General features: G+C 40.3%; 1 protein-coding gene across 5 annotated transcripts; it reads right to left on the minus strand.

Moving 5' to 3' along the window:
• Positions 1-15288: 15288 nt before the first annotated feature.
• On the minus strand, positions 15289-46681 carry LOC105061349 (uncharacterized). Of its 5 annotated transcripts, none has more exons than XM_073248844.1 (4): positions 46551-46681; positions 46348-46455; positions 45905-46212; positions 15289-15607 (listed from the first exon to the last, which is right to left on the minus strand). In XM_073248844.1, the coding sequence occupies exons 3-4, from the start codon at positions 46176-46178 to the stop codon at positions 15528-15530; spliced, it is 354 nt and encodes a 117-aa protein (XP_073104945.1). In that variant the 5' UTR covers positions 46179-46212; positions 46348-46455; positions 46551-46681; the 3' UTR covers positions 15289-15527. The 5 variants fall into 5 exon arrangements, with proteins under 5 accessions (XP_073104945.1, XP_019701618.1, XP_010943669.2 ...); XM_019846059.3 differs by having other exon boundaries at positions 45905-46218; XM_010945367.4 differs by having other exon boundaries at positions 45905-46218; positions 46313-46455.
• Between the last annotated feature and the right edge of the window lie 25408 nt (positions 46682-72089).

The raw sequence follows: 72089 nt of genomic DNA on the forward strand, positions 1-72089 counted from the left end.
TAAGGCATTCCTACAAGAAAATCAAGTAACGTTATTAGGTGCCAAAATTTTTTTGGATCCTTTATGGTTAGTAGTCATGGTTCTTTTTGGAACCTAAATTTTTTTAACTATTTTTCCATTTAGTTTTCTTGTATTACATATAAAAGTCTTGCGTTCTACTCTACCATAACTAAAGCAAGTGATATGTGAGGTACTGCTCGTAGATAATAATGCAGTGAAGAAATTCTTAAAAAATTTTTGCTTATTACTTGGTTTATATCCTAAACCAGCACTATTATAAACTCCTCTTTGATTGTTTAGTATCATTTACAATTTATCTAAGCTACAAGTAAATTTGTCAACTAATGATTTTAGTTTGTCTACTTTCTTTTTTAGAGTCTCATTTTTCTCCTTCAATTTGTTATAGTTTATGAGAGTTTCTTTCTTTTTCTTAATTAGTGCCTCATTCTTTATTTTCAGATTTCTATTTTTCATGCTTATCTTCCTAAAATCTTTTATTAAATCATAGAATTCATCTAGAAGTTCATCAAATGTAAATTCTATGAAATACAAATTGGCTTCATTTTGGATCTCCTCATCCAAGCTCAACTCATCACCGTCACTTCATGTTGCGACCATTACCTTCTTCTTACTTCTTTTGAAGGTCTTCTTTAAGGTTGGACAGTCAGCCTTGAAGTGACCAGGTCTCTTGCACTCATAGCACAAGGGTAGCTCATTTTTTTTTTTTTGTTTGACTCACCTTTGGACAGATTTTCTTCCTAAAATCTTGTCTTCTCCTTCTCATGAACTTCTTGAATTTTCTGATCACCAGGGCCATATCTTTATCATCTTCAACTTCGGTGGACTGCCCTTTATCTTCCTCAGCTGTAGTGGATTTCAAAGTAATGATTTTCTTCTTTTGGCTCTTATCTTCCAAGTACTACCCCATCGCTAGCTCGTGTGTCATCAGTGATCCAATAAGCTCCTTAAGTGGCAGCTTATTCAAATCTTTCGCCTCTTGAATAGCTGTTACCTTTGCTTCTCACATCCTTGGCAGCAATCTAAGAATCTTTCTCACTAATTCACTATTAGTATAGACTTTTCTTAGGCTTTTAATTCCATTGATAATGTTAGTAAATCTAGTAAACATGCTAGTAATAGATTCAGCTAAATCTGTTTTAAACAGCTCATATTGATGGACAAGCATATTGATCTTAGATTCTTTCACTTGATTGGTTCCTTCATGCGTGACCTCAAGTCTATCCCAAATTATTTTTGCAAAATTGTAAGTGAAAATTCAATTAAACTTATTTGCATCAAGGGCATAATAAAGGACATTTATTGCCTTGGCATTAAGTTGGATAAGTTTCTTGTCCATTTCATCCCAATCTTTTTTGGATTTGGGTCAAAGAATGCCATCTATAATGATTGTCGGAGTGTACAGTCCATTTGTAATGACACCCTATACATCGTAATCTAAGGTCTGTATAAAAATATGCATGCGAGCTTTTCAATAGGTGCAATTCGACCCATTGAAAAGTGATAGCCTATTTGTGGATTGTCCCTCCGTAAGTGAACCTCCAAGTTGGGTTGTCATGATCTTTAGCTCTTGATGGTTAGGTCAACAAGTAATATTGGAGTACTTGCTTTGATACCAATTATTGTCCAGCCAAACAACCCACGAGGGAGGGGGGTGAATTAGGTTCTTAAAACTTAAAACAACTATGTGCTGAATTAACTAGTTTACTATTGACGGTGCAGCGAATGCTATGTATGAATGCAAATATGAAGAAGGCAAGCACACATACAAAGATAAAAAAAAATTTATAGTGGTTTGGTGTACACCCAGCACCTACATCTACTCTCCAAGCAAGACTCTTAGAAATTTCACTATAATCTCTTAAGATTATAGTTGGATAGTTTTAACCGGGCTCACTATCTACAAATTCAATTGATTTTTTTCTTAGGTTTACCAACCACAACCTTTACATGCCTTGGCTAAGACTTCATAATCTAATCACAGGGGTGGATTAAACCTTTCTCTTAGTTTCAGTCCCTACTGAAACTAATTACAGCAAATAAATAAGAACAAAAATATTACAACAAAAGAAGCTCCTTGGTTAAGCAAATTTATTATCGATGTAGCTCAGTAGATGTCCTCTTGAATGGTTGGAGTTAATGTTCTTCAAAAGCTCTCCAATGCTCTTAGAGAATCAAGAGATTTTTGGTTGGAACTAGGTGAACTCTTTTGAATACAGGAAGTTCAAAAAAAATTTTCTTCTTCTCTCTTAATGGAACAGTAATCTTTTTCTTCTCTTTTTAAATCTGAAACCTTTTCACCAAGTTTGAAGTTGTTGGAGTCCAAAACTAGCCATTTCTGACCGTTGGAGGTGAGATATAATCATTGAAAATAAATTAGTACAATTGCAGAACTAGCTGTTAAAGGCTGTCAGTCGCATCTCGAGTTGGCTTGATTATTTTCGAGTCGACTCGACTATCTTCTCGAGTTGCTTTGACTGCACCTCAAGTCTGCTTGCTCTCAAGTGTCCAAAATCAGCTCTCTAGAATTTTTGAACTTCTGAGATGAAGGTGGCTCGGATCCATCGGAGTTGATTCAACTACCATCTTTGAGTCAACTCAAAAATCTGAGAGTCGACTTAGTCTCAGTGGATAGAAATATACTTTCTATCGTTTGAGATGGAATCCACTCGGATGATTCTGAGTCTACTCGACTCCATGCAAAGGCTGCATGTCGGTGTCCAAACTGTGCCAGAGTCGACTCCAAACTCTCTCGAGTCGACTCGAACCCTTTCCAAAGCTTTTTTCACTTGACTTTAGCTCCAATTTGATGTCACTGTGGCTCTATAATGAATTCACTTGATTTCTATCTCATTTTATTCAAAGATCTCTCTTTCTTCCAATCTTTACAATATTTAAAAAATATATATATTAGTAATTATGTGCTCCAATATTGGTCATCATCAAAATCACTTAGGAGGTCAACAGAAATATTCTAAATATATGATCCAATTGTTACCTCAATGATTTTTAGGATGTGCTCAAACTCTTCACAGAAAAACATCACATCAAATTTCGTTAAATCTTTCCAACCTGAGACTCAATTTAATTGCTCAATGAGAAACTCTGAATCTAGATATGATGGATGCAATAGCATCTACTATCCAACAATGCAACAGGAGGTTAACCAGGATAGCATAAATCTTGTACTTTGGTTGTGTTTCACTACACTCTTATAGGAAATCCAATAGTTGATGATTAAGAAGAAGCCACTGTTGTGAATATAGCCTTTGGCCATAAGTGTTTGCACCATATGACGGTTGTAGTAGGAAACAAAAAACTCTCCTAGCGAGTGTTGTTTGGTCATTCACGAACCTACTCTCTTGGCCTTATAGGCAAGCATGGTGAACACATCATCTACATTAATGGTTAAGCCAAAGGATTGGACCTACGCTACTCTATCTAAGTAATCACAGATTCTTGCCAATTCACTGATGAAGGGTAGAAAGACTTTTTTAGTTGTCGGGCGGGTTGAGTTTGAGGGTGGAAGGCTCCTACTTCTTGCATTTTAGAATGGAGATAGTGACAAGATGTAGTTTTGGAGGCTTCATTTTGAGTGCTCTACGTATTTTGGTAGAGTACCTGAGATGGATACAACAGAAGCACCTAATGGGATTTTTACAATTTACCTTGAGATGGTCGAAGCTCCCACAGCGAAAGCAGACCCCCTTCTTAAAAGGTTTAGCCTAAAGGCAATGGTAGGGGTAGTTGTCAATAGGTGTGTGTGGAGTTTTTCTTCTTTGGTTCGAATGGTGTGGTGGGGATTGTTTCAATAGGATTTTCATGGTAGGAGGTTCAGATAAGGGAGTGGGTGGGATGTTTGCTTGGCTTCTAATTCAAGGTGGAGGTCTCCTAAATTTCCTTTTAGCTTCTCTTGGTTTGGTTTTGATCTTGCCATATGCATCTCCATCCCTTTTTAGAAGCTTCTATTTGCGATGTTGGGCATCACCACCAACTGGAGGGAATGCTGGGGAAGTTGCATTGTTTGTCATTCCTTAATAGGTACCATTTTCTACATCCAATAATTATAACCTAGTCTATCTTGTCCTAGATGTGAGGTAGACTAGAAGTATTGGCATGGTTAAGTAGGGGTTGGAAGGTGGTATGAGCAATAAAGGCGGCTATGGATGGTGGTTTTTTTAAGAAGGCATGTATTCTTTCTAGTGAGGTGGTATGGTGGAACATATTAGTGATGAGATATTTCATACAAATGAAAAGTAGGTTGCTACCACCTGCTATCAAGTTGGTGTTTGGGTAGGTTGCAGGTGGTGGGGCAGGGGGCATGGCATCGTGGAAGCAAAAGGGAATGGCGGAGAGCATAGTGAGGCATGGCCATGGTGGAGGGCAGTGAGGGTAAAAAACTCTTGCTTGTCTTTATTGTATTTTGGTGCAAAGTTGGAACATAAAAGTGAGGGTGTATACTGGATACTTGGCAAGAGGAGAGGGAAGGACAGATCAAGTAAGAAAGGAATGATGGTAATTTTGAGGTGTAAGGAGAGGTTGCCACTTGTCCTTCTTTCAGGCAAATGGCCCTAAAAGAGGATAGGGATAGGCTAAATGGGGGGGGGTTTAAAAGTAGTAAGGTGTACTCATTTGCGAGGGATAGATTTATCTTGGTGCACATGAAGGCTAGAATAGTAGGGTGGGAGGATATTGATTGGTGGAGGATGGTTAGGTTAGTCTAAGTATAAGAATTTTTTTAATTACGGGCTGCCATTAATTATTAATTTTATTTTATTAAAAATAGACTAATTATATGATTCAGATTAATAGATATACATGTAAGCCCAATGTTGTTAATGATCCTTGTGTTTGGGCTATGCGCACCTTATGTCGAGCTAGTGTGGTTGGGGCAACATAGTGTAGGCCTTAAGCCAACTTAAGTCCATGATGAAAGAGCCTGTAAGGATTAGTTTAAAATGGCTAGATCCTCTCTCCACTTTCTATATCATAAGATAAGTTCTCTGACTTGCCCCATCGAATAGCTGCTTGTTGAAAAAAAGTTGGAGAGGACTTAATTTTTTGTGTTTGTTTGAGCATGTATGATTAATCTATTATTGAAAATCTATAGCTAACATAGGTACGCATCCTAAATTTTAGAATAATTTGGTATTCTGAATCTATATGGCGCTTATGAATGTCTTACATGCGGTATCATAGTAACATTATAGATGAATTCAGGACCCACTTTGTATGATTTTATGCTTAAAACCTAAATTTCATACGTGGTCATGAACGCATCATTATTGCTTGAATATGTGTTTTACCCTTGTGATTACATGAAATTAGTTAGGGCTTTTGTTCTTCATGTTCCCATGAATCCCCAGACACCTAAATCTCTTCAAATAGTTAAGTATAGTGAGAGAAAAATACTATGAAAGTTTTGGGTTCCTTGGCTAGGGTTAGAATGCAAATCGCTTAGTTCTCTTATTTTAACCATGAGGGGATGCATGAGATAGAGATGCATTGTTCAAGGGATGTGTATGAGTATTCCCATGATGTTTAATTGAATTTTAATTACAAGTTTCTGTCAAATTTTTATAGAAAATTTTATCGTGGCCTCGCCACACTATTAAGAATAAAAATTTTTTGTTATTTTTATATTTATGTGACATAATATGTCATTTTTTGAAATATTTTCTAAGACATAATAGATTGAAAAATTATTTAGACATATGATAGACCCTCTGGTAGCATGTACTCTCCTTAGTTATATATATATTTTGTATACTCTCAGTTTTTCTTTAGGAGGTTAAATAGGTTAAAACTTAAATTATTTATTTGAGCTATACAAATCTATTACTATGGCTTTAGAGGATAATATTATGCTGTAATATGATTAGTGGGGTGCATGTTGTTAAGCATCCTATTCCAGACTTGATCATTTGTGAGCATACATGTGGTTAAAGTATATCCATTTGTATTTGTTTGGACATTTAATTCTTTGTATGGATAATTTTATTGATTAGCATGCATATTTATCACTAAAGTGGTTTATTTATGTCAGTCTCCGAGATTTTTCATCATGAAAGGAATATTTTCTAGTTATAGCATACAATCACCTATCCAAAGGGGGTTGATGTGTATTTTAGTTGAAAATTACATGGAGCATTGTGTTGCAAGGGTGTTCTAGCTTTCAGGATCTTATCTGCCTAAAGGGGACAGGCTTCTGAATGCTAGGATATTTTTTGTTGCTTGTAGCTTCATGTGAAGAGCACTTATGCATATTGCATATTCTGTTGAGAGAGGAATATGTGATATTATGTTTGGACTCTTATTTATAGCTTATGTTGTTAAAAGACTATGTTGTTTATGTATATACCCAATTGACTAATATTTTGCATTCCTACTGTTTGATTGTACAATCTCATTCGATGTTAATAATAACAATATTATCGTTGAAGTCTTGATGGGATCAAATTATAAGAGGTAGAAGCAAGACATAGAATTTACTCTTGAGATTACTGACATTGACCTAACATTGTGAGAGAATAAACCTGATGATCTCAATGATCAGAGTGCACCTAAACAAAAGGATCACTTTGCCAAATGGAAAAAGTCTAATAAGCTTAGCTTGATTGCTATTAAACGGTTTGTTTATGAGCATCTTCTGAGTGGCCTGCCAGAAATCAATAATACTAAAGTGCTGTTTGATACTATAGGATAGAGATATCTTACGTCTGATAATGCTGAATCTATATGCCTAATGAAAGAACTGACGACCATAAGATATGACAATATTGGAGATATCAGAAAATATATTCTGAAAATAGTTCATCTTCAAACCAAACTTAAGGGTTTCAAACTTGATCTATCTAATTCTTTTCTTGTGCCCCATGCTTTAAATTCCTTATTGAATTTTTCTAAATTAAAATTACCTATAATACTTTGAATAAAATCTGGAGTGTTAATGATTTGATCACCAAATGTGTTGCTGAAGAAGAAAAGCTTAAGAAAGAAAAGAGTAAGAGTGCCCTTCTTTCCTTCCAATCCAAACCCCATTCTAGCAAAGGTTCTGTGAGTCAAAAAAAGTGTAAACCTATTGCTCCTAAACAGTCTCAGAATGTAAAAGGCATGGTAACAACCCCGATCAGAATCATTTTATAAGAGGCCCCAAAACTGCCATTGGAAAAAATGTCAGGTGTTTTCACTATAAGAAGAAAGGCAATATGAGGAATAAGTACCCAAAGTTTAAGTTTTGGATAGAAAAGAAAGAAAAATAGAAAGGTAAGCCCCTAGCTCTTGTTTGTTATGAGTCAAGCATACTCAATGTCCCTATTGATTCTTGGTGGATTGATAGTGATGCTACAACTCATGTTACCATTTCTTTTTAGGAGTTTATAAGCAAGCGAAAATCAAGTCTAAGAGAGGTCAAGCTGAAAGTAAGAAATGATCTTGAAGTTGAAGTAAAATATGTAGGAGTTGTCAAGTTATCTTTAGAGTCTGATTTTGAAATTTTTTTGAAGAACATCTTTTATGTACCTTCTTTTAGAAGAAATTTGATTTCTATTTTCTTTTTAGATAGACTTGGATTTGATTTTGATTTTCTTGATAGAAAAGTTAATTTGATATTTAACTCTCAAATTGTTAGTTATGATATTTTGGATGATGGATTATATAGATTATATTTAGCTTATCCCTATGCTTCTTTAAATATTAAGAATGTAGTTGTAAAGCATTCTAGGATTAAAGATAAATCTTCTATGTTGTGCCACAAGTGCTTAAGGCACATATCTAAAAAAAGAATTGATAAATTGATTAAGGATGACATCCTACCTACCTTAGATTTTGGAAACATGAAAACTTGCATTGATTGTATATGAGATAAATTGACTAAGACTAAAAAGAAAGGGGCAACTCGTAGTTCAGACCTATAAAAAATTATTCACACGGACATTAATGGACCTTATTTCTCTACAATTTATGGTAATAAATACTTCATCATGTTTATTGATGATTTTTTTGATATAGTTATCTTTATTTAATTAAAGAAAAATCAGATGCTCTTGAAAAAATTAAAATCTTCAAAATAAAAATTAAAAAATAATTGGAAAGAGTCATCAAGATCATGAGATCTGATAGTGGGGGTGAGTATTATGATAAACATGATGTGCCAGGACAGTATATGGATTTATTTGTCAAGTATTCATAGGATTATAGGATTGTTGCATAATATACCATGCATGGTAGCCCTGAGCAGAATGGTATGTCTGAGAGGCATAATCGCACCCTTAAGGATATGATGAGGAGCATGATGAGTAGGTCTAACTTGCCAAAATATCTGTGAGATTAGTCTCTTAAAACTACTTTATATATCCTTAATAGAATTTTTAGTAAATATATGCCTAAAACACCTTTTGAACTTTGGACTGATAGAAAATCTAGCTTAAACCATTTTTGGGTTTGGGGTTATCCTGCAAAAGTAAGAATACATAATCCTACAGAGAAAAAGATTGACCCCAGAATCAGTCATTGTTATTTTATTAGATATCCAGAACATGCTAAAGGTTATAGATTCTATAGTTCTAGGAGAGGTAACATAATTGTAGAGTTCCTGATTATCAAATTTCTAAAACTTGATGTAACTGATGTTGAATCTTTCTAAATTGTTAATATTGATAGCAATCAGATTGAGATTGTCTATCACATGAGAATGTAGTTCCTACATCTATTGATAGAGTAGATGTTCAGACCCCTGATTCTCTTGCTCTTGTTGAGAATCTTCAACCAATTAAGCCTATTAAGGAGGTGCAATTGAGGAGATTTGCCAGACAAAAGAGGTCTGCCATTCCTAATGATTTCTTTGTCTACCATGGGGAAAGTGATTGTGATATTGGGCATGTAGTTGATCCAGTAACATATCATGATGCTATGAGCTGCCTCTAGTCCGATTTGTGGATAGGTACTATGAAGGAGGAGATACAGTCTATGGCTGACAATGAAGTGTGGGAGCTTGTTGAGCCTCCTCAAAATTATAAACCTATTAGGTGCAAGTGAGTGTATAACACTAAGAAAGATTCTAAGAAAAGAATTGAGCGTTTCAAGGCTAAGTCTATTGCTAAAGGTTTTATTTAGAGAGAAGGAATAGACTACATTAAAACTTTCTCTTCAGTATCCTTAAAGGATTTCTTCAAAATCATTATGGCTTTAGTTGCTCATTATGACTTGGAGCTTCATCAAATGGATATTAAAACTGCTTTCTTGAATGGTCATTTCAGTGAGAAAGTATATATAAAGTAGCTTGAGGGTTTTCAACAAAATGGGAGAGAGCCTTTAGTCTGCAGATTGAAGAAGCCCATCTATGGCTTGAAACAAGCTTCTCAATAATGGTACTTGAAATTTGATTAGGTGGTAACTTTTTTTGGCTTTGATAAAAATAAGATTGATCAGCGTATATATCTCAAAATCAGTAAGAGCAAGTTTATTTTTTTTATTTTATATGTTGATGATATCTTACTTGCCAGTAGTGATTTGGTTTGCTTAGTGAAATTAAACAAATACTATCTAGGACTTTTGATATGAAAGATCTTGAAGAGGCATCCTTTGTCCTAGGTATTAAAATTCAAAGGAATCTATTGAGTTGGTCACAAAGGGCATACATCAACAAGATTCTTGAAATATCTAATATGCAAAATTGTAAGTCTTGTGATATCCCTGTTGTCAAGGATGATAAGTTTAGTAACGATTAATACCCTAATAATGAGCCTGAGAAATATCAAATGAAGAATGTGCCTTATGGTAATGTTGTAGGGATCTGATATATACTTAGATTTATTCTAGACTTGATATTGCTTTTATAGTGAGAGTTCTTGGTAGGTATCTATCAAACCCAGACTTTCAGAATTGGATTGCTGTAAAGAAAATGATGAGGTACTAATAAAAAATCAAGGACTACATATTTGTATAAAGAAGAGCTAATAACCTAGAGTTGGTGGGGTATTTAGATTCAGATCTTGCTGGGTGCATTGATGATTTGAAATCAATTTCAAGATATGTTTTTATATTAGCTGGAGGTACGGTATCCTGGAGTGTAAAACAGACCCTGACTGCTTCTTCCATTATGTAAGTTGAGTTCATCGCCTGCTATGGGGCTGTTACTCAAGCTATTTGGCTGAGGAACCTTATTGCAGGGCTTCAGGTTATCTATTCTACCACCAGACCACTGACAATCTATTGTGATAAAAGAGTTGCTGTGTTCCTCATAAAGAACAATAAATCTTCCAGTCGATCTAAACATTTAGAGCTAAAGTACCTGATAGTAAGAGATCTTATGAAGAAAGGAGACATAACTACTGAGCATATAGATACAAAGCTATGTTAGTTGATCCTTTGACCAAGGGTATGAGGCCCATATGCTTTACAAGGCTTGTTAAAAAATATGGACATATTGAGTTCTTTTGATGTACTTGGTTAGTGGGAGTGACTTTGTACTTTTGTTTTATTGATATTTTATTGTTATGGACTTTTTCCATCTCATATACCTATGATGAATATTTATATACATTATTGACATGATAAATTGATGGTAGACTTGTATTAATTCTATTGGTTATGTGTACATATTTGTTTTAATATGCTTGAAGATATCTCTTGTTTATGTATCTGTTATATGAAACCTGAGATCAGGTGTCAATTCTTAGATTTGTTGTGCTATATCGTTATTAACATTATATTGAGTATATGAGACAGAATGGTTTATTATTGAAGCCATTAAAATTCTCTTACTTATTTTATATCTAAGCATATTGAAGAGAAATTGGAGGACCGATAATAAAAATAGCAAGTGTTTAGATCACTTTTGGATGCTATTTTTTTGCTACACTACCACACCAAAACTCATGTCGATAGTGTTAGTGATATTTGTAGCTATGAATAGGTCTTGTGTCAAATAAAGGATGCAATGACTCTCATTATTCAGCATGATTGATACTATTGGACCGAGTCAATTTCAAGGTGCTGTCCATGGATCATATATTTTTTTAAAAAAAATTATAGCCACATACTGTATTTTCTGTTGTTCAGCCTGAGGGTCATTTTTAAAATAAAATATTTTTAAAATTTTAAAATCACAATTAATGTTACCCAAGTGGGAGAATGTAAAAATTTTTTTAATTATGGGCTATCATTAATTATTTATTTTATTTTATTAAAAATAGACTAATTATATGATTTGGGTTAATAAATATATATATAAGTCCAATATTGTTAGTGATCCTTGTGTTTTGGGTTATACGGGCCTTATATCGAGCTGGTGTGGTTGGAGCGGCACAATGTAAGCCTTAATCAAACTTAAGCCCATGATGGATGGGTCTATTAAGATTAATTTTAAATGACTAGATCCTCTCTCTACTTCCCGTATCGTGAGATAAGTTCTTTGGCTTGCCCCATCAAATGGCCATCTTTTGAGAGGAAGTTGGAGAGAAATATTTAGTTTTTGATGTTCATCTGAGCATCTATGATTAATCTATTATCGAGAATTTATGGCTAACATAGGTACACATCTTAAATCTTAGAATAATTCGGTATTCTGAATTTATATGGTGCTTATAAATGTTTTACACTGAGTTCCTATCTTGGGCTCATGGTAGGTCAATAGGTGCAAGTGCAGACCACTAGAAACCCTTTCTAGACTTTTTGTGGTTTATATAGTTCTGGATCAATTACGTTCTACTCGGATTGGATTCTAGGCTTGAGTACAAGTTCTATTCAGAGTGCATTTGGTTCACAACTGGAATCAGAATTAGAATGAAGATCAAAATGGTCATATCTCCTAACATGTTTAGTTTATAGCTGGAATCAAATTCGGAATAGAATTTGAATACTAGAAGAGAATAGGGATTGAATTTTAAAGAATTGGGGCCATTCCCATTCTCTCTAGAGTTTAAATGGGAATAGGACTCTTCTCCAACCAAAGAGCTAGAATAGGAGTCACTTATTATCATTCCCATTCTAGAGTCCAACTTCTGCTAACCAAACATGTCCTCAATTGATTCAAGATTGAGGTTTGGATTGGTTTTGGGTTTTGTTGTGGGAAGTAATCACTAAGAATTCACAAGAGAAACTAGGCTTAAAATCAGATCAAATACCAGCACATCCATATCCATATTTGTTTTGTCCAACAAATACAAATACAGATATTATTTGGATGCAAAAATTCATATCTAATTTATTTTGAACAGATACAGATACAATTTGGATACTGAAAGTATGGATATAATTATCGATATAACTTAGATAATTAAACTTATGACCACAGAATTAAAGATATTATTAAATAGATGATAAATCAAGTTAATTATATATTTATATGATTGTATATTTTTTAAAAAAAATAATAAATGCTATATAAAATCATATAAGATTACATGTAGATTCGGATATTCCGATACGGATCAAATAATTATCTATCTATGTCCATATCTATTTTTTTTTTACGGCTATAAATATGAATATGAATATTAGTTGGTTTCTCAAAATTTTGTCCATATTCGGATTGATTCAGATATAAAAATAGATTCGAATGGATAATATTCGTACCACTTTCACCTCTAAGAGAAGCCTATCTTCAAATTTCTTTGGCAAAGCGGCAATATAGTGGAAGGTGATCGGTAGTTTCTTTAGCTTTCATAGAGAAAATGATTGCCTTGGATGGAACAGTGACTCCCCATAGGCACTTCTATTTGAGTAGGCAGCCTTAGAAACCCATTTCCAATAAAATGTCTCCAAAAATTTCGACTTGACATCGATTAAGAATATATTTGGTTTCCTTGCCTCCTCGAAAACCCGTCTTCCCTGATTCCGATTATCCACAGCAACTGTCATCTTCTAATCTGTAAATATTCGGTCACTGAATAATTCTGGTGGATCGCAATTTCAGCAATGTGAGGAAGCACTATTCTCAACAGACCATCCAAACACCCACTCCAAAACCTAATCATCTTGCAATTACCCAACTGAAACCTGATCTCAGCAACAAAGCTTTCCTATTTCAGCACTCCCCTCCGGAATTGTGATCCCATCAAGAGATTTTTTTTTGTGGTTTCTTTCGTCCTTCACAGTATTTCGATAATATCAATTTCCTATAGGTTCCCTGAAAATCTGAATGCCAGTGCCACCACCATTTTGTAAGCACAACTTGACTGGAGGCCTTAAAATCTCTCATGTCCAACCTCCCTACGATTTTGTCCAAACTGGCCTACAACCAACAAGACCAAGGCTTGGGTATTTGGTTTCTCATATATGCCGGAAAGCTAATCAGTTGGCTGATGATTTTATGGCTAGAAGGGCTTTGAACGGAGATTTTCTATGGGCCCATGCAACTGATATGGGTACTTATGGAATTCAAATATTTTATGCAGATGCATATAGTGTTGCTTTTCATAGAGACTGAAGCACTCCTATTTCACTGTTCATTATGTTTTCTGTTCTTTTCATCTGTAATCATGTGCTATTTCTGTTGAGATTTCTTGCCTATTCTTCCTTACCACTATGCATGTTGGCCGATTTTGCTGGTGATATATCATCGGTACACTGAACTTGTGCAGTCCAGTATATTGCTGTTTCTATGGCCGCAATATGTTGCACCATTATTTCCTCTCTTGTCTCAGCACCAATGTTTGCTCACGTTCATTGTGCTCTGGAACTCGAAAGATCAACATGGCCTTCTTGCTAGATGCTATAATTTGGATATAGTCTACTGTGGTTACATATTCAGGCATTCTCACTGTCATCATCACAGGTTTTATTGTTATTGTTTTCCCTTTTCTACACCTGTATCTGTTATATTGCTCCAGTTTGCAGCCCATATTATTCTACCAAGTCTTGGTTGTCTCACCCATGTGAGCACATGTCGCCTATGGGAGATTGCTTTATGTTTGGGAATGGATATAGTCACTATGATTCACTGGAGCATCATACTATTCTGTTTCAAGAGTACATATTATGTCTCCCTTTCAGTTCACTATCATCTCTACTTTGGAATGCATTTCTTATGGCTACTGTATCAATTTATTCTATTGCAATGTTTCAGTCTCTCAAAGGGTTGGAGCTTCATTTTCTTCTGTGTGTCATCCCTATGTTACATAATACTGTTTCTCCAGCAGCCGGATTACCATCACTCTGTTCTGCACCATCTACAATATTCTCTCTGCTTATCACAGGAATTCGGCAACCATTCAATGCAGCATGGGATTTCTCAGACCAATGGAGACGTGCCTGCTGTGTTACAGTCTTATACTTCTTTTTGGATAGTTACTTTTACTGATAATAGTCCTACACAGGGATTTTTGTTGACCATGATTCCACACTTTTTGTTCTGCAAAGTTTCCTGTACAAGCTGTTTCTTAACACCCTTATTATCTTCCATCATGTACTCTGTTGTCACTTGGTTCATCAGCCTACTTTTCGGTTCATGTATTGCAGGCCTTTTTTGTATTTGTACTTGCACAGTTCCTACTTTGAATAAGTTGACTTATTAAAAAAATAAAAATTCAAAAATATAAATTAAAAAGAAAAACCAACAAGACCAAGACCAAGACCAAGACCTTGATGACAATTACCCCAATGGAAACCAGTCTGCAGAATGGGCTGCAAATATTGATGCTGACGACCAGTGGAAACAGTTGGAGCCTTGCTATTTTGCAAACAGTGCTGCATATGTTCTTAATCCTCCATCAGCAACCCTTCAAATCCATTGTCGTTATTGCACCGCTTACATTATAGAATTCTCCAAGTTGTTTATTTAGGCCCTTTTTATACTTGCATATAAACAATCTGGTCTACCAAAAATTTAAAAGCAAATAAGTTTATTTCAAACAAAATAGTAAGATTGCTCCAACAAAATTTATCAGTCATGGTATTCTCATAAAAAATTAGTCAGGAATAAGGTTGTATATCTTTTAGTCAAAATGCACATTTTGTCATGAAATGAAGACAGACTTTGGTATTGCTCATATAAAGCTAGGTGGGAATAACATCACATCTTTTTTGCCAAAATTCTCATTGTCATCAAAGGAAAAGAGAGTTGTATTATTTCTTGTATAAAGGTAGGTGAGAATAAAGGTAGCCAAAAATACTAGACCCATCAATCCTTTGAATATATTCAGACCATATGTCAATAGGCCGGTTCTGGGTCAAGCAAATTCTCAATTTCGCTGAAGCCAAAATAATATAGAATGAAAAGGAAAATGGAGGTTTTAAGTGCTTATGCCATATGTCTTTCTATAATCAACATAACAAGAAGAAACCTCGTAACGTACATTCTTTTTATAAGTGTCATCAGTCCCATTACAGTGCCCGAGTCTATTGCAATTACAACAAAGCTTAATGGTGCAAAGTGTCAAATTTACAGAAGATAATCTACTGTACATATGACAGATTCATAACATAGTAAACGAGTTCTCATTCATAATCCGGGCTCCATGGCAAAAATAGCCACTGATAACGAGGGATACCACAAAAAACTGAGAAGTTCATTTATCAGGTATGGATGCAAACCTATATCCAGGGGCTCCCCTCCAAGAGTAGTATGCAATCCTGGTCTCATAAAAACCTGCAACAAGATTAAAATGCTGATAACGAGGGATACCATGGGGTCTCAAGAAACAGCAGATCCATATTGCTCATGGGCTACAGAAAACTAGGATTACAAACACCAATTTGATTCAAGACTATTTACAGATATTTAAAATTATGCCATCAATTTGCACTAAACTGATTCAAGATTATTTACAGAGATTTAATCTTATGCCATCAATTTGCATGGTTATCAAGTGCGGCACAATAGTAAGTTTCCTTGAGCAGAAATGAACGAGATGAAGAAATGGCAGGAAGTAACAAATTGACTAGGCAAAAGTTGGGCTGCAACTAATAGATTCTTCATGATAGATCTGCCAATCTGCCATACAAAAAGAAACCTCAAAATACCATTCAGAGGATTTCCTTGCATCTCAGACCTCTGCCGCTACATAATTTGATTGGATTATACAAACATTATCAGATACATGTCGATTATGCAATATTCCTCTTATAGAAATACATCCAAGCAACTCTATTCATCTATATATGACACTAGCTGCTACTTAGGCTTCATCTATACATAGTGCAATCTGAAACCGATACAAGTATTGCTGTTTACAGAACTTCAAAAATACATGCATAGCACATTTAGTGGCATCATACTTACGCAACTGAAAGATAACATGAAATCCCTCTTACCCATGGCAAGCTGTATGCTTGCTTAAAGCATTCCAATTGCTGACGTTTTCATAGAAAATGGATAAGAATATTCAAAATACTTATGCACTGAGGCAAGAAGAACCATATTTAATTGTCTTCACTGCATCTTCCCAAGTACATCATCACTACAGGAAGGCTATTAAACTTACTACCAACTAACAATGTTACACAGCAAGAAAGCTTTACGAATTTCCCAGGATTGTCCATGAGTCCATATTCTATTCATCTTTTTTGAACTCAGATGGGACAAAACGAGCAAACTTAATTTTTCATAATGAACCATATACATTCCCAAACCTGTACTAGTCCAGCTTACAGTAAGAGTTCTTACTTCACAAGTTTTCAATGTGGTGATACTTCCAGCAACTCTAGTTTATTTTGCTTGCCCAAAAATTTTAAAAGTTATTTTTCTATTACAAGCTGACAGTTGCACAAACTGACGGCCTATATTTCAGCATGCCGCTTAATTGCTGTAAATAACATGTAAAATTATTTAATCACCATGTCAAGTGAATGCTTTTCAATTCAGACAAGTCTCACACTCCGAGCTTAACATAAATCAATAATTAAAGCTCCTTGACAGAAATATAAAGGGACCACATTTTGTTAAGTTACCTGTCCGTCTGTTGAGAAAATTGGGTGAATAATCCTGATTTATAGGGAAAAGGCAAAGCAAGGAACAAAAAGAAGGGAATGAAAAAATGACCAAATGATTTCCACTTCAACCAACAGCACTGTATTCCCGATGATATTGTAAAATTCTTTTAGCTAGGTCTGCATCATGTATCTAGAGCAGATATTAATGCAGGCTGAAAAAGATTCATATGGTGACAGAGTTTCAATTCCCAAACTCTGGCCTGAATATTTGTTTGGTTCTTATACTTATTTCCAAATTAAAAATTAGCCATGGCTAATGGCTACTGCAGGTAACTCCAAATCAACAGATTAACCCCTAGCGCAGGCCAATCATCATCAGAAAAGCTGATCTCTCGATTAGTCCATAAATGCCATTCCAAAACCTTTATATTGATGAGTTTTAATTCCCAGGACTATGCATTGACAAATAACTCTTCAAATTTCTGAAGAAAAAGCACTTCTACAAACTTATCTTTTCACCCTTCAAATATATGGATGTTGACAATCTGCTTTTAGAATTTTGCTATGGTCCTTCTCAAAATCCACACTTATCTTTTTACCTTTTTGATGCTAGCTATTTGTTTCCATATGGGTTGACTGAACAAACAACTGGTAAGAGCTGGTCTTTGCTGTAAGTATGCATGGGAAGTACAGCCAAGGTTCGCTGAACCAGTACTAAAAGGGGCACCAACAGGCAACCGGTTCAGCAACGGTATAGGTCCGTATTGTATTGTTCCAGACTTTCAGTATGTACAACTAAAGAAGAGGGGGTGAGAGAAAGAGAGAGAGAGAGAGAGGAAGAGAGAAAAAGAGAGAGAGGGCGAGGGGAAGAGAGAGGGAGGAAGGGGGAGGGTGAGGGAAGTCCTAACCTTAAAAGACCAAGAGAGAGCAAGCGCGCGAGAGAGAGAGAGAGAGAGTGAGAAAAAGTGACTTACTGGAGGCAGCAGGGGGGCAGACCATCACGAGAGGCTAAGCAGGCAGATGATGGTAGTGTTTATGAGCAGGAGGGGGCCTCTCTCTAGTATTTTCAGTCAAGGGGAAAAAAATGAATCGCCCTTGTTTAATACCGCGAGAGGGGCGGTTTAAGCAAACCAGCCATGTTTTGTTTAAAGGCCTGAACTATGCCGGTTCCTAAATGGTCTGGTTTGGTACATCCTGAACTGGCTTGCTTCAGAACGGTTCAACAAACCTTGAGTACAACAATTTTCTATAATTATTTTGGACAAACATTATAGATTGTGCCAACCACTCAGGTCAAAAAATATTTTGCTTTTTAAATAACATTACATAGTGGTAAGCATAGTTGTCTATTTATTTCCTTACCCACTATAAGTGAACAGCTAGGATTCATCTAGTACTAAAGTGGTGCCACAGCAAAAACCTGCTTTTATCATTGCCAAAGATTGGTCTGAAATATACCGTTCAAGTAGGTATTTTAACTAAACAACCAGTAAAATAATTGGCAATTAGTAAAGAGTGATAATGAAAAAAACAGCTAGTATTGTGGGAAGCACATCAAGGGAAGCTTACTGTCGTCCCAATTCAAACATGATAACCAAAACCATAACCACAAAGCCTTATCCCAACTATTTGTAATTGGCTTTGTAGATCCTCATTTGACAGGAAATCTTATTTAGGACCACCTCTAATGTAATTTCAAACTCTTCCATGTCTAGTCTTACAACCTCCATCTATATCATCTTAGGTCTTCCATTCCTCCTATATTCTTCCATGGAAATTAAAATAACTCTTCTTACTAAACCCCTCAAATCTTCATTGTGCCTGTCATTTCTCAATCTATCTTTTTCTACATTTACCACACATCCAGCATAACATTCTCATTTTTACTACATTTGTTTTCTTGTTGGTTTGTAAAATTTCTCTTTAAGTCGCCAAGGTGTTTGTCGATCACATAATACCCTAGAAAGCACCTCTTGATTTATCCAACCAACTCTTATCCTATTACATACACTTTCATCTATTTCTCCATGATTTTGCATCTCAAATAACAAAACCCATCACTTTGCACTATCTCTTGTCCATCATTCTTAATTAGGACCTAATCTTCATCTATGTTTACTAAAATTGTATTTATATACTCAATTCTTGTTCTACTAATTTTTAAGCTCTCATCTTCTAAAGCTTTCTTCCAAAAATCTATTTTATCATTTAATCACTTCTTTTCTCATCGAATTATCATGAATAAGCATAAACCAAGGCACATATTGAATATTAGCCATGAGTTCATCTATGATTGTAATAAAAAGATGAAATTAGGGTCAATCTTTTGTGATATCCTATTATGACTAGAAATATTGTACGACAACACCACCTAATGCTTGTCAAAACTCTACATACATGTCTTCAATGATTTTAATGTGTCATTTATAAACACACATCCTTCTTAAAACCCACAAAATTACCTTTCTTTGTACTCTATCATAAGCTCTCTTCAAGTCAATAAAGATCACATGCAGACTTCCCTTTTGTCCGTATTTTTCTATTAATAGCCTCAATAACAAGATAGCCACTATTATTGATCTTTAGGTATAAACGCAAATTGGATACTTGAGATTTTTGTAATTTTTCTTAATCATAGTTCAATTATTCCTTCCCATGACTTCACAAAGTGTATCATAAGTTTAATTCTCCCATGCTTAGAGCAAATCTATACATTATTTTATTCTTATAAATAGGTACCACAATACTTCTACAATCATTAAGCATTTTTTTAATTTTCATGAGCCAAGTTAGCCCATATCCAGCATGATTTTGCAAATATCATTGGTACTTTATTTGACCCTAAGATCTAATCCTTTGGGTCCTTTCCATGGAGATCTCCCCCACAGTTTTATGAATTGTACAAAGCAAACTTTAATAATCGTTCATATGTGTCTTTTTAATAAAAATTTCTCTAATGAAATTCCTGTTTAAAATTTCTTAAAAAATAACAGCCCATCTTTCTTTTATTTTCTCATCTTTTAGTAACATCCTATTATCCTCACTCTTAGTAATGTAATTTGAATAATACCCTTAGATTTCCTTTATTTTATTTTAGATATTTTATAAATTTCATCTTTACCTCCCTCTAAACCCGACTTATTGAAGAAATTATCATAAGCTATATATTTACCCTTACATAATAGCCTTTTTTACATCTTTGTAAACTTCCCTATATCTTTTAAAATCCTCAATATCATTTATTTTTCCCATTATTTAAAGAAAATCCCCATTATCTCATTCCTTTTTTGCACCTCATTTTTTTGACAAAGTTTTTCTATGAACATATCTTTTGCCTTTTAACTCTCCTAAGAACATCTCTAGCTAACCCCTTAATACAATCTGCCATTTGAAGTCACATTCCATTAAGTTCTTGAGATCCAATTCATCTCCTTTAATAGTTTAATCCTAAAAAATACAACAATTCTCTCTTTTAAATTCTACCACCGTTAGGTATCCATCTTATCATTAGGTACGTATTAGTTTTGTTTGTTTTCTTTTCACTTAGTACATATGACTCCACAGTGTCCATGGACTAGGCCCAAGAAGAAGGCCATAAGAAAAGCCCATTCTCATTTTTTGCTTGTCTAAACGTATTCTAGTGGATGGTTAGGTCTATAGGTACTTGTGAAAGTGTTGCTTGAAAACTTGGAACAATATTAGGCACTTGTGAAAGTGCTTGCAGTGCAGGATATAGCTTGCAAGTACTATAATCACTTGGACCATGCCAAAACTCTTTGGAGCTAGCAAATCTGCAATTGGAAACTTCAACATACTTGCTCATGGGATTCAGGGGTGTTGGGTCAAAAGTCCTCTGAATTTTCCATTGGAGATAGTATTAGTTTTTCACCTAATTTTCAGATTTTGCACTTAGGCGGTCCCAGTGCATTTCCTTTTAGTTTTTAGATCAGTTTCCCCAATCTTGGTTGGACTTTCCAAGGCTTAATAAAATTGATCAACAAAATTGTCATGGAATTTTCTTCCACTTTTCCTCTTGTTCCTTATGCTTCTCCCTATAACTTGCATGTTAATGCCTATATCAAAGTGTCCTTCGAAAACTTGAGATGACTACTTGGCACTTGTTATCATAAATGTTTTGGGAATTGTCCCCCATGATTGTTTCATGGGGACATTTCCTATATGTATGTAACCAATCCATGCATTGGAAAAAGCAACATATTTTGAGTTAAATCCAATTTTATCTTCAGTTCTTGTTGCTTACATTTTCCTTTCATGGTGGATTCCATAAGGAAGAGTAGCTATCCAAATTATGTTTTTGTTACTTCCATTTGTCTCATTTCTTGTATCTTGAGTCAAGTTGGTATCAGAGCTTGTGGTTCCTGATGGCTGAACAACATAATCACGTAACAAAAGATAATGAAACTTTGGTTTGTGAACATGCCTTGCAAAATGTCGTGATTGATGGCTTGTGAAGACAAATGCGATTTCTGCAAAAGCAACTTGCTTCCAACAATAGTCCAATGCAAGGTTTGCCATTTCGGTATCGGACCCCATATTGGTGCGATCCTATTATAATATTAGTACATCTAGTATGGTACCTGGTTTGGCATACCAAGTAATGATACACCCCCCATACTGTACACGAGTTTGGTACCAGTAATGGTATGGTGCAATCAGGTACGCACCAGTATCGTTCAATATGGCAAACCTACTTCCAGATGTGATGAATCTTATCATGATTTGGAATATGATATCTGAAGAAGAGGCTACCCCTTTACATCACACTCGTCATCGAGTATCAAGTGAAGAGGCTTCCCTTCATTGTCATCTTTGAAGGGACCATAGGTCCCAACAAGACTTTGATATCAAAGCTGATATCATGGAGTTTGAAGGAAGGATTCAATCGGATGAATTCATAGATTGGCTTCATTGTGGAGCAAGTCTGTGAATCCAAAGTAGTGCACCACTGCAAAGTGAAAATTGTAGTCATGAGGCTCATAAAGCATGCCTCCATTAGGTGTGAGAAACTCAAAATTCAATAGCTTAGGACTGAATCTTGGGAGAAGATGGAAAAAAGAACTCAAAAAAATGGTGGAGTACTACTTAAAGGATTCATTCCTTAAGCCCCCTCACTTTGCACAAGGACATTGCTCCATAAAGGAGCAAAGAAAGGTGTTTGATCAGTTTATGATGCAGTCTTGCATTCTTGAACTGAAGGAGCAAATCATAGCTAGCTACCTTAGTGGGCTTCGATGAGAGGCATGCATGTTGTTTGTCTCCAATCTCATTGGACTTATCATGATGTCTACAAGCTTGCATGATTAAGCTATGGAGAAGGTTAAGCTATCATGATATGTCCCATAAGGTTGGAGATGAGATACAAGTTAATGCCTACAAGATTAGGCTATTGGAAAGATTGGGCTATCATGCTAAGTCTATTCTAACTTATTGGTGGCTACAGATGGGAAATAATATACAAGTTAATAAAAGATGCTTAGTTCAATTTTCCATAAGAAAGAATTATAATGATGAGGTGTGGTATGATGTTATTCCCATGGATGCTTGTCACCTGTTGCTTGAGCACCCTTGGCAACATGAGGCGTGATTCATAATGGATCCGAAACAAATAATCTTGCATCAAAGAAGGGGTGAAGGTCACTTTAGCCCTCTGCAAAATACCAAGCACTCCTAAGCCTCCCAAAGCGAAGTACATGCTCTCAAAATCTCAAGATAAAACTTAAAATGTTCTGATAAGATCTCTGCTGTAGTGGTGATGGAAGAAGATTAAAAACAAAATCATATGCATCCAATCATGAAGCACCTTCTCCAAAAAATTCCAGAACATATTGGAGGAGATTCTGCCTAGACTTCCACCCTTGATGGACATACAACTTTGTATTGACCTCTTGTCCAATGTAACTCTTCCAAACAAACCAGCATATAGAATAAGCCTAAAGGAGAATAAAGAACTATGAGCCAAGTCAATGATCTCAAAAGGTTAATTCTTGCAAGCATCAGTCCATATGTCATTCCTGTCCTTCTTGTTCCAAAGAAAGATGGATCTTGGTATATGTGTGGATAGTAAAGCAGTGAACAAAATCACTATCAAACACCATTTCCCATTCGCACCTTGTGACCTCCTAGACCAATTTCATGGAGCTAATATTTTCTCAAAAGTTGATCTCAAAAGTGGCTGTTGCTAAATTCGAGTGAGGCCCAGTGATGAATGGAAAAAGATTCTCAAAACTCAGGATGGCAATGGATAGCAATGCCATTTGGGTTCTCAAATGTTGCAAACACTTTTATGGAGCTTAAGAACCACATTTCCAAGCCTTATATTATAGCTGGTTTCTTCTTGTTTATTTTGATGTTATTTGTAATCTATAGCAAAAATCTTTAGCACATGGAACATCTAGATCAAGCATCCAAAATCTTGAGAGAACAAAAATTGTATACTAATTTAAAGGAGTATAAATTCTTGACAAATAGCCTAGTCCTACTGGACTATGTTGCCTCAGCCCAAGGCATCAAGATGAACCTTTACAAAGTTGAAGCTATTTCTTCTTGGCCCGATTCTACTTCTCTTCATGATTCTGGAGTTTTCATGGCCTTGTTGCACTCTACCACTACATCAAAAGGCTATGGCGCTATTATTGCTCCTATCACTAAGTGCTCACTAAGTGCTTGCAAGGTAGCTACTTCAAATGGATAGAAGCTCAAAAATGCTTAGAACTTATCAAAAAGAAGATGACCGACGCTCCGACTCTTACTCTTCCAATTAAGGTTGCCATCTCGGTATCGACCCCATTACCAATATCATCCTATTACGGTGTCGTTATGTGGTACGGCATGAGATAATGAGGCAAGTATTGGTAAGGTAAGAGATTGTTCAGCATTGGTAGGGTATGGTATGCTCGGTACGGTATGATAACATTAGTAGTATGATTGGCCTCTACTTTTGCGAGATGGCATACCAAAGATAGTCACTTCTGATCATGATCCCAAATTTGTTGCTCATTTTTGGTGTACTATTTAGAGGAAGCTAAGCACCACTCTCCAATTTAGCCCCTCACATCACTCGCAAACAGATTGCTGAATAAAGGCCATCTTTCAAAGCTTAGGCAATCTCTTAAAGAGCTTGGTGGTAAAAGCATTTGTCCATGGATCTAGCATTGGCTCAAGACAGGTTTGGCTACAATCCATCTCCAGCCAAACTACTAGTACCAGTCCGTTTCAAGTGGTCTATGGATGTATCCTATTAGCCCACTGAACTTATATAATCCTTATGCCCACTACTCATCCTTCTAGTGGAGATGTTGAAGAACAAGCTAAACACATCCAAATGCATCATAAACAAGTGCAAGCCAAGATTAAAAAGCAGAATCCAAAGAATTGGGAACATTAAAAACAACCATAGAAAGCACACGATCTTCAAAGCACAGGATTTAGTATGTACCCATCTTTGCAAAATTGCTTCCCACTAGGTCATCATGGCAAGCTCAAGCCACCGGTAAATCGACCATTCAAAGTTCTTAAAAGCATTAGGGAGAACACCTATAAGATTGAGCTCCTAAGAGATGATAACATTTAGGCTACCTTCAACATAACAGATCCTTTACCTTACCATGGGGATGAAGGCATGAACTCGAAGGGCAACTTCTGTCCAATAGGAGACTGATACTAGAATATCCAAAGACTGGGCCTAAGAAGAAGCCCATATGAGAAGCCTATTCTCATTTCTTCTCATTAGTGTATTCGAGTGAGTAGTTGGTTCCACGGATACATGTGAAAGTATTCATTGAAAACTTGGGATGTCATAAATAGTGGATTTAGGGGTACTTGTAAAAGCATCTCTTAGAAACCTGCAATGATTACTTGGCAAGGTTCACTGGACCGGAACCAAACCCTGTGCTGGCCAGTTGGCAATACAGTTCAGTACACTCGTAGTAGCCGTGTTAGGCCCAAACCAACATGGCAAAGAAAGTGGAGAGGAAGAACCGAAGAGGAAAAGAGAGAGATGGGAGAGAAGGAAGGAAAGGGAGAGGCTAGCCGGCTATGATGGTGGCTGTCAGAGGGTTGCAGATGATGATGGTATATGAGAAAGGGTGAACTTGTTAGATGTATGTCCTAAAAGTCAATTGTTGGCGGACACATTGTTCATTCTATAACACAAATTTGTACTTAAACTATTGATTTAATCAATAAAAAGCAAGTTTTCTTTTTCTATTCAAGTATTATGTGTCCTTGAATCGTCCTTGGAATTGATGTTACAATACATATTCTCAAGTATTGAGAATTAGAGACATGTATGATCGATTCCTGAATTACTCCCGATTATAGGATAGTCATGGGGACAGTGATTGATCCAGATAGACCGGCGTACAGTTTGCTTCCTTCGGGATAGATGAGTCTCTAATCTAAGGTGTAGGACACTAAGCGGCAAATGCGAATAATTATTAGAGAACAACTAGTACTAAGCGTGACCATACGAGAGATCACATGGATTTCTATCCAATCGTCAGTGATCATCTCGATGCTGTAGTTGTGTGATTTGTCCTTTGACCTGCGGCGTCACAGTTGCTTACAGTAAGACTGCTATAGTTTGACTACACATAAGCATTGACTCAATCATATGCGAGAAAGGTGTGAATCTAGATAGGATCTATCGACTTTGATAGAGAGTAGTCCTATAAGATTTGAGAAACTAAATCCGCAAGTCTATGGCCATAACAGTGTAATTAATAAAAAAGAGTTTTCATTTAAAATCATTATTGGACTTGAGCTAATTGGATCTATCATATAATTGATGATGAGGTTTGACGATTTATCCATGACCTGTCATTTAGTCGGAACTTATGATAGAGAGACTATATCATACATTAACTACATCTAAAGGTTCTATTTTGGTTCTGCTGGGTTGCCACTATATATTGCCAGATGTCACTGATGGATTGTGAGAACTCAATAGGATCATTTTGAATCAATGATCCTTATCTAGTTAGAGTTGAACTGTTCCGATCCACTGAAAGAAATTTCAGTGATACCTATGATAGAGATCATGATATGTCTCACTACCAAACAATTGAACCTATGGGATCACATATAAAGGGAGAAGGTCTTGATTAGTTATAATTGGGCTTATAAAGCACTAATTTATATGAATTTAAAGAAATCCTATTGGATTCATGTTAATCTTGCTAGTACCTAAGTGAACCCAATTTCTCTTGTAGTTGGTTTGCTTATGTGATAAGTTTTTAGCCAATTCCTACACTTGATTTGAACCTAATTGAATTTGATTCAATGACCTCCAATGGTTGAATGCTTAAATTATGACTTGGATTAAATTAAGAGTTTCTTGATTTTATTTATCTTAATTTGATCAAGAATCCTTGAAGTAAATTTATGAAACCATGTGGGCTGATTTGAGAATCTTTAATTGGATCCCATATGATAGGACGTCTAGCACTAGGTGTGGATATGGGTGAATTATGGATGGCGCCCCATTTACTTGGTCCAAGTAAATTATGGCTAGAACTTCTAATATGATTAGGAGGGATCCTAATTTGATTAGTATACCCTCATGATCTCCCATCCCTTGCCGCCACCTATTACTGTGCCCACGCCTCCTCTTCTCTCTCTCTCTCTAGCCCACACCCTCTCTCTTTCTAGGCATCCCTTCTAGAGCTAGAAGTGAGATGGGCGGCATCCCTCCTTGGTGTAAAAGGTTTGGCACCAAGTTGGTGCTACTTTTATCCACTTCCTCTCAAATTGTTAGGAGTTAGTTACAACCACTTTGTGTTTGTTGTTCTTCTTGATTAGTTGAGGGACCAAGAAAGGTTCTTGACTTCTTCAAGAATCAAGAAAGAAAGATCAAAATGATTCAAGGATTGATCCCTATCCAGCTTGGTTCAAGCCTATTCAGATCTTTGGTTCAAGCAAGCAGAAGTCAAGAGAATCTATTCGAGATCGGTCCTGTGGATACCCACAGAGGCAGGAAGCTTGTGCTACTGATTCAAAGCCCAATCAACCCCAAATCCAAGGATTGAATTGGATTCAACCCCAATTATAGGTTTGAAGTAAAAGAAAAGCGATTCAGGTATATGAATTGATTACAGACTTTTTTCATTCATCCTAAAATCAGTTTATGTTAATTTCAGTATATTTACTAGATCTACAAGTGCTTTCATATGATGAATGCATGCTTAGATTAAAAGTGTTTTAATCTGATTTTTCCGCTGCATTTTGGATTTAGAAAAATTTTAAAATCCACGTGCACTAGCACTTGTAGAAAATCCAACAGTAGTATTAGAGCTATAGGTTCATATGTATGAAAGTAGCATAAAAATTTTAAAAATTATTTTCAGAAATTCTGATTTTAGTTCATACATGCAATGTATGTGTTTATATTCAGATCTGAAAAGTATTTTAGTTTTGATTTTTATTCATATATGTGATATATGAAAAAGCAAGTATAGGTTAGAAATTAAATTTTTGCGATCTGAATTTTTCGTGTATGCGATATTGATGGTATGTTTAGATCTAAAATTAATTTCTGAAAAATCTAAAATTTTTCATATATATGATATATGATTGCATGCATGTTCTAAAAGTATTTCGAAAACCAAAAATTTACTTTCTATGCAATGAATTTAGATCTAAAAATAATTTTTATGATCTGAAATTAGCGTGTGCATGAATCGTTAGGCATGGATAGTTTTGCATTAGGTCGTGTAATTGGATTGCATCTTTAGGTTATGATTAAATCATATTGGGTCGAAATCGATGTAGCTATTGATTAAACCAAGTCAAATATTGATTTGGGTTAGATCAAGTAAGCTTATAATTCTATAAGTGTTATAGATTGAGTCGATCAAACTTCATATGTAGAATTGAGTCAACCTAAAGATCTAATTCGATTTTATGGCTTGAACCCGATTTACCTAAGCTGACTAATTGAAACAAATAAATCATTTGGTTTCTAAAGCAAGTCTCGCTCAGTGATTTTTAATTGGGAGGCTACTTACCTAGATAATTTAGCCTACGGCGAGTTAATGGCGTACCCTCCCATCGATCATAATTGGATGATTGGATTCATTAGTTGCTAAGACGTTTTGGTTTAACCTATGCCAGTTAGATCGATCATGTGATGACTGATCAGATGAGACATGATTTAAACCTCCTTAATCAATATTAAGCCTTATGGTCTTCCACCGTTGTAGAAGTACGGGCGTGCGTTGACTATTCTCAGTTGGTTACAGTGGTTCAGTTGCATCGGAAACACGCAATCACTCTACTAGCAAAGAGTTGCTCTAGGGTGAAAATGACGTAAGACGTTTTGGTTTAACCTATGCCAGTTAGATCGATCATGTGATGACTGATCAGATGAGACATGATTTAAACCTCCTTAATCAATATTAAGCCTTATGGTCTTCCACCGTTGTAGAAGTACGGGCGTGCGTTGACTATTCTCAGTTGGTTACAGTGGTTCAGTTGCATCGGAAACACGCAATCACTCTACTAGCAAAGAGTTGCTCTAGGGTGAAAATGACGTTGGGCCCAATATGTGTTATCTGAGGGACTCAATGACGGCTTCACACCTGCTTGTGAACGGTGGTGGATCTGGCTTAACTAAGGAGTTGGCAATATGTGTTATCTGAGCTCACATGACTTAGAGACCAAGTCGCTGCAATATGCTTAGAGAAGCATCTGGGCAAAGAGTTGCCTACGCATTGGTGTCCGTGTCACCAATAACTGTTAGATGAGGTGCACGACATCAGTGGAACCACAGGATCCACTAAAAATCTTGCATTGGTCACGTCAGATTTTTGCTTTCCACCCGGAAAGTGTCAGAATCCGAAAAAAATAGTAGAAGTCTATTTGCATCTAAAAGTCTTTTAAGCAAATATAAATTTAAGTACAAATGTCTAACTAGAATCTCTACTTTCGTAGATAAACAATGTCAACCTCTAACCCACTAGCCCGCATCCTTGAAACCAACCGTCTGACTGGTATAAATTTTAAGGACTGGCTCAAAAACCTCAGGATAGTCCTGACGTCCGAAAAGATTGGGTATGTACTCAATCAGGACGTCCCAGCTTTACCAGCCCGTCCTATGGCAGAGCAAAGAGCTGCTCTGGACAAGTGGACGGATGATGACCTTAGGGTGAGGTGCTATGTACTGGCTTTCATGTCAAATGAGTTGCAAAACCAGCATGAGCACATGCCCACTGCCCGTGCCATGATCACTCACCTATAAGAGTTGTACGGTGAGCAGAGCCGGACCATGTACTTCAAATTGTCCAAGTGATTGTTCAATATGAAGATGCACGATGGACAATCAATCCACAATCATTATATGATAATGATCAAGGACCTTGAAGAACTTGAGAAGCTCGGGCTTACTATGCAGAGGAAGTTAAAGGTAGATTTGATCCTCCAATCTCTGACTAGTTCGTTTGGACAGTTTATTGTAAACTACCATATGAACAAATTAGACTGCAACTTACCCAAATTGGTCAATCTGTTGGTCACTGTAGAGGATACCTTGAAAAGTTTAAGAAGCTCTATTCTAGCTGTTGGGCGAGTACCTTTCAAGAGAAAGCCTCAAGGGAAAAAAAAGAATAAACCTGCAAAAAAGCAGAAGGAGAGCAAACCTAAATAGGACACTCCGAAGAAAACTATGGAGAAGGAAAAGTGTTTCTACTGCAACTCCGACAGCCATTGGAGGAGAAATTGTCCATCTTACCTAGAGAGCCTGAAGATGAAAAAAGGATGAACAACCTTCTGAAGATATGCTTATAATAGAATCTAACCTAACAGTTACTTCTACTTGTAGTTGGGTATTGGACTCAAGTTCTAGTGCTCATATATGTACTTCAATGCAGAATCTAATAAGAAGTAGGAGGTTGAGGCAAGTTAACATGATCCTTCAGATCGGCAATAGAGCAAAAATTGCTGCAGAAGTCGTTAGAACCTATCCTCTTCGATTATCATCAGACTTTAGATTAGATTTAAAAGACTGCTATTTTATTCCTGTAGCTAGCCGAAATTTGATTTCGATTTCTGTACTAGCACAGGATGGATCTGTTTTTCAATTTAATAAAAACTATTGTTTCATTTATTTACGAAATAAATTGATGACATATGATCTTTTGATTGGCAGTCTTTATCACTTGCATGTTGATGCTAATATAAATTTAAATGAGCAAGTAATGAGTACCATAGGCCAAAAGAAATCCAAAGATGAGTTTAACCATAAGTACTTGTGGCACCATAGGTTTGACCATATTGAAAATAACAGGATAAACAAACTGAAAAAGAATGAGATCCTTAATTTGATTAAATCTAAGTCAATTTCGGCCTGTGAATCATGCCTTCGAGAAAAAATAGCTAGATTATCCTTTGTGAGACAAGGAGAAAAGGCCACTAAGTTACTAACTCTAGTACACACCGATGTATGTGGTCCATTTGATGTGCAGATCAAGAGTGGTTATAGCTACTTCATTACCTTTACTGATGATCTGTCACAGTACGGATATGTATTTCTCATGAAACATAGGTCTGAAGCCTTTGAAAGGTTCAGAGAATTCAGGTATGAGATAGAAAAGCAAACAGGTAAACCCATCAAAGTCTTTCGATCTGATCGAGGAAGGGAATACCTAAATACTGAATTTCGAAAATATCTTAAGAAGAACGGCGTCGTTTCTTAAATGACTCCTCCCGATATATCTCAACTCAATGGGGTATCCGAAAGGAGAAATAGGATCCCATTAGATATGGTCTGATCCATGATGAGCTTCACTGATTTACTCGTATTTTTTTGGAGACACGTCTTACCGTGATGCATATTTTAAATAGGACTCTTTTTAAATCCGTTCCTACCACACTATATGAAATATGACACGATAAAAAGCTGAGTCTAAGCTACTTTAAGACTTTGGGATGTTCAGTCTATGTCAAGAGACAGAAAGCTGACAAATTAAAGGATAGATTTATTGTAGCTCGATTTATAGGATATCTCAAGAAATCCATGGGGTACTACTTTTACTTTCCATATGATCACAACATGATTGTGAGTCGCAATGCCACATTCTTAAAAAAATAATTTATTTAGGATGGTGGCAGTGGGAGATTAGTTGAGCTTGACGAGAATGTTTCTGAAGAGCAACGAGCTATAGATCCTCAAGAATCCATCCATGATAAGCCAGTAGTTAATATTTCACCTCCACCTAGTAGATCAGGTAGAATCTCTCATCCTCCTGAAAGATACATGGATATGCTGAAAGAGAATGTAGAGAAAGCATTCCTTTTAAAAGATGAGGATCATGGTAATGATCCTCGTACTTTTGACGAGACAATATCTGACATCGATTTCGAGAAATAATTAGAAACAATGAAGTCAGAAATTGACTCAATGTAGTTGAACCAGATATAGACCTTAATGGATCTACCTGAGGGAATCATTTCTATTGGGCGTAAATAGATCTATAAAAAGAAAATAGGTACCGATGATAAGGTAGAGACCTATAAGACAAGCCTAGTGGCGAAGGACTATAGTCAGCGCGAAGGCATTGACTATCATGACACTTTTTTACCTGTAGCCATGCTGAAATCCATCCGTCCACATTGCTTGCTGTTGCAGCTTACTATGATTACGAAATTTGGCAGATAGATATAAAAACTACTTTTCTAAATGGATAGGAAGATATCTATATGAAGCAGTCTCTGAATTTCACGTTCAGTGATAGTGATCATCGAGTCTGCAAGCTACAAAGATCCATCTATGGACTGAAGCAGCTCTTCAGAGTTGAAATCTTCGTTTCGATGATGCAATAATCGTTTGGTTTCATCAAAAATGAAGAGAAACTTTATGTTTATAAAAAGATCAGTGGGAGCGCACTTGTCTTCCTTGTAGTGTACGTGGATGATATCCTCCTCATTGAAAATGATATTCTTATGTTGACCTCTATCAAAGCTTGATTGTCTAAAAAATTTGTCATGAAAGACTTAGGAAAAGCATCCTATATCCTTGAAATAAAGGTCTATAGAGATAGATCTAGAAGGATGCTTGGCCTATCACAAAAACTGTACATAGAGAAAGTGCTGAAGCAATTTCGTATGAAAAACTCCAAAAGGGGTTTGCTATCCCTTACGTATGGTATTCGACTCTCCAAAACGATGTATCCGACCACTTCTGAGAAGATCGAGCATATGAGTAGAGTCCCTTATACTTCGATGATAGGGAGCCTCATGTACACCATGCTATGTACTCGATCTGATATTGCCCTTGCTGTGAGTGTCACAAGCAGGTATCAGTCGAATCCAGATGAGGAGTACTGGATAGCTATGAAGAACATTCTTAAGTACTTACGAAGGACTAAGAATTTGTTCTTGATCTTTGAAGGAGCACCTGAATTATGGATTGAGGGTTATACAGATTCGGACTTTATATCGGATCTCGATGATAGAAAGTCTACATCGAGGTATGTGTTCATTTGCAATGATTGTGCAGTCAGCTGAAAGTATTCCAAGTAGAGCATCATCGTGATTCGACCACAGAGGCTGAGTATGTCGCCACTTCGGATGCTGCAAAAGACTTCTGGTTTAAAAAATTTGCCGCAGAACTTGATGCAATGACATCGGATGCCATACCACTGTACTGCGATAACAATGGAGCCATAGCACTTATTAAGGAGTCCCAATCTCATCAAAAATTAAAGCACATTGAACGGTGGTTCCATATCATACGTGACTACCTCAAAAAGCAATATATCGACGTGCGAAGAGTAGACTCCATAGATAATGTGGCAGATCCACTGACAAAGCAGTTGAGCCAGCCCAAAATGAAAGCCTTCTTTAAGAAGATGGGACTTAGATTAATGGCCAATTGGTTTTAGTCCAAATGGAAGATTGTTAGATGTATGTCCTAGAAGCCAATTATTGGCTGACACACTGTTCATTCTATGACACAAATTTGTATTTAAACTATTGATTTAATCAATAAAGGATTTTTTTTTTCATTTAAGTGTTATGTGTCTTTGAATCGTTCTTGAAATTCATATTACGAGATATATTCTCAAGTATTGAGAATTAGAGCCATGTATGATCGATTCCTAAATTACTCGCGGTCATAGGATAGTCATGGGAATGGTGATCGATCCAGATAGACCAACGCACAGTTCGCTTCTTTCAAGATAAATGAGTCTCTAATCTACGATGTAGAGATATTGAGCAGTAAGTGCAGATAGTTGTTAAAGAATAACTAGTACTGAGCGTGACCATACGAGAGATCACATAGATTTTTATCCAATCATCAGTGATCATCTTGATGCTGTAGTTGTATAATTAATCTCTTGACCTGCAGTGTCACAGTTGCTCACAGTAGACTGCTGTAGTTTGATTACACATAAGCATTGACTCAATCATGAATTTTTGTAGTGGATGTTTGCTTCAATTGATTGAGCTGTACGAGTAAGGTGTGCATCTAGATGGAATCTATCGATCTTGATGGAGAGTAGTCCTATGAGATTTGAGAAATTAAGTCCACAAGTCTATGGCCATAACAGTGTGATTAATGAAAAAGAGTTTTCATTTGAAATCACTATTAGACTTGAGCTAATCGAATCTATCATATGACTGATGATGAGATTTGACGATTTATCCATGACCTGCCATCTAGTCGGGACTCACGATAGAGAGACTATATCATACATTAACTACACTTAGAGGTTCTATTTTAGTTCTGTTGGGTTGCCACTACATATTGCTAGATATCACTGAAGGATTGTGAGAACTCAATAGAATCATTTTGGATCAATAATCCTTGTCGAGTTAGAGTAAAACTATTTCGATCCACTGAAAGGGATTTCAGTGATATCTATGATAGAAATCATGGTATATCTCACTACCAGATAGAATTGAACCTACAGGACCACACATAAAAGGAGAAGGCCTTAATTAGTTATGATTGGGCTTATGAAGCACCAATTTATATGGATTTAGAGAAATTTTATTGGGTTCATGTAACCTTGCTAGCACCTGGGTGAATCCAATTTCACTTGTAATTAGTTTGCTTATATGATAAATTTTTAGCCAATTCCTACACTTGATTTGAACCTAATTGAATTTGATTCAATGGCTTCCAATAGTTTGATGCTTAAATTATGGCTTGGATTAAATTAAGAAAGAGTTTCTTGATTTTATTTATCTTGATTTGATCAAGAACCTTTGAAGTAAATTTGTGAAATCATGTGGGCTAATTTGAGAACCTTTAATTGAATCCCATATGATGGAACGCCTAACACTTGGTGTGGACGTGGTAAATTATGGGTGGCATCCCATTTACTTGGTCCAAGTATATTATGGCTAGGACTTCTAATATAATTAGGAGGGATCCTAATTTGATTAAAACACCCTTATGTTGCCTATTTAAAGGATCCTAGCCTTATCTCTCTCATTATCTCATGATCTCTCATCCCTTGCCGCCACCTATTACTGTGCCCATGCCTCCTCCTCTCTCTCTCTCTCTAGCCCATGCCCTCTCTTTCTCTAGGCGTCCCTCTTGGAGGTAGAAGAGAGGTGGGCGGCATCCCTCCTTGGTGTACAAGGTTTGGCACCAAGTTGGTGCTGGTTTCATCCTCTTCCTCTTAAGTTGTTGGGAGTTAGTTACAACTACTTATTTATTATTCTTTTTGATTAATTGAGGGATCAAGAAAGATTCTTGACTTCTTCAAGAATCAAGAAAGAAAGATCAAAAGGATTCAAGGGTTGATCCCTATCCAGGCTTGATTCAAACCTATTCAGGCCTTCGGTTCAAGCAAGCAGAATTCTAGAGGATCCATTTGAGATCGGCACTATGGATATCCATAGAGACAGGACGCTTGTACTGCTGATTCAGAGCCTCATCAATTACAGATCCAGGAATTGAATTGGATTCAACCCCAATTATAGATTTGAAGCAAAAGAAAAGCGATTCAGATATATGAATTGATTACAGACTTTTCTTCATTCATCCTAAAATCAGTTTATGTTAATTTTAGCATATGAACTAGATCCATAGGTGCTTTCATATGATGAATGCATACTTAGATTAGAAGTATTTTAATCTGATTTTTTTGCTACGTTTTGGATTCAAAAAAATTTTGAAATCCACATGCACTAGCACCTATAAAAAATCTAACGGAACTGGAGAGAGGAAAAGAGAGAGGGAGGGAAGGAGGGGAGAGTTAGTCATAGTCGGTGGTAGCTGTCGGAGAGCTGTGGAGGCCCCCGAAGAGCCTGCGCCATGCAATTGAAACAAGGATGAGTCATCCTTGTTTCCATCACAAAGTCGCAAGCCAACTACCAACTTCATTATGAAATAGCGAAAAAAACCATCATGATTTCATGATGGAAAAAGGGGCGACTCGTCCCTATTTCAACTGCATGGAGGAGAGAGCTCTTCGGGGGCCTTCGTGGCACTCCGACGGCCACCATTATCCACGACCAACTCTCCCTCTCCCTCTTCCTCGCTCCCTCTCTCTCTTCCTCTCTCTGGTTCACCCTCTCCCGTACACCATGGTCATCCATGGCCCTCTGATGGCCATGACATTTCTTCGGCCACCTCCGATGGCCTCTTACAGCCTCCCCGGCCTTTTCCTCTCCTTCCCTCTCCCACTCTCTCTCTCTTTCTCTCTTTCCTTTGATGTTCTGGATTCCATGTTGAAATATATCGATAGACCACCGATATGGTTCGGCACAACCTGAACCACTCGGTTTAGCCAGTTCGATGAACCATGCTACTTGGCAACTGTTATTATAAATATTTTGTGAGTTGTCCATCACTAACATTTCATGGCACGTCATATATATATTATCCATGAAATGAAAAAAGCAGCCTATTTGGAGTTAAATGCAATTTTATCTTAAGGACTTCTATTTCTTGCTCTTTGCTTTCATGGTGGATTTGTTAAGATAGTGAGTGCCTACATAAATTCTACTAGTATAACCTCCATTTGTCTCATTCCTTCCGTCCCAATGTCAATATTCTAGGACTAGCAGCCTTGGTAGCCTACATTATGCGGTCAAGCTTTCCCTTGGTATCACCTTACAATCCTTGTACGTTGATCTCCCTCCTCTGTGCAAAAAAAATAATCAATGTGTGACAAATTTAATCCAAAGGCTACTAAATCTTCATCTTGCTTAATAAAATATGTATTTGCAATTGCTAAATCATAAACAATTACAAACCTAAGAATGGAATCTCTTGCTAAATTTCTATCACCGAAAACCATATCCACCATATACCTTCTCATATTCGATATTACTCTTTCCTACATATCCCTTTAAGTCATCATAAATAATTATCCTTTCTTCCTATGGGATATCTTGCATTGATCCATCAATCTCCAACCAAAATTATTTTTGATTCTCCCAAATCTATTTTTCATGCACTTGAATTGACTATATTAATAATCTCATCACCTACAACTAACTAAATAGCTATTGTCCTAGACTTACCACTTTTCCATTTGATTTCTTGTAAACAAGCAATATTGATTCTTCTACACATCACCTTATCCAGTAGCTCTTAGCCCATTTCTAATTAAAGTTCCAAAATTCCAAATAGCAATCAAATCCTCTTCTTTTGTGTAATTTATTTGCATAGTATTGTTATATTGATGGGATTGATCTTGTCTCCTTGCCAATCCAATTGGTTGCCACTGTGCCAGAATTTCTAGAGGACACCCTTAACCTAGCTAACTTGCTCCTTCATCACTATAACTAGGTCATGTTGTGGCATATTGCTTATGGGTGATGACCTAGCCAACCCTTGCCTACTTATCATGACAAGCGGGTTAGGATTGTGGTGCATCGCATGAAACAAGGAATGTCCTAATGTTCATGCATATCAAGTATGGATCTACTTAACTGATTATCAACCAAAAATCAACCCCCCACCTCTCATCTAGGCTTAGGACTGGTCATTTACAAGTAATTCCTTGATTTCATTAATAATATTGGCAAGCCTCAAGAATTACACTTTTTTAACCATTGGAATCTTGAGATTGGTATTGAGGCAATCACTTAAGTTATGAAATAAGCAATAAGTCTCACAAAAATCCTTTAAAAGTTCCTCAAAGCTCATGCATCAGTCTCATTCATGGCCAAAATAGAGATAAAAACCACCAGATGTCCCACATATCAGATTTACAGACAAGGTACATGGTTATGATATCCTGATAAGGGCTTATATAAGGTCCCATTTGTATGTTGCTAAGAGTGATACGCATTGTAGTATATCAGCCAAAATGTATGAATTAATAGAATAGTTAAATATTGCTGGGGATATGCAAACTAACTTAGTAATGCATAACTTTTCTAGCCTTAAAAAAAAAAGGAATAAGGCACCCATGCAATTCTAGGGAGTGGCATTGTGCAGGGTGGCCTGCCAACATGACCATGGTTAACCCTGACATTCAAGATAGCCAATAAGTTAATAAATCTATATTCTGTTGTTAACGGTGCCACAAGTGCTTGGGCCTGGTGATGCACCAGCAGAGTGTACTTGTTACCCTTATCAAATAATCTAGTGACTACTTTTCTGACTGCACATTATTTTCTATACTCATCTACCTTCTAAAACCTTTTCATGATATAGTGGTATAAAAAATTGTTAATGCAATACAGAGTTTGATTTGATGATGTGGTTCTCCAATATCTGGGGACATGAGTTTTTGAACAGCTTTCTAGCTACTTGGACCAAAGAGGGAAAATTAAAATAAGAAGATAAGGATAAAGTAGTCACTTATGGATACCATACTAAACTCAAAATATAAAAAGTTTGTAGAAAAGATTTTTGGCGAAGAGCAAGAAAATAAAGACAATGACAATTGGGTAGTCGTCGACCATGGTTTGCTATACCGCCCCATACTGCCCCGTATGGGGCATACTGTACCATACCGGTATGCTGCACCGCTCCATAGCGATACTACCGTATCGTACCCAACTGCATACCAACACTATAATAGGATTTTAGCAGTACGGGATCCAGTATCAAGATGGCGAACCTTGTCCTTGTCACCGCCTCCTCCTTCACCTTCTCTTGCTCAATCTTCATTAGTTCTCTACTAGATTTTTTTTCACTAATTTGAGTTAATCAAGTTTTTTACCTTTTACTAATAGCTGATTCATCTCTTACAAAATTCACATTTCCTTGAAATACAAAAGATTAAAAATTGAAGTTCTTGATAAGTAACATGTTTCCAGACCGAAATCATCTGTTTGGTAATTGAGAAAATGAAAGAAAGATAGATCAGAAAGAGAAATGAAAAGGAAAGAAAATTGGAAATTTCCTCATGTTTAGTCGAAAGTAACAACCTTGTAAAGAAAATTGAAGATAATGTGGTGAAGATAAAGGTTAAGTTTTCATGAACCAGTTGTGATTGTCCTTTCCTTTCTAAATAGTACACTTTAGAGATTTTAAAAAAAATTAAGCTTGTTAGAATTTCCTTTCTAAATATTGGTCCTTTATTTTCTGTTTTCACCCTAGAATTTCCTTTTCAGTACCAAACAGTGAAAAGGAAAATTCCTCTCTCACAAATTTTCTTTTCTTTTATTTTCTCAACAATCAAAGAAGGCAAGAGACCCTGATCCCTCACGTCTCATGAACTCAGGAAAAACTAGAAAAGCTAAGGGAATCCACTCCTTCAGCTTCCAGATGATGATATAACACCATAATCTCACTTCACCACATAAGTGCTGTATCTCAGAGATACAATAGCTGTTAGTAAATTGTAAGAAACATAACACAGTATTAGCACTATATATCACATTTACCCTTACATTCTACACCTTCTAGGGATACTTATAATGCAAGAAAGAAAGGTATAAGTTTATTTTCTAGTCCTACATTGGTGCACATATAGACCTTTAACCCCTTGTAAGATGCAATAAAATGTTTCTTTATCTAACTAACCAAGTATGTACTGTCTTTCTTCAAGGTGATTCTAGCAAGCAAACAATTTTTTTTATTGGTGCATGAGAAGAAGTTGCACAGCATATAAACGAATTTTCAAGCTAAAACACCTTTTCTACATCATGTTTGTGTTACTCCTTTCTTTTTCTCTGCATAAAGTGCATTTTGCTAAAAAAAACCCAGCTATAAGATAATGTTCTACTAGAGGTTTTTGAGCTTAAGAAAATATATAATAATAATGATGGAAACTATTAGGCTATAATTGATGAAGATCCAAGATTGTCTCATGATGTACTAGAGGGCAACAACATAGGGACTTTTGCTAGATTTAATTTCAGTTGTCAATTTGCTGTATTCTCCTTTTACTTGTGGTTATTTAAAGTTTTTACTGGACTATTCTGACTCAATGCAGAGATTGAAAGATCTCATATTTTTTTTTGATAGCTTGATGGGTATAGTTACTGTAATGGTACTATTCATGGAAGTTCGGCATCTTAGTACTGGATCTCATACCAGTACCATCACATTATAGTGCCAGTATGCAGTTTAGTTCAGCACGAGACAACGTACCGAGTGTCGGTATAGTATGAGACAGCGTATCGAGTGTCGGTATAGTATGGTACAGTATGCTCCATATCGGTACAATATGCATGCTTCATATTGGATGGTACAAGACAGTATGGCGGACCATGCCGTGGATAGTAACCACACATAATAAGGGTATTTTGGGGAGTCTAAAAGTCTCATTAGTGTTTCATTTTCTTTAAATATAGTAGGAAATTTCATAAGCAGATTTTATGCAGAAGCTGCATGAAATTTCAGGTTTTCTTTTTTCCTACACCGTGATGTTGTAAACAGAGCATGAAGCTTGTAATCCTAGGGGTCATTCCTAAGTCCCACGGTTGGTCCAATTCTATCTTGTGCCTTTCCTTTACCCTTTTCTTCTTACTTGTTATTTGTTCAAGTCCTGACCAATCTTTCATTTAACCACTCTTGACCAAGAAAATAGTCCTAATTCTATAGATCTTTCACCTCATATAAGTATCTGATTTTTCATGGACAATTCCAGAAAGTGCTTCATTTTGACTGTTCCATTGAATTAATCCTTGCAAACCCGATCTAAGCCCTAGCATCCTAAACCCCATATTGGATAATAGTCATTATTTATCCATTTTTTTCTTTCCAAAACATTAATTTTTTAGTTCACTTGCATTGAAAACTCAGGTCTAAACCTGAAATTGGAACAAGTCTGTATATCAGCCCAAGCATCCTGAAAACCTATCAACTTGAACTAATGCATTTCCCCTCAGTTATCATACATTAGTTTGGTATCAGAGCTTAGGTTACCAACCAACATACACTGTTCGAGGACAATCTTGATATCAAAGCGATATGAATCTTTTTACACTAGAATAATGGGATGACTAGTACATTAACATACATTATAAACTTGATCCAGTTTTGAAATCTCCACAAGCCTTTGATCAATGTTATTCCAGAAAAATTGTGAGTAGATGGATCACAAAATTTCCTAGTTAGGAGACCTGTAGTTCTACATCATTGGCAAAGCATCAGAACCCCCAACAGCCCCAGGACATACAAGGCAAAGTATCACATCAAGGACATCTCGAGGACTTCATCAAGCATGCGAAGAAGAAATGAAGGCGTTCGATAAGTTTTGTCAATATGGAAGTCAAAGTAAGGATATATAGGGCGTATCATGATTCAAGAAGTGATAGAAGAGCCAAAAATGGGAGATGATTTCTACCATCTGAAAAAATCAGGATGAATTTGTGATCGAGACAGCCAAAGAAGGATGTTCACAAGATTCTGAAATTATCACTGAAGATTAAGAAGCCGCAGCTGACACATCATTGAACTCATTGAAATCAATGAAAATTTTGCTTAAGGATAGATTTGCGAAAGTTATGATGATCATAAAGTTGTTTATATTAAATCTCAAGAATATAGACTTCTTCCTTTCATGTCTGTCTGTTTTGGTGGAAGACTGCTTGGGCCAACTCCCTAGAAAAAAATTATTGAACTCTAGAGGTTGTCCGGATTATGTTGAGGATGTTCCACATGTTCTGTTCCATTCAAATTTGCATCTCAAGTTTGGGAGCTTATTTCTTCAGCTTGTAATCTTGTTATTCCACATCACTCTTTACAATGATTGTTGCATACCGTATCTGGAGGAATGGCAGAACAAACTCATTCAGCAATATGTTACTCAGGTAAGCCCTTGTGGGGTACTTGTAATAAGTGACTCTTGAGAAGAGTTTCCCACCTCCCATTGCTATAGTAAATCAAGCAATTTACCTTCCTGATGAGTTCAACCAAAAAAATAAACCAGATGGAGTTGGATTACTCGATAGTTTGGTACTCTAGGGTGGCCTCTGCTCTTTGAGCCCTTCTTCTTCTTGTCCTTGCATATCTTGGCAACAAGTTACTGCAAGGATTCCAAGACCAGTTCCAATGGCATGCTGTGAGGTGAACATTATAAGGTGGGTGCTGATTTTATTCTTCAATTTGAGATTATCAAGGTCGGGCATACATTCTGGCTGCCGATTCCTTTTGGCTTAATCAATCCCATTTGTTGAGTTATATGCTGCTTAGAAGGGGTTAAAGCAAGCCCATGTCAAGTTCAGCTACATAGATTTGGCTTTAGGGTGACTCAAGCATGGCAATCACCTGGACCTAAAACCTCACAACTGTGGCTCATGTTATCTCCATCTCCTCTTGGATGTTCATGGTCCACTGCTCATAATCTGGCTTGGTTCTGAGAAGTATCCAATGGCTTGGTTGCAGGTTGGGTTATTGATATCTCGGACACAATGGATTGAATGGATTCTTGTCCTTTGTGATGTTCCAATGAATGCAAAATCTACCAACATGCAATTAGCTTCAGCTGATTTGTCACTACTAATTTGTTTCAGCAGTGAGACATGAACTCATTTACTTTTTGTCTTCAAGAAGATCACAAGATGCCCAGAGTCCAAGATTTGAATTTTTTTTTCCAGACCTATGGTGGGCATCCATCAGTTATCATTCAAACATGTAAACAATTAAAGCAGCTTAAGCTTTGACTGAAAAAAAAAAAAAAAACTCAAGGCAAGTTACCACACAGCAAAAGTGACAAGAAAGATCCAGAATCATTTCATGATGCATCAAACAGCTGCAACTTAGGAATTGTTATGGTGTAAGAGGGAGCGCATCATTAATCCCACATTGGTTATGAGTCGAGGAAGACTCTGGCTTATATGGGATAGGACCTTCTCTTCCCTGTGAAGCGCCTTTTAAAGGGCAAAACTATGAGGCCCCGTGCCATAGAGGCCAGAGGACAAAGGAGACAATATCTCATATATGTGGGAGCAGAGACCGACCCATCTGAGCCACGAGCTAACAGGAACTTATATAGTTTTAGTTGACAATTTGCTATATTCTCCTTTTACTTTTGGTTATTTTCAGTTTTGAGTGTGTTATTTTGAATTGACTGATTAAAATACCTCAGATATTGTCACCTTAATGGATCTAGTTATGCCACAATACTATACATGCCTCATTAGGGCTTTTAACGGAGTCTAAGAAACTCATTAGTTTCTTTTTTCCTTTTAGACGTGGGAGTTTTGTAATCAAATTTTAGACAAGATGAATAAAATTAATACTCTATAGCATCTAATATGCTGTTAACTATAACTTTTGTGTTTCTACGTCAATAACTATGGCTACAAACAAGTCAGGTTGGCTCGCCAATTAGCACATCCAAAAAATTGAATCCAAGCCTAATCTATTTTTCCACCTAGGTTGGATCAAATCAGGTTTAGTTATATTATTATATCCGGCCTTTTGGTCAAATTAGATCAAGAATAGTTCCAATAAAAAACACAGCATAAACTGATTACAGAATTAAGACATTAACAAATTATGCAAGAAAATAATAATTCAACATACAATCAAGGTTTTATGTCCCGGCAAGATAGGGGGTGCCCCAGCCATCCCATCTCGTTTCTTTGAGAAAATGGGACCAGCACAGACTCAAAACACTGAAGCCCATCCACGTAGGGAGAGAAGAAGAAAGAGAAAAGAAGAGAAGAAAGAAAAGATGAAGAAAGGAAAAAAAAGAAAAGAAAGAAGAAGAAAAATGCAAAAAAGAAAGGAAGAAAAAAAATAGAAAAAGAAGGTACAGAAAAAGAAAGAAAAGAAGGAAGAAAGAAAGAAAAAAAGAAAGGAAAGAAGAGGAAAAAGATGGAGAATATCCACCGAGATGCATGATCAAGAATGCAGTCGAAATAGGACGGGACAGCGGGGCATCCCGTTTCATGAACAAACCAGAACACCTTTGTCCCATAGGATTTAAAACCTTGCATACAATATTACCAACAATCCATTCCACATGATATTTGATTGACCCCCACAAATAAATTATAATCAACAATGCAAATTGATTATTGGTGACTAACTATAATAAAGTTTCTACTAAAAGCAAAATATTTCCTTAAACTCAAAGAGGGTTGTGAAATATATAGGCTAGTACCTTCTGGTTCAGATTGGGGTACCTAATGATTCAAATTTAAACCATTTTCAAAATGGGCCGTACTTTTCAGTCCAAACCTAATCCAAAAAACATGGGTTATTTTTGGAATAGTTCCAGATTTAAGCCAGTGATGCAGGCCCATACAGTGTGGCCAACAAAGGAAAAGGAAGACCCAAGAAAAAGATTAAAGAGAAAACAAACGAAGAAACCACATTGCTCTTGATAAGAAAAGCAGGACAGAAAGGTATTCTTGGCAGTTATCCAACTTTAAAGATTAAGAAATATTTCTGGTATAGGTTGTCTTTCAAGTAGGGGTGCTAGATAAAGGAATCTAGAGTTGATTTGATAATTTATTATCGTCATTAGTTGACTTATCAACAAATCTCAAGTATCTTGGGCTGATTAATGCAGAATCCTCAACAATACACTGCAGATCTGGCAACAATATAATCATAGACGGCAACGAAAGAATGGAACTAAAGAAGATAGAGAAGAAAGAGATTAGACAGAGAGAGAGAGAGAGGCATGGACCGGGCCAAGACTTTTTCTTCTAGCAAAGTAGCTCTGTAAAACTCCAAAGTTCATTGCTTTGCATAGAACATTATCTGTAGAGACCAACACACCTAGAAAACATTGTTTCCTACCCAAGAAAGGGTTCACTATTTACCTACTATCACCGTACAAGTCCCTCCATATAGTATAACACCAAAAGACTCATAATCAGTCTAAAATTCTGCTACATCCAAAACCTCCAAACAAACACTACATAAAAATAAATAAAAGATACCATTAGTCAGGACTCCTAAAATCTCTCAAGGACTTTCAGAGCAAATTCTATCTTTTTCCGCACAAAATCTTGGCCATTCGCTGCATTTGACACTTCAATATGATCCTCTCATGCTCCTAGCAGTTGAATGAGGACCCAAAATACTTTGATGGTTTGCTGACCTCATGATTTGAACCCTCCATTAGTATGAACAGCCATCTGACTATCTGAGTGCTTTCAATGCTGATTCTTGTGGCCATTGTGTCCTCCCTGGCATGCAACAAGTGATCTTTACCCTATCACATCACAGGTCAATCCAATCCGCTTGCAGCTCATTCCAGTAACAAGTTTTCACTAACTATTTTTTCTGTTTTCCTTGGACACTCTAGTCCAGCAAGAATTTTTATCAGATATGCATTGAATTGATCTATGCATCAAACGTCTAAAACATGGTATTCCGTACCGGTCCGAACCAGCCAATACATCTTGTATCGTACCGTACCGGCAAAGAACTGGTTCGGTTATAGCCGGTACTGTCTGACACCGCATAGTTTGGTCCGGTACAGTACGGTCCGGCACCGGTTCGGTCCGATACAGTTTGATTTTCTTTTTTTTTTTTTTTGGCCATTGGATGGGATTTTTTTTTTATTTTTTTTATTGTTGGTACAGACCAGTATGGTACCGCACCGTACCAACCGGCTACCAACACGGGGTCCGGTACCGGTATTTAAAACCTTGGTCTAGATACTTTAAAATTTTCCTATGTTTTGGCTTCTACAAACTGCTAGAGAGTTGGACTCATGCAACAATGAATTCAAACAGTGATAATATGGTTAGTAAGATTTTGTTCTCCCAGAGATTGGTTAAGAATCTCGGTATTAAAAATTTCTTAAAAAGTGTCATTTCTTTTCCTTATATCCTTATGCTTATTGGAGGGTCTAGATGTGAAACATTTGAAAAACCCAAGCAAGTAATGTATAAAATGTTCAATCTTTTCTTTATAAAATTTTCAAGATATGTATAAATTATTATTTTGTTTTATGTGATCTTGCATCTCTTCTTCGTCATGTCAAGACAAATATGTGGCACTTGTCCAAATCTAGTTCTCACATCCGAGCCCATGTAATGCAGATTATTTGAAACTAGTCAACTGCGAACATACTTATTTTCCTTGCCAAAGTAGCTTCCCTGCAAACATGCATTGGTGATCAAGTTTTATCTTATAATCATTAGCACTTCTATAAATTTGGTCAAAGACAGACATGTATTTTGTAAATAAACATAAACATGGCACAAAGTGTCTACGGAATTCACAATATCAGAAAGTGTTAAGAGCATTCAAGAGGCAAAATTTACTATACAGAAGCAAGCTATATGCCATGTTGATGAATTCAGGTTTATTACCAACACTTCCTCATACAAGGAAACTGTCAACATGTGACATTCATAGGGATCCCAAATTTGCAAGAGTGATTTTTGAGAATGTCAGAGGTTTGAAGCTCCAACATTCGCAGCAATATAAACTACATAAATATAGAATTCTTTATATGTTCAAAATGGCCATCATATGCATGCTAAGTCCTCACTCCTTTAGATTGGTGCTACCACAGAAAGTAAATGACAAATGAAAAACATAGTGAAGCATGATGAATTCTTGAAAGAAGTCCTGCATATTGCTCCTTAACTTTTGTGAATTTTACATCTATCTTACAGGAAAATAAATAGAAAACTCGAGCTAAAGTGATTGTGTGGTGCATACCAGGAAGAAATGCAAGTATGCCAAGCACCATAAGACCATATGCCTGGGATCGTTCGCCCTGCATGTGGCCCGTGAGGATGAAGAATGACAAGAAGAGAAGAACTGATCCTATAGCAAGAAGGAAAAGTGCGAGGGCGATCGACTTCCTTGGAACTCTATCAAGAGCTTTAGGGTTGTAGGCAAATCGGAGGTCTTCTTCTCTGACCATTCCACTGTCATCATCCCCTTCGTCCCCGGCAAGAGGAGTATATCTAACATGCCGTCGTGACGTCATTTCTGTCGGCCCCCAGAAGGGCTTCGATATGCAGCTGTAACTGGAAAAAGCAATCCCTCAGCAAAAATTGAATCTCAAAAACAAGGCCTCCAAATTCAACGCAAAGAATCTAACGCATTACAGTAGAATCTAACTTGAGACCATCAGCGTTCGTTAGGAGTTAGACAACCTTAGTGAAGATGAGACCTCTCTCCCTCGCGTTTATGGCCCCAAACTCAACCCAAATCTCAAACCAAGGCAGAGCTGTGACCCTGAGATCTTTTAATGGTTCAATTATCTGCACGGAAAAAGGAAAAGTGTAGTATCGAAATTACTCAGGATTTGCCGGTCTCGCAAAAGGATGGATCGGAGAACCAGGGAAGAATCGCTCACCCGATGAACTAAGAGCTCGTGAAGATCGTCGACAAAGAGGGACAGATCTACTGGCTTCTTCTTTTGATACGTTTCAGTGCTGGATTCTTGACTAGCGTTTGCTCTGACTCGGAAGAAGGGATAGATCAATCTATCTATATAATAATACTACTCGAAGAACCGCACTTTCAAAAATATTTTTTTTAAAATCTAATTAAATTAATATATATATATATATATATAAAATAATATTTATTTAAATTTTTAAGATTACCCTATATTATCAACTGTCTATATAAATAGATTTTAATTATAAAAATATAATAATATTATATATTAATAATAAAATTTAATGTGAAGAGATATTTTTTTCAGGTGGTATAACAAAACTTGTTTGAGAAGCTGAATTACTATATTCAAATACTCCTTTACAGAATATTATTATATATATATATATATATGATTAGTAAAGTGACACAGGGATATTAGAAGTTGCATTCCAAGTTGATATATAAGATTATCAGATAATCTCTCATAAGATCACGTATCAAATTTTATTTTTTTATTTTTTTATATTTTTTAAATAAAAAATAACAATACAAATCAATCTATATAGTAATAGTTTCTATATAATAATCTATATAATAATAGTAAAGTAATATTATGAGTAACATTTCAACGGATAAGATTATAAGATAATCTCCTACAATGCCACGTATCAAATTTTATTTTTTATTTTTTTATATTTTTTAAATAAAAAATAACAATATAAATCTGTGTATATAATAATAGTAAAACAATATACGGGTATTAAGAGTAGCATTCCGTGTTGACACGTAAGATTATAGGATAATCTCCCACAATGTCACATGTCAAAAAAAAATTTTACTTTTTATATCTTTTAAATAATAAATAAAATATAAAATTATGGTAAAAAAATCTATCTCTCTATCTACATCTATATAATATAAGTAAAATAATAAATAGATATTATGGGTGAAATCCTATGTTGACACGTAGGATTATGGAATAATATCCCAGTGCACCATGTGTCGAGTCTTGATTTTTTTGGATAGCATGCTTTTTCTCTCTATTTTTCATGTCGAACCCCTCGCGAGCCTTTACAGATCTCTAATGCTAAATCCATCCCTAGCTTTTTATTCCACCTCTCCTCTCCAATCCTCGATCAAACTTGCCTTCCCAGCTTCAAAACGACTACGCTAACGCGCAATGCTTCAAATCCCTCTCTATATAATAATTATTGGGTATAAAATACCCACAGCCGAAGTCCTCAGCAGAATCTGCGCAAATAGACTCCGTCCAGACTCCTACGGGAGCCGGGCTCCATCCTCAACATCAACTGCCGGTAAGCCTTGTCCGGACTCCTACGGGAGCCGGACTTCGCCTTTAACTTTAATTGCAGGAAGACTCCGCCCGGACTCCTACGGGAGCCGGGCTTCGTCCTCGACTCCAACGGCTGCAGACAGACTTCGTCCGGACTCCTACGGGAGCCGGACTCCGCCAACAACTTCAACCGCAAATAGACTCCACCCGGACTCCTACGGGAGCCGGGCTCCGTCCTCAACATCAGCTGCCGGTAAGCCTTGTCCGGGCTCCTACGGGAGCCGGACTTCGTCTTTAACTTTAATTGTAGGAAGACTCCGCCCGGACTCCTACGGGAGCCGGGCTTCGTCCTCGACTCCAACGGCTGCAGACAGACTTCGTCCGGACTCCTACGGGAGCCGGACTCCGCCAACAAATCTCAACCGCAAAAAGACTCCGTCCGGACTCCTACGGGAGCCGGGCTCCGTCCTCAACATCAGCTGCCGGTAAGCCTTGTCCGGACTCCTACGGGAGCCGGACTTCTCCTTTAACTTTAATTGCAGGAAGACTCCGCCCGGACTCCTACGGGAGCCGGGCTTCGTCCTCGACTCCAACGGCTGCAGACAGACTTCGTCCGGACTCCTACGGGAGCCGGACTCCGCCAACCACTTCAACCGCAAATAGACTCCGCCCGGACTCCTACGGGAGCCGGGCTCCGTCCTCAACGTCGGCTGCCGGTAAGCCTTGTCCGGACTCCTACGGGAGCCGGACTTCGCCTTTAACTTTAATTGCAGGAAGACTCCGTCCGGACTCCTACGGGAGCCAGGCTTCGTCCTCGACTCCAACGGCTGCAGACAGACTTCGTCCGGACTCCTACGGGAGCCGAACTCCGCCAACAACTTCAACCGCAAATAGACTCCGCCCGGACTCCTACGGGAGCCGGGCTCCGTCCTCAACATCAGCTGCCAGTAAGCCTTGTCCGGACTCCTACGGGAGTCGGACTTCGCCTTTAACTTTTATTGCAGGAAGACTCCGTCCGGACTCCTACGGGAGCCGGGCTTCGTCCTCGACTCCAACGGCTGCAGACAGACTTCGTCCGGACTCCTACGGGAGCCGGACTCCGCCAACAAACCTCAACCGCAAAAAGACTCCGCCCGGACTCCTACGGGAGCCGGGCTCCATCCTCAACATCAGCTGCCGGTAAGCCTTGTCCGGACTCCTACGGGAGCCGGACTTCGCCTTTAACTTTAATTGTAGAAAGACTCCGCCCGGACTCCTACGGGAGCCAGACTTCGTCCTCGACTCCAACGGCTGCAGACAGACTTCGTCCGGACTCCTACGGGAGCCGGACTCCGCCAACAAATCTTAACCGCAAAAAGACTCCGCCCGGACTCCTACGGGAGCCGGGATCCGTCCTCAACATCAGCTGCCGGTAAGCCTTGTCCGGACTCCTACGGGAGCCGGACTTCGCCTTTAACTTTAATTGCAGGAAGACTCCGCCCGGACTCCTACGGGAGTCGGGCTTCACCTTTAACTTTAACTGCAAGTAGACTTCGTCCGGACTCCTACGGAAGCCAGACTCCGTCTTCTATTCCGACTGCGGGAAGACCTCGCCCAAACTCCTACGGATACCGGACCTCGCTACCAACTCCAACCGAACTTCGACCGACAAGTCTGGACCCCATGGCAGGCCACAGTAACGGACAACACTGCTCCACTCCCTGCGGCGGACCCTACGCAGCTCCATCACTCCCTGGCAGGCCACAATAATGGCCACGATCCTGCTCCACTCCCTACGACGGGTCTCGCGCAGCTCCACTACTCCCTGGCAGGCCACAATAACGGCCACGATCCTGCTCCACTTCCTGCGACGGATACCGCACGATTCTCCCATCCACTGGCAAATCGCGACAACAGACGCCGCTCCACTCCCCGCGGCAGACTCCACGTGGCACACCCCGATGATAGCCACGGGTCCACTCCACTACACTTCGCAGTAAACTCTGCCTGACCCTGGGCAGCCCACTGCCAGACGGTTACAGATGTCGCTATCAGGCTACTGCCCCCTCCGCCTATAAAAGGGGGGCTCCAGATACGTTATTCTATAAGCTCTAATCTTTCATCTAAAAATTCTGCTAAATTCTCCGTTCGAGCACTCCATTCTTGTTGAGGCAGAGAACTGACTTGAGCGTCGGAGGGTCTTGCCGGAGCAACCCCATCTCCGGTTTAGACTTCTTTTGCAGATCCCAGCGGCGACCGCGACTTCCCCGACTCCAGCTTCTCCGGCGTAAGCGGATTTTTGCACCAACAATAATAATAAAGCAATACACAGGTATTAGGGATAATATTTTATATTGACACGTAAGATTATATGATAATCTTCCACAAAACCACATATCGAGTTTTATTTTTTTAGTTTTTATATTTTAATAAAAAATAAAAATATAAATAGTATGATTAAAAAATTATCTATATAATAATAGTAAAGCAATATACGGATATTAGCAGTAGTATTCTATGTTGACATATAAAATTATAAGATAATCTTCTGTAATACTATGTGTCAAAATTTATTTTTTTATATTTTTAAATAAAAAATAAGATATAACAGTATAAATCTATCTATATAATAATAGTAAAATAATATACGGATATTAGGGGTGACAATCTATGTTGACATATAAGATTATAGGATAATCTCCTACAATACCACCTATCAAATTTTATCACAAATAGTATGATAAAAAAAATCTATCTATATAATCTATATAATAATAGTAAAGTAATATATAGGTATTAGAGGGGGTATTCTGTATTAATATGTAAGATTATAGGATAATCTCCCACAATATCACATATCAAGTTTTATTTTTTTATTTTTTATATTTTTTTTAAAAAAAATAAAAGTATAAATAATATAATAAAAAATTTATATAATAATAATAAGTAATACATGGGTATTAGAAGTAGCATTCCGTGTTGACACGTAAGATTATGAGATAATCTCTTGCAATGTCACATGTCAAATTTTATTTTTTATATTTTTTAAATAAAAAATAAAAAATAACAGTACAAATCTATCTATATAATAATAGTAAAGCAATATATGGGTATTACGGGTGATATTCCATGCTGACACATAAGATTATAAGATAAGCTTTTGCAATATTGCTGTCTGTTAAGTTTTATAACAAATAGTATGATAAAAAAAATCTATCTAGGTAATCTATATAATAATAGTAAAGCGATATACGGATATTAGAGATGACATTTTGTATTGACATGTAAGATTATAGGATAATCTCTTAAAATACCACATATCAAATTTTATTTTTTTATTTTTTTAAATAAAAAATAAAAGTATAAATAATATGCTAAAAAAATTTATCTATTTATCTATATCTATACAATATAAGTAAAATAATAAATAGATATTAGGGGTGAAATTTCATGTTAACACATAGGAGTCTAGAATAATCTCCGATACATGGCTATTGGGGGTGACATTCCATGTTGACACATAAGATTATAAGATAATCTCCTGTAATATCACTTGTCAAGTTTTATCACAAATAGTATGATAAAAAAAAATCTATCTATCTATATAATCTATATAATAACAGTAAAGCAATATAAGAATATTAGGGAGTGGCATTTTGTGTTGATACGTGTTGGGTATAAAATACCCACAGCCGAAGTTCTCAGCGGGATTGACCCTTGCGGGCTCCGTCCGGACTCCTACGGGAGCCGGGCTCCACCCACGACTTCAACCGCAAGGAGGACTCCGCCCGGAATGTAGGAGTCCGGGCTCCACCCACGACTTCAACCGCAAGGAGGACTCCGCCCGGACTCCTACGGGAGCCGGGCTCCGTCGCCGACTTCAACTGCCGGTAAGCTCCGTCCGGATTCCTACGGGAGCCGGACTTCGCACCTAACTTTAATTGCAGGAAGACTTTGCTCGGACTCCTACGGGAGCTGGGCTCCGTCCACGACTCCAAGGAAGACTCAGCCCGGACTCCTACGGGAGCCGGGCTCCGTCCACGACTCCAAGGGAGACTCCGCCCGGACTCCTACGGGAGCCGGGCTCCACCCACGACTTCAACCGCAAGGAGGACTCCGCCCGGACTCCTACGGGAGCCGAGCTCCGTCACCGACTTCAACTGCTGGTAAGCTCCGTCCGGACTCCTACGGGAGCCGGACTTCGCACCTAACTTTAATTGCAGGAAGACTTCGCCCGGACTCCTACGAGAGCCGGGCTCCATCCACGACTCCAAGGAAGACTCAGCCCGGACTCCTACGGGAGCCGGGCTCCGTCCACGACTCCAAGGGAGACTCCGCCCGGACTCCTACGGGAGCCGGGCTCCACCCACGACTTCAACCGCAAGGAGGACTCCGCCCAGACTCCTACGGGAGCCGGACTCCATCGCCAACTTCAACTGCCGGTAAGCTCCGTCCGGACTCCTACGGGAGCCGGACTTCGCACCTAACTTTAATTGCAGGAAGACTTCGCCCGAACTCCTACGAGAGCCGGGCTCCATCCACGACTCCAAGGAAGACTTCGCCCGGACTCCTACGGGAGCCGGGCTCCGTCCACGACTCCAAGGAAGACTCCGCCCAGACTCCTACGGGAGCCGGGCTCCACCCACGACTTCAACCGCAAGGAGGACTCCGCCCGGACTCCTACGGGAGTCGGGCTCCGTCGTCGACTTCAACTGCCGGTAAGCTCCGTCCGGACTCCTACGAGAGCCGGACTTCGCACCTAACTTTAATTGCAGGAAGACTTCACTCGGACTCCTACGGGAGCCGGGCTCCGTCCATGACTCCAAGGAAGACTTCGCTCGGACTCCTACGGGAGCCGGGCTCCGTCCACGACTCCAAGGAAGACTCCGCCCGGACTCCTACGGGAGCCGGGCTCCACCCACGACTTCAACCGCAAGGAGGACTCTGCCCGGACTCCTACGGGAGCCGGGCTCCGTCACCGACTTCAACTGCCGGTAAGCTCCATCCGGACTTCTACGGGAGTCGGACTTCGCACCTAACTTTAATTGCAGGAAGACTTCGTCCGGACTCCTACGGGAGCCGGGCTCCATCCACGACTCCAAGGAAGACTCCGCCCGGACTCCTACGGGAGCCGGACTCCGTCCACGACTCCAAGGAAGACTCCGCCCGGACTCCTACGGGAGCCGGGCTCCGTCCACGACTCCAAGGGAGACTCCGTCCGGACTCCTACGGGAGCCGGGCTCCACCCACGACTTCAACCGCAAGAAGGACTCCGCCCGGACTCCTACGGGAGCCGGGCTCCGTCGCCAACTTCAACGGCTGGTAAGCTCCGTCCGGACTCCTACGGGAGCCGGACTTCACACCTAACTTTAATTACAGGAAGATTCCGCCCGAATTCCTACAGGAGCCGGGCTCCGTCCCCGACTGTGACTAAAGGAAGACTCCGTCCGAACCCCTGCGAAAGTCGGATTTCGAGCTCCTCTTGGACAGATGGCTAACTACCTCTCCTCGCCAGACACTCCAGTCGGACTTCAGCCGACAGACCTCCACCCCCTGGCGCACTGCAGTAATAGCCGCGATTCTGCTCCATTCCTTGCGGCAGATCCCACGTGGCTCCAGCATTCCACGACCTTGCTCCACCTCCTGCGACGGATTCCATGCGGCTCCATCACTCCTTGGCAGGCCGTAATAATGGCCACGGTCCTGCTCCACTTCCTGCGATGGATACCACGCGATTCTCTTATCCTCTGGCAAGTCGCGATAACGGATGCCGCTCCGCTTCTCGTGGTCGACTCCACGTGGCACGCCCCGACAATGGCCACGGGTCCACCCCACTACTCGCCGCAATAAATTCCTCCTGACTCTGGACGGCCCACTACCAGACGGTTACAGGCGTCGCTATCAATCTGTTGCCCCCTCCATCTATAAAAGGAAAACCCCAGATATGTTATTCTATAAGCTCTCGTTTTTACCTAAAAACTCTGCTAAAATTTTCGTTCGAGCACTCCATTCTTGTTGAGGCAGAAAACTAACTTGAGCGTCGGAGGGTCTTGCCGGAGCAACCCCACCTCCGGTTTAGACTTTTTTTGCAGGTCCCGACGGCGACCGCGACTCCCTCGACTCCAGCTTCTCCAGCGCAAGCGGATTTTTGCACCAACAATACGTAAGATTATAGGATAATCTCCCATAATGCCATGCATCAAATTTTATTTTTTTATTTTTTTATATTTTTTAAATAATAAATAAAAGCATAAATATTATGATAAAAAAAATCTATCTATCTATCCATATCTATATAATATAAGTAAAATAATATTTGGATATTAGGGGTGAAATTTCATATTGACACGTAGGATTCTGGAATAATCTCCTAGTGCACCATGTGTTGAGTCCTAATTTTTTTGGGTAGCATGCTTTTTCTCTCTATTTTTCATGTTGAACCCCTCTCGAGCCCTCACAGATCTCCAATGCTTTGAATCTCTCTTTATATAATAATAGTAAAGTAATACACGGGTATTAGGGGTGACATTTTGTGTTTACACATAAGATTATAGGATAATCTTCTATAACACCACATATCGAGTTTTATTTTTTTTATTTTTTTTATTTTTTAAATAAAAATTAAAAATATAAATATATGATAAAAAAATCTATCTATTTATCTATATAATAATAGTTAAGCAATACACGAGTATTAGGAGTAGCATTCCATATTGATACGTAAGATTATTGTTGGTGCAAAAATTCGCCTGCACCGAAGAAGCTGGAGTCGAGGGAGTCGCAGTCGCCGTCGGGACCTACAAAAGAAGTCTAAACCAAAGGTGGGGTTGCTCCGGCAAGACCCACCAACGCTCCAGTCAGTTCTCTGCCTCAACAAGAATGGAGTGCTCGAACGAAAATTTTAGCATAGTTTCTAGGTAAAAACGAGAGCTTATAGAATAACGTATCTGAGGTTCCCCTTTTATAGATGGAGGGGGCAACAAATTGATAGTGACGCCTGTAACCGTCTAGTAGTGGGCCGCCCAGAGTCAGGAGGAATTTATTGCGGAGGGTAGTGGAGTGGGATCGTGGCTATCGCCGTGGCTCGCCACGTAGAATCAGTTACGGGGAGTGGAGCGACGTCCGCTGTCGTGACTCGTCAGGGAGTGGTGGAATCGCACAGAATCCGCCGTAGGGAGTGGAGCAGAATCGTGGCCGTTAATATGGCCTGTCAGGGAGTAATGGAGTTGCGTAGGGTCCACCGCAGGGAGTGGAGCAGTGTTGTCCGTTACTGTGGCCTGCCAGGGGATCCAGACTTATCGATCGAAGTTCGGTTGGAGTCGGTAGCGAGGTCCGGTACCCGTAGGAGTTTGGGCGAGGTCTTCCCGCAGTCGGAATAGAAGATGGAGTCTGGCTTTCATAGAAGTCCGGACACAGTCTACTTGCAGTTGGGGTCGTGGGCGGAGTCCGGCTCTCGTAGGAGTCCGGACGAAGTCTGTCCGCAGCCGTTGGAGTCGAGGATGGAGCCCGGCTCCCGTAAGAATTCGGGCGGAGTCTTCCTGCAATTAAAATCAAACGCGAAGTCCGGCTCCCGTAGGAGTCTGGACAAGGCTTACCAGCAGTTGAAGTTGAGGACGGAGCCCGGCTCCCGTAGGGGTCCGGGCGGAGTCTACTTGCGGTTGAAGTCGTGGACGGAGTCCGGCTCCCGTAGGAGTCCGGACGAAGTCTGTCCGCAGCCGTTGGAGTCGAGGATGGAGCTCGGCTCCCGTAGGAATCCGGGCGGAGTCTTCCTGCAATTAAAATCAAAGGCGAAGTCCGACTCCCGTAGGAGTCCGGACAAGGCTTACCAGTAGTTGAAGTTGAGGACGGAGCCCGGCTCCCGTAGGGGTCCGGGTGGAGTCTACTTGCGGTTGAAGTCATGGACAGAGTCCGGCTCCCGTAGGAGTCCGGACGAAGTCTGTCCGCAGCCGTTGGAGTCGAGGACGGAGCCCGACTCCCATAAGAATCTGGGCGGAGTCTTCCTGCAATTAAAATCAAAGGCGAAGTCCGACTCCCGTAGGAGTCCGGACAAGGCTTACCAGCAGTTGAAGTTGAGGATGGAGCCCGGCTCCCGTAGGGGTCCGGGCGGAGTCTACTTGCGGTTGAAGTCATGGACGGAGTCCGGCTCCCGTAGGAGTACGGACGAAGTCTGTCCGCAGTCGTTGGAGTCGAGGACGGAGCCCGGCTCCCGTAGGAATCTGGGCGTGGCGATGGGAGTTCACCAACAGCAGTCGAAAGTCGGAAGAGACTTGCGAGGGTCGATCCCACCAAGAACTTCGATCGAGGATATTTTATACCCAACACCAGTCTCCCTAGTTTCGAGTTTGAATTTCGAATGAAGAAAGTACAGAGAGGTCGTCACGGCCGAAGTTCTCCCCTTGACGTCCGCGCGCAACCATCTTCGGATATGTCGGCATTTAATGCGTGCATGCCGGAGCCCTTTTTCCGATTAGGACGACCCGAAGAGTCTTTTCGAAACTCCCACCGGGACGTGATCCCAAGCGTCGCGCCATGAAAGTTTGCGAATAGTCAACCCTCGGTAGCGGCGAATGGGACACGCGGGACACGTGGTGAGCATCGATTGGCCTAGGGGCACCTGCCATCATAATTGCGTCAGGCTCCGTTGCCTATTTAAACCCCCCACCCTTCCTCCGGGGGCTTTACTTCGCCTAAAGGATGACACATTTCTTTCGTCTGAGAGCTTAGCCACTCAGCCACTCCATCGGTGCCCCTGCCGACTCCGAGCATCCTCCACGCTGGTCTTTGCCGTCTCTCTGCCATCTCCAGCCCCCCGATTCCTCTCTAAGGGGTTCCCCCGCCAGCGCCTCCGCCCCGGAGGCCAACCTCAAGAGGATGCCATGGGCTTGGAAGAGCGCAAGGAGGAGAACAGCAGTCTGCGAGTTCTCCGGTCATCGAGCGGCCACTGAAGGTTCCTGTCGCTTCAAAAGGGGCTCGAGGGAGAATTCCTTCAACAACAAGGGTTTAATAACGGAGACAACCGATGAAGGCATTCTGCCTGAGAATTTCGAAGTAGCAAGACGGGGTGACACCGGTCAAGAGGGCAGAGCTGTCGTCACAAGCTGTGGCGGGATCCTTGATGTCGTCGGGGCCGAGGGACCAAAAGCGGTCGGCGCCGACGGTGGGGCAGTAAAACTTGTTGCGGAGATGGTGGAAGTAGCGCATGCCGACCTTGCCGGAACACCTAGGACGGCGGTTGTCATGGGGCATTCGGTGATGGCGCATATCTCCGACGCCATCGCTGTCCCCGGGGTAACCCCGGTTCTTCTTGAAACAGGTCGTCGTCGTCGCTGCCGTTGCCTTTGCTGCCTCCTGAACTCTATCCCATTATTTTTTCCCTGGGGTTGGGGTTCCTGAGATGGAGCGGGAGAAAGCCGAGCATGTTTATCACACGCACTGGAGAATGCGGTTGGACGAAACCGGGAAGAGAAGTTTGCAGCCTGAAGTGGCCTCCGGTGTATCTCTTCCAAGTCGTGTATCCGAGCCTTGTAATAGTGTATTCTTTTCTGGCCCTCCGGGTCTTGTAACGTACGTCTTGTTAATTGAAAAATGAAAAGGAGATTTTATTACCTCGTCCGCACTTTGCGTTGAATTGTTGTCTGTCAAACTTCTTTCCTTTGCCATTGTCATTGTTGTATTTCCTTTCCCCCTTTTCTCTTCTTTTCTTTTTCTTCTCTCTCTCTTTTTTTTCTTTTTTTTTTTTGACGTCGCCCTTAGGTTATCGGTGGTTGCCACGCTGGCTCACCTTTTAGTTATCCCTTTTCTCCAACCTCAATGGCTCTATAATGCATACGAGAAGGCAATTTTCCACTACCTCTTTTACTCATGTGTTGAATTATCATTTGCCGAGCTTCTTTTCGGCCTTTGTGTCGTTCGAAAGTACCCGGTTGTTATCGTATCGACCCATCTTTTTCGTCTGCAGCCGCAGAGTCGTCTGGGGCCATTCGGGTTTGGTGCCTCCATCAGGGCTCGAGCTTGGAGGTCTGAGCTTCTGTCACCCTGAGGAAGTTATCTTACCTTGGGCTTGTGTTGAGAGCTTCCTTGAAAGCTGAGGTTCTTGATGAGAGCCCCAATCCTTGCCGAGACAGGGTTCTCTGCATCTTGGATGCTGTTTGTTTTTCATTCATCGCTGATGTGATCCATCGACTTCCTTTTTCTTTTTCGCTTGAAATTTTTCCTCCGCTCTTGGTGAGATTACGGGAGTTTGGCTCCCGTAAGCGAAGTCAGGGTGAAGTCCGGCTCCCGTGGGAGTCCGGATGAAGCCTGTAAGTGAAGTCGCGGGCGGGGCTCGGCTCCCGTAGGAGTTCGAGCGGAGCCCTTCAGCAGTTGAGGTTGAGAACGGAGTTCGGCTTCCGTAATAATTCGGGCGGAGTCCACCTGTTGTCAAGGTTAGGGACAAAGTCCGGCTCCCATAGGAGTCCGGACAGAATTTTATTGTAAGGGGGGCATTGAGGAAAGTCTCCCCCTTTTTCTCTTTTGGTCTTTAAACGACCAGACTTTTAATTGATGCCGGGACGAGGTTCTTCCCTCATTTCTGTCGTAACAGGTTTCGGCTCCGGTTAGGACAAGGTCCTCCTCTTATTTCTAACATGACGGTGGGCGTACATATGGGCGTTGCTGGGCCCTTCCCACCTCCCGACCTAAAGAGAGCCGGGCCTTCGACTTTGCTCGAGTTAGGGCGAGGTTCTCCTTCTGTCCCTAACAGGGTCGTGGGGGCGCATTTGGACGTTGCAGGGCCTCTCTTCCCATCCGATTTAAAAGAAATCGGGCCTTCAACTTTGTTCAAGTTAGGGCGAGGTTCTCCTCCTGTCCCTAACAGGGCTGTGGGGGCGCATATAGGTATTGCAGGACCTCTCCCCCCGTCCGGTCTAAAGGGAATCGGGCCTTCGACTTTGCTCAAGTTAGGATGAGGTTCTCCTCCTGTCCCTAACAAGGCTGTGAGGGTGCATATGGGCGTTGCAGGGCCTCTACCCCCATCCGGTCTAAAAGAACCGGGCCTTCGACTTTGCTCATGTCAGGATGAGGTTCTCCTCCTGTTCCTGACATGGCTGTGGGGGCACATTAGGGTGTCGTAAGGCCTCTCCCCTCATCCGGTCTAAAGGGAACCGGGCCTTCAATTTTGTCGAGATGAGGTTCCCCCCTCACTTCTGATATGATTTGTTCGGGTGGTCCTGTAGATGTGGGATATTGCCAAAGACATGCAGATATACAACTTTTAATTAAATTGAAGTTATTGGTAGTACATCCGTAAGTTGTCCGAGCTCCATGATCGCAGGAGGTCGGCCCCTCCGAGCTCCTTAAGATAATAAGTTTCGGGCCGGACTACCTCTTTGACCTCATACGGGCCTTCCCAGTTTGGGGCGAGCTTCCCTCGATCCTGAGGTTGCGAGACAGCGGCTCGTCGAAGCACTAGATCTCCTGCTCTAAAGACTTTGTTCTTGACCCGGGCATGTAATACCGAGCGACTTTCTGTCTGTAGGCTGCCATTCGAACCTGAGCTATCTCCCGTCTTTCTTCCAGCAGGCTGAGGTTGCCTTTAAGACTTTACGAATTTTGATGTTCGTCGAATGCCATGACTCGCGCTGACGGGAGTTTAAGCTCAATTGGGATGATGGCCTCCGTACCGAAGGCCAAAGCAAAGGGGGTCTCCCCTGTGGGCAGCCTCTGGGTGGTTCGATACGCCCACAACACATGATAAAGTTCGTCCGCCCAAGTTTCCTTCACTTTTTTGAGTCTTGTCTTAATCCCCTGCAAAAGGGTTCTGTTAGTCACCTCAGCCTCGTCGTTCGCCTGAGGGTGGGCTACCGATGTGAAGTTATGAGAGATGTTTAGATCTTTACAGAATTCGATGAATTTTTCTCTCGCGAATTGCCGTCCATTATCAGTGATTAGGGTTCTAGGCAGACCGAACCTACACACGATCGACTTCCAGACGAAATCTTGCACTTTAGCTTCTGTGATTTTTGCTAGTGGTTCGGCTTCAACCCATTTGGTGAAATAGTCGATCGCTACCAGGAGGAACTTTCTCTGCCCAGACACCATGGGAAAGAAGCCAAGGATGTCCATCCCCCATTGCGCAAAAGGCCATGGGGCACTCAAAGGTGTGAGCTCGGTGGCGGGCTGTCTCTGGACGTTAGCATATCTTTGGCATCGATCACACTTCCTGACATATTCAATCGAATCATGATGCATTGTCGGCCAGTAATATCCTTGGCGGAGCAACTTGTAAGATAAAGATCTAGCCCCCAAATGGTTTTCGCAGATTCCTTCATGCACTTCCCACAGGGCGTAGTCAGCTTCCGAAGGTCGGAGATATTTTAAGAGGGGCAAGGAGTACGATCTCTTGTACAATTTGCCCTCATAAAGGATGTATCGGAAGGCTTGATTTCGGAGCTTCTGAGCTTCTTTCGCATCCTGGGGGAGAACTCCATCTCTGAGATAGATTATCAGTGGGTCAACCCAGCTGGGCTCGTGGTCAATTTCCATCACGGGCCGCGACTCTTCTGTACTCGGACGCTTTAGAACTTCAAAGAGAACGCCTTTGGACAGTTCGACCGGAGCCAGCGTTGCCAGCTTGGAGAGAAGGTCAGCCCTGATATTTTCCAACCTTGGGATCTGTCTGATGTTGAAGCTGCTAAAGGCAGGGATGAGCTCCTTTATCCTTTCAAGGTATTTCGCCATACTGTCTTCCCGCGCTTCGTAACTTCTGCTGACTTGTCCCACTACTAGTTGAGAGTCGCTGTGGACCCGGAGCTGATCTATTCCCAGCTCTTTGGCGATCCTTAGCCCTGCGATCAGAGCTTCATACTCCGCTCCATTGTTTGTTGCGGGGAACTCAAAACACAGAGCGTACTCTGTGATGATTCCCTCCGGACTGACCAAGATCAGGCCTGCACCTGCGCCTGACATGTTGGAAGACCCATCCACATAGAGGGCCCAAAAGCGATCAGAGGGGTCCGCTTCTTCTTTGGGAGAGTTCGGTCGGGACTTCAGGTCGTCAATTTCGCTTTGTTCAGGTTCAGCCTCCTCTGGGATAGTACACTCCACTATGAAATTTGTCAGTATTTGGGCCTTCACTGTTGGCCTGGATCGATAGTTGATGTCAAATTCTGTGAGCTCGATCGCCCACTTTGCCATCCTCCCAGAGGCGTCCGCCCAGTGCAAAATCGCTTTGATCGGTTGGTCGGTGAGCAGCGTCACGGTGTGTCCTTGAAAATAGGGCCGGAGCCTTCGGACTGCAATCAACAAGGTGTAAGTTAATTTTTCTAATTTGGTGTACCTGGTCTCGGCGTCCCTCAATGCGCGGCTGACGTAGTAGATTGATCGTTGGACTTTCGCTTCTTCTTTGACAAGGACGGCCGCGAGAGCCATGGGAGAGACCGCCAGGTATAGAAATAGCTCCTCCCCAGGCTCCAGCTTTGCCAACAGCGGGGGTGAGCCGAGGTAGTTCCTTAGTTCTTCGAACATCTATTAGCACTCAGAGGTCCAACAGAAGTTCTTCGGCTGCCTGAGGGTTTGAAAGAAGGGCAAGCACCGTTCGGCCGACCTTGCGACGAAGCGATTCAGGACCGCTATCCTCCCCGTGAGGTGCTGAACCTCTTTTATCGACTTTGGGGTGGCCATCTCCTGGATGGCGTGAATTTTCTCTGGATTGGCCTCGATCCCGCACCCCGACACCATGAAGCCCAGGAACTTTCCCGAGGTTACTCCGAAAGCGCATTTAGTTGGGTTCAACTTCATTCTATATTTTCGAAGAGCGCCGAAGGTCTCCTCGAGGTCGGCGATATGATTTTTAGAAAATTTGCTTTTTACGAGCATATCATCTACGTAGACCTCCATGTTACGGCCGATCTGCTCTTTGAAGATTTTGTTCACCAATCGTTGGTAGGTTGCGCCCGCATTTTTTAGACCGAAAGGCATGATCCTGTAACAGTAAAGGCCACGATTAGTGATGAAAGCTGTCTTTTCTTCGTCTTCCGGTGCCATTCTGATTTGGTTATAGCCAAAAAATGCATCCATGAAGGTGAGGAGCTCATGGCCCGAGGTCGCGTAAACCAGTTGATCGATTCTGGGAAGGGGGTAGCTGTCCTTTGGACAAGCCTTATTCAGCTTATTGAAGTCTATGCACATCCTCCACTTGTCGTTTGCTTTTTTAACTAGGACAACGTTAGAAATCCAATCAGGGTAATTGACTTCCTTAATGAATCCGACTTTAAGGAGCTTGTCCACTTCCTCGGCTATCGCCTTCTGCCTCTCCGATGCATGACCTCAGATTTTTTCTTTCGTCGGCCGATGCTTTGGATCGACGGCCAGGCGATGCTCCATGACTTCTGTGTCAATCCCTGGCATGTCTGCTGGGACCCAGATGAAAATGTCTGCATTCCTTCGTAGAAAATCAATGAGACACGTCCACACCTCCTCCCCCAGGTTGGAGCCGATCATCGCCACATGCTTCGCGTCCCCGTCATTCAAAGAAATCGGTATCAGATCTTCAATTGGGGTGCCCCTCTCTTCGGTGAGGTCATCGCGAGCATCCAGTCCATCGACGGGATAGGGGTCAGATTAGTCGCTTCTCTGCAAGGCTATGTTGTAGCAGTGTCTGGCCAGGGCTTGGTCTCCCCGGACCTCTCCGATCCCCTGGTTGGTGGAAAATTTCAACTTCAAATGGTAGGTTGATACGATGGCTCGGAGAGCATTGAGGCCAGGTCGGTCGAGGATTGCATTGTAGGCTGACGGTGCCTTCACCATCAAGAAATTCACCAGAGCCCTAGATTGCCTTGGATATCGACCTGCGACCACAGTCAAAGTTATCATTCCTTTCGTCGGAACAGCATCGTCGGTAAACTCTACCAGAGGGGAGCTAATCGGTCTCAAATGACCGTCAAGGATAGACATTCTTGAAAAGGCATCGTAGAACAAGATGTCGGCCGAGCTTCCATTGTCGACAAGAATGCGACGGACGTCGTAATTTGCTATATTCATGAAAAGTACGACCGCGTCGCTATGAGGGAATTGGACTCCCTGGGCATCTTCTTCAGTGAAGGTTATGGGCTCTTCAGTCTTTTGTCGCTTGGGGGGTACGACCGGTATGTTGGTTGCTTCCTGTCGGGATCCTCCCGAGATGGTGTTGGCGAAATTCGTCGGAGACCGATTGTCCGACCACTCCATGTCGGCGACCATTGCCGGAGGATGCGGGGCCTGGGAAACCAGAGGTGGGATCGGGGCCCGAGATATGGCTGCGGAGGCTGTGGGTAGCCATGTGGATGCTTCGCGAGAAGACATCGGGCGAGGATCCAGTGGGGGAAAGAAGGAGCGGGTGTCGGAGAAGATGACCGGAGGCAGCTCCGTTGAGCGCTCCTTTAAGAACAAGGGTACTGCGAAGACACAGTCCTTCCTCTAGCGCCAATCCTGCTGGTGCAAAAATCCGTCTGCACCGGAGAAGCTGGAGTCGAGGGAGTCACAGTTACCGCCGGGACCTGCAAAAGAAGTCTAAACCGGAGGTGGGGTTGCTCCGGCAAGACCCTCCGACGCTCAAGTCAGTTCTCTGCCTCAACAAGAATGGAGTGCTCGAACGAAAATTTTAGCAGAGTTTCTAGGTAAAAATGAGAGCTTATAGAATAACATATCTGGGGTTCCCCTTTTATAGACGGAGGGGGCAATAAATTGATAGTGACGCATGTAACCATCTAGTAGTGGACCGCCCAGAGTCAGAAGAAATTTATTGCGGAGGGTAGTGGTGGGATCGTGGCTATCACCGTGGCTCATCATATGGAATCAGTTACGGGGAGTGGAGCGGCGTCCGCTGTCGTGACTCGTCAGGGAGTGGTGGAATCACACAGAATCTGCCGCAGGGAGTGGAGCAGAATCGTGGCCGTTAATATGGCCTATCAGGGAGTAATGGAGTTGCGTAGGGTCCGCCGCAAGGAGTGGAGCAGTGTTGTCCGTTACTGTGGCCTGCCAGGGGATCCAGACTTGTCGGCCGAAGTTCGGTTGGAGTCGGTAGCGAGGTCCGGTACCCGTAGGAGTTTGGGCGAGATCTTCCCGCAGTCGGAATAGAAGATGGAGTCTAGCTTTCGTAGAAGTTCGGACGCAGTCTACTTGTAGTTGGGGTCGTGGGCGGAGTCTGGCTCCCGTAGGAGTCTGGACGGAGTTTGTCCGCAGCCGTTGGAGTCGAGGATGGAGCCCGGCTCCCGTAGGAATCCGGACGGAGTCTTCCTGCAATTAAAATCAAAGGCGAAGTCCGGCTCCCGTAGGAGTCCGGACAAGGCTTACCAGCAGTTGAAGTTGAGGATGGAGCCCGACTCCCGTAGGGGTTCGGGCGGAGTCTACTTGCGATTGAAGTCGTGGACGGAGTCTGGCTCCCGTAGGAGTCCGAACGAAGTCTGTCCGCAGCCGTTGGAGTCGAGGACAGAGCCCGGCTCCCGTAGGAATTCGGATGGAGTCTTCCTGTAATTAAAATCAAAGGCAAAGTCTGGCTCCCGTAGGAGTCCGGACAAGGCTTACCAGCAGTTGAAGTTGAGGATGGAGCCCGGCTCCCGTAGGGGTCCGGGCGGAGTTTACTTGCGGTTAAAGTCGTGGACGGAGTCCGACTCCCGTAGGAGTCGGACGAAGTCTGTCCGCAGCCGTTGGAGTCGAGGACGGAGCCCGGCTTCCATAGGAATCCGGGCGGAGTCTTCCTGCAATTAAAATCAAAGGCGAAGTCCGGCTCCCGTAGGAGTCCAGACAAGGCTTACCAACAGTTGAAGTTGAGGACGGAGTCCGGCTCCCATAGGGGTCCGGGTGGAGTCTACTTGCGGTTGATGTCGTGGATGGAGTCCGGCTCCCGTAGGAGTCCGGACGAAGTCTATCCGCAGCTGTTGGAGTCGAGGATGGAGTCCGGCTCCCGTAGGAATCCGGGCGGAGTCTTCCTGCAATTAAAATCAAAGACGAAGTCTGGCTTCCGTAGGAGTCCGGATAAGGCTTACCAGTAGTTGAAGTTGAGGACAGAGCCCGACTCCCGTAGGGGTCCGGACGGAGTCTACTTACGGTTGAAGTCGTGGACAGAGTCCGGCTCCCGTAGGAGTCCGGACGAAGTCTGTCCGCAGTCGTTGGAGTCGAGGACGGAGCCCGACTCCCGTAGGAATCCGGGCGGGGCGATGGGAGTTCACCAACAGCAGTCGAAAGAGACTTGCAAGGGTCGATCCCGTCAAGAACTTCGATCGAGGGTATTTTCTACCCAACAATTATAAAATAATCTTCTGCAATACCACGTATCAAATTTTTTTATATTTTTTAAATAAAAAATAATAGTACAAATCTATCTATATAATAATAGTAACGTAATACATGAGTATTAGGGGTGATATTCTATATTGACACATAAAATTATAGGATAATCTCTTGCAATGCCACCTATCAAGTTTTATCATAAATAGTATGATAAAAAAATCTATCTATCTATAAATCTATATAATAATAGTAAAGCAATATACGAATATTAAAGGTAGCATTTTGTCTTGACATGTAAGATTATAGGATAATCTCTCACAATGCTACATGTCAAGTTTTATTTTTTTTTTATTTTTTATATTTTTTTAAATAAAAAATATAAATATAAATAGTGTGATAAAAAAATTTATCTATCTATATCTATATAATATAAGTAAAATAATAAATAGATATTAGGAGTGAAATTCTGTGTTGATATGTAGGATTCTAGAATAATCTCCCAGTGCAACATGTGTCGAGTCCTGATTTTTTTGGGTAGCATGCTTTTTCTCTCTATTTTTCATGTCAAACCCCTCCTGAGCCCTCACAGATCTCCAATGCTTTGAATCCCTCTCGAGCCCTCGTAGATCTTCGAAAAATGGAGACGCCAGCCTCCTCTCTACTCTCCTCGTCGCCACCTCACACCACTCTCCATCACCGTCTTCCTCTAAAGAATGATTAGAGGAAAGGTCTTACCCTTAATTTTTTTCTTTCCTTCCTTCATTTCCATTGATTTTTCTTATGTTTCCCCAATCTTTCCTCTATTTTCCATGCTCAATGTTGGGACTCGAAGATCTTCGCATGGGCTCTTGGAAACAGCAGCAAGGAGGTATGTAATAGCCTTGGACAGCAGCTAAAAGAAAACCTAGATGGACTAGGTTTCCTTGGGCAGATAGGACAGAGAACCCCAGGGGCACTAGAACTCCTAGCACCTCTTATTCTTTTGAGAGAGGGGACGGCCACACAGCAACTCTAGACCTCGAGCGGCATGAAAGACAGAGAGAGAGAGAGGGAGAGAGTGGTTTTTAGCTGAGGGAGAAAAGAGTTTCAATTGATTCCTTTTGACTTTGCCCTAGTTACATGTATATATAGACCTACACACTGGGTTAAGCTCAAACTCAAAAAAAAAAAAAAACTACCAATGCTAATCCAACTGTGATTGCACCAATCCAAGCCCATGTACACCTATGACTTATATGCACTCACCCTTCTTGGAGCTAACCTAGACCAAACATAGATTAGCCCCTTGAGACCTCAATCTCATGGGCCTCAAGACCATGAAGGCTAAATGCCTCCACCTTAGGATCCAATTGGCCCTAGACCGAGGACCCAATTAGCCCTAGCCTCATGGAGCCTATGTGTAGGCTCCTCTCCTAATATTTTTAGGTTTAGGAGTACCACATATGAGCTTACAATCTCCACCTTGGTGCTCCAAATCTATTGCAAACTTAGTACAATCCATTAGACCCATCACGCCACATATGAGAAAAAGCTATTCCATGGAAGGTCTTCATAAGTGCATCAAACTGGTTCTTCTTTGTATGAATTTAGACCAGCTCCACCTCATCTTCTTTCACCAACTCTCTGATTCTGTGGTACCTCACATCTATATGCTTTGTGCATGCATGATAGACTGAATTTTGAACTAAATGCAAAGCACTCTAACTATCACTGTGTAGCACCACTGTACTCTATCTCACCTCCATTTCCATAATGAGTCTCTTCAACCAAAGAGCCTCCTTGGCAGCTTCTGTAATCCCTATGTACTCGACCTCTATAGTGGACAGGACCGTGATTGGTTGAGGGGTTGATCTCTAAGAAACAAGCCCACCATTCATGCAGAAAACATAACCTATAGTAGACCTTCTTGTATGCAGATCACCTACATAATTAGTATCAACAAACCCTTTCAAAGGACATGAATCTTCAATTGACTCCCTGGAGTACCTCTCAAGTCCATCTTGCTGCCCAAAAATCAGACCAAGCCTTCGAGTTCCCTGTAGATACCGTAAGATCCATTTCAATGCCTTCCAGTGCTCCTTATCAGGATTAGCCATGTACTTGCTAACCAAGTTCAATGCATGTGCTATATCTAGCCTACAACACATCATAGTATATATCACACTACCCATGGCATTAGCATAAGAAACTCTTTCCATGTATTCTTTCTCTTCATCTGGTTGGGGGCTCTGCTGCTTAGAGAGTGTGACTAGATAATGAAGTCTCAACCGGTTTGGCCTTATTCATGCCAAACCTCTCCAGCACTTTATGAATGTATCCTCCTTGTGATAAGTAGAGAATATCTTTGCTTTTATCTTTGCAAATATTCCAAGTATCTTCCTGACCGGATCCAAATCTTTCATTTCAAATTCAGAAGACAATGCACTTTTTAGTTCATTCACAGCATCTGTACTCCTACTAACAATGAACATATCATCCACATACAAAAGTAGGTATAAAGCATCATCTTCATCCACATCCTTTACATAAATGCAGCAATCATGTTCACATCTCAAAAAATCCATGCTCAAGACAAAGATATCAAACCTTCTATACCACTAGCGAGGTGATTACTTCAAGCCATACAGAGACTTCTTGAGTCGACACATCTTCTCCTTTTAGCCAGCCTCAATGAAACTTTCAGGTTGCCTCATGTAGATCCTCTCCTCTAGGTTCTCATATAGAAAGGCCGTCTTCACATCCATCTACTCCAATTTCATATCATGCTCAGTTACAAGTGACAGCACCATTCGAATTGAAGTATGGCACACGACAGGAGAGAAAATCTCTATGTAGTCCACTCTTTCTCTCTGTAAGTATCCCTTGGCTACTAGCCTTGCCTTGTACCTCACTCCATCTTGCTCTGAAGGTGCACCTCCTTTCTCATGAACACCTATTTGGAGCAAATAGATCGAGCATCTCTAGATAGATCCACCAGCTATTATGTCTGATTCTTCCTTAGTGACTCCATTTTCTCCATCATAACCTGCATCCATGATTCACTATCTAAACTCTCCATGGCCTCTCCAAAACTCTCTGGATCTTCATTGGTGGTTATGCGAGCATAAAAAATGGACTCATCAATGCCAAAATAAACCAGTTTGTGGATGGCATGCTTACACTTGTGTAGTGCCATGCCCACTAGACTGTGTCCCAATTCTGGTCTGTGTGGCTTAATATACACCTCCACCTAGATAGATGGCCCTCCTCACTGATCCTCCACACATGTGGGAATGTGTCTACCCAACTCCACCTCAAAAGGAATACTATTAGAAGTCAAAATTGAAGGCACATCATCTGATTGCAACAGTTGTCCACTACTGTCTTGTTTAGTCTTTTCAGCTCCATCTACACTCCTTGATCTCTGCAAGATGCTTCTCTCATTAAAGATGATATTCTTACTAATTGTGGACTTTTAGGAATGAAAATCTCATAGTGGGTAGCCTTTCACTCCTTATGGATATTTGATGAAAATCAACTTCTGCGATTTTGGGTCTAATTTGCTCCTTTCAATTGCCTCCACCAGTGCATAGACTAGGCAACCAAAGACCTTTAGGTGGCCAAGTTTCACCTTCTTTTCACTCCAGATATCCTCTGGAATAACTCCATTGAGCTTGCTATGAGGGGACCTATTAATAAGAAAACAAAAAAACATTATAGCATCACCCAAAAGGACTTTGGAAGTGATGCTTGTAGCCTCAAGCTCCTGGCCTTCTCTGTGAGTGTCCGGTTCATCCTTTCTATTATACCATTCTGTTGAGGAGTCATCTTTACTAAGTAGTGGTGTTTGATACCATTCTTCTCACAGTAGCTTCGAAATTTATGGGTTGTATACTTCCCTCCATTGTCAGATCTTAGGCACTTAACAAGTTTTCCTGTCTCCTTTTCAACCTCAACTCTTCAGACTTTAAATTGGACAAATACCTTTGACTTTTCTCTAATTAGATACATCTAGACCTTTCTTGAGAAGTCATCAATGAAGGTCAAAAAATATCTTGCCCTACCTCTAGCTGAAACAGTGACTAGTCCCCATACATCCAAGTGCACTAGCTCAAGCACTCCCTCACTGTGCTTGGTACTGCTGACAAACCTAACTTTGTGCTATTTGCCATAGATGCAGGGCTCATAAAGGCCATCTCCTTTCTTTTTTAATACTGAAATCAATCCTTTTTTACTTAATTCAGTGAGCCCTCTATCACTTATATGACCCATTCGATAGCGCCATAGTTGATAAGCCAACTGTTCCTCTTGTACTGCTGCAAGCATCTCTGTATTATTTCTCATTACTGAGCCCTCCATCCTATAAAAATTATTGTTCAATCTTCTACCTCTAATCGCTGTCAAAGCCCTCTTGGTTATCTTCAAATATCCACTGTCCGGTTGGCTACTAAATGCATAGCCCTGCTTCTTTAAGTAGCCCAAAGAAATCAAGTTCTTCAAATCTAGGATGTGTTTGACATTTGTCAGTGTCCGCATGACTCCATCATACATCCTCATCCTTATAATACCAATTCCAGCTACTTTACAAGAATGATCATCACTAAGATTAATACTCCCTCCATTGGTTCTGTCATGGGTTATAAACCAGTCCTGATGAGATGTATAATGGTGTGAGCAAGTTGATCAAGTGTCCATTCACTATTGTACTTTGTAGAACCATCCAAAACCACTAGTAGATTGTCTTCACTTTTTCAGATGAATTAGCATCCATGCTCGCCAAACCACCTTTAAAAACACCCTTTCCCTTCTGATTCTTTAGAAGCGGGCAGTTTCTCTTAAAGTGCCCAACTTCATAGCACTTATAACATTTTGCAGTTTTTATCGACTCCGAGACTTAGATTTGCCCTAAGACTTATCTCTAACCTTCTTCTTACATCTTCTATGCATTTTCTTCATGGCAAGAACCTTAGAATTAGAGCTCCCTTTGTATATCTTTTCTCTCTGCTCATTGGACCTCAGAATACCAACAACCTTCTTAAAGTTCAGTATATCTTTCCTATACACCAAGATTATTATGAGACCATCAAAAGATCCTGGAAGAGAACACAACAGCAACAACATCCCATCCTCCTCATCAATCTTCACATCTAGGCTTATCACTTCTGAACAAATTTGATTAAACTTCTGGATATGACTGCTGAGATCTCCTCCTTCAGGTATCCTTAATCTGTACAACTACTTCTTCAACCATAGTATGTTTGTCATATTCTTGTCTATGTTTGTGTTTTCTAACTTCTCCCAAAGCCCCTTCGTCTTGGTCATTATGCAAATCTTAGGTACAACCTGATCAGCCAAGCACATCCTAATGTTGCTAAATGCTATCTCCTCTAACTCCTAATCTTCTTAGATCTTCTCTTTACCAAGACCTTATAGATTCTATGTTGAACTAGCAAATCAATTATCTTTTGCTACCAAAGGATGAAGTTCTTCTTGCCATCATACTTGTCAAAATCTACTTTAATACTACTTGATGCCATTACGAACAACCAACAAGCAAACAATACCCAAAACAGAATTCTCCAATCAACTCCAAAATAGAAAATTATTTTTGCATCTTATCGAGATCAAATCTGATTCTGATCTTCCTTCCAAGCAATCAGATATTGGAGAACCTCTTCTTCTTGGCTCCTACCACATGTAGAAGCTCTCATCAGGATCTAAAGATCACCATGAAGAAGATACAAAGAGATTTGAGGCAAATAAATTGTTGCGGAAAATTTTTAAGTGTGCAAAATTTTTCTTCCTTTGCATATGATGATTCCTTCGCTTCCCATGCATCACCAGGCTCTAATACCAATTGTTGGGACTCGAAGGTCTTCACGTGGGCTCCTAAAAATAGCAGCAAGGAGGCATGTAATAGTCTTGGGTGACAGCTAAAGGAAAACCTAGATGGACTAGGTTTCCTTGGGCGGCTAGGAGAGAGAACCCTAAGGGCGCTAGAACTCCTAGTGCCTATTGTTCTTTTGAGAGAGGAGACAGCCACATAGCAGCCCTAGACCTTGGGTAGCATGAAAGAGAGAGAGAGAGAAAGGGAGAGAGTGGTTTTTGATTAAGAGAGAAAAGACTTTTAATTGATTCCTTTTGACTTTGCCTTAGTTATATATATATATATAGACCTATACATTGGGTCAAGTCCAAACTCAAAAAAAATCTCTCAATGCTAATCCAAATGTCATTGCACTAATCTAAGCCCATGTACACCCATGACTTATATGAACTCATCCTTCTTGGACCTAACCTAGCCCAAACATAGATTAGCCCCTTGAGACCCCAATCTCATGGGCCTCAAGATCGTGAAGGCTGAATGCCTCTACCCTAGGACCCAATTGGCCCTAGCCTCATGGAGCCTATGTCTAGGCTCGAGCCTATGTCTAGGCTTCTCTCCTGGTCTCCCTAGGTTTGGAAGCACCACACTTAAGCTTACACTCAGGAGTCCTAATTGGGTGGGAGGCTTAGAGCGGCCGATAGGGAGGCTTAGACGATGGCTGGGGTTTTGTGTTGGGTATTTCGCAAGTTTTTTCTATCTTTCTTTCTCTTTTTTTTTCATTTATTTTTTTTATTTTTCCTTGTTGTTCCTCTATTTTTCTATGCTCAGGGGTCCAATCATGTGAGAGGCTTGGAGCGGCTAAAAGGCAAGCTTAGACAATGGTTGGGGTTTTGTTTTGGGTATTTCTCTGATTTTTTCAATCGATCTTTCCATCTTTTTCATGGATTTTTCCTATGTTTCCCCATTTTTCTTCTATTTTCCTATCCTCAGGGGTCTCAATCAAGTGGGAGGCTTGAAGTGGCTAAAAGGGAAACTTAGATGATGGCTGGGGTTTTGTGTTGGGTATTTTTTTTCTTTTTTTCATTTAGAGAGTCTTAATTGAGTGGTGAAAGATTAGTATCCTGTAAGCCAATCGCATACATGATGCGATGAATTTTTTTTTATTATCTTTCTACTCATATACATGA

This window comes from Elaeis guineensis, chromosome 14, assembly GCF_000442705.2.
Source record: "Elaeis guineensis isolate ETL-2024a chromosome 14, EG11, whole genome shotgun sequence".
In the NCBI taxonomy this organism is placed as follows: Eukaryota; Viridiplantae; Streptophyta; class Magnoliopsida; order Arecales; family Arecaceae; genus Elaeis; species Elaeis guineensis.

Excerpts from the sequence above, each read along its gene's own strand:
- LOC105061349 (XM_073248844.1), bottom strand. The coding sequence starts at position 46,178 with ATGACGTCACGACGGCATGTTAGATATACTCCTCTTGCCGGGGACGAA. Across the intron at positions 15,608-45,904 it reads CATACTTGCATTTCTTCCTG|GTTTTTATGAGACCAGGATT; the intron begins GTATGCACCACA and ends ATCTTGTTGCAG.